Source organism: Salvia miltiorrhiza, chromosome 2, assembly GCF_028751815.1.
Source record: "Salvia miltiorrhiza cultivar Shanhuang (shh) chromosome 2, IMPLAD_Smil_shh, whole genome shotgun sequence".
NCBI lineage: Eukaryota > Viridiplantae > Streptophyta > Magnoliopsida > Lamiales > Lamiaceae > Salvia > Salvia miltiorrhiza.
The window spans coordinates 51,807,172-51,879,260 of record NC_080388.1 but is presented as its reverse complement, the minus strand read 5'-3'; the positions used below and the strand labels follow the sequence as shown (position 1 = coordinate 51,879,260).

Genomic DNA, 72,089 nt, shown 5'->3' with positions numbered 1-72,089 from the left:
AGTAATTCAGAAAAAGAAGATGGACGATACTGGATCTTTGACGAGAAAGGAAGCTTTTCGGTGAAGTCGGGCTACTTATGTGCAGTTGGCTTCTACCACACCCATGAAGCTACGACGTCGGACCGGAAAGTGTGGTGGAATTCAGTTTGGAGCTCTAATTTACCACCAAAGGTCAGAATTTTTATCTGGAGAGCTTCTCTAAACCTTTTAGCCACTGAGGATAATCTTCGTCGACATCATATTCCCACAAACGGTATCTGCCACTGGTGCCAACGGGAGTGGGGGACCACTGTTCATTGTCTCTTTGCGTGTGATGTTGTAAAATCTTTTTGGAAACTCTCGAAGTGGTGGCCTACTCTTAAGCCAAAGCTCCATCTCCAAGTTGAGGATTTATTGTGCCTAATCCTTAAGGAACATGGCGAGGAGAATTTTGATCTGTTTTGCATCTGCCTTTGGATGGTCTGGCGCAATCTTTGTGATCTGAAACATAATGGGAAACAATGCAACTGGGAGGAAGCACTTTTTGAGAGTGCTAATTTCTTGAAAGCTTTCCAAGAAGCCAAGGCCCGAGTTCATGCTCAAAGCCAACTTCTGCCGAGGGAGGGAGAACGTCGCTGGAAACCCCCTCCTAGAGGAATCCTTCGGCTGGATGTTGATGTTTCGATTCATGAAGGAGGAGCCATTGTTGGAGTGGGTTTTATTGTTCGTGACCATGCTGGAAAAGTGGTTGCGGCTGTGGCGCGCCGTATTGGGAGGACGGAGACCACGCTGATGGGCGAACTGCACGCCCTTCTCCTGGGCATCGGCTACTGCATGGAGCAAAATCTCGGACCGGTGGTGGTGTACTCGGACTCCTTACTTGCGGTTCATGTTGTCCATGATCAACACAACGGATCGGACTCCCTCTGCGATGAGCTTTATGAAGCGTTTTTGTATGCTAAACATTATCTTGTTTTAGACTTTTGTCATGCTCGTAGAGAGGCCAATCGAGCCGCTCATTGTTTGGCAAACTTTGCCACTTGGCATTCTGATGTAATGGTCTGGAGATCGGATTTTCCGAGTTGGCTCCAGGAGATTGTACATCGAGATTATGAATGAAAGACCTTTCCCTCTCAAAAAAAAAAAAAAAAAAAGATTATAGCCGCCGTCATATGGCGTTTCTGCAATGCTATTCGGCCACCGCCGTTGTAAGTTATTTCAATTTTGGCGGCATCAAAGTCTGTGCTCGATCCAATTAGATTGTATGCATATATTCTCATGAAACAAATTCTGAAATTTAGTTGATTGTCAGAATAATCAATCTATCGACTTTGTTAAATTTATCAAAATAATGCATTGCAAATTTTATTTCCATGCTATGGCTCCCATCGAAATCAATCTGCCTTCTAAACTCAACGTAAATTCGCATATAATTTATTTTGTGAGCTATATGGGTAAATGTGTATATTTATAATTATTTTAATTAAACTTTTAAATAAGAGATTATAAAGAGTAAAATGGGGTTGTATTTAAAATTACCCAACAAGATATATAGAGTATTCACACCCAGAAATCGCCTAAAGGGGTTCTTAGGATGGTAATAACAATAAACTCAAAAAGTAATTTTAATAGTATCACATCAGTGCCGCATCAAAATTTAAATCCACCAACTTTTATAAATTTATCTTTGCAATAATGAACCTAGAAAATCACCTTCTACATGGGTCCCACTATATTGTTATACTAGTATTTTGAGTTTCTTAAGAGTCACTTCTCTATATTGTGGCTCTCTATTTTGGGCTCTTTAATTTTATTTTTATTTAAATATATTTTAAAGTTAAACATTGAATTTAACAACAAAAATTTCATTAAAATTAAACCCTACATTAATTAAAAATAAAATTTACATTAATTAAAAAAAATTACAATAATAAAAAATGATTAATTCACCATTCTCGGCGACAGTGAATTTCCGCAATCAAATTTTGGTGAAATGCCAACTCCGTCGGATTCATTGTTGACGTATCCTTGCTCATGAGGACGTAGTCGACGGGGTCTCGTTGTGTATGGCGCTAAAGCATCTATGACTTTAACCATGTTTTTCATTACCATGATGATTCTTTCGGTTTTCGTCCCTTGGGCCGACTACTCGCCCTTCTTCTTCCCTCATCTTGTCTCTTTTCGCCGACTTTTGGCCTATGGACCTTGTTTCGAGCCCGGCTAGGATGAAGTCGTCGTGTAGGCCCCATCGGATTCCTTCGAACGCTTGGAGAAGTGGATGCCGTATCCCGGTGGATGCGAATATTTGAGATTCAAGTAGAATACGCCAAGCGTGGGGATATTTGAACAAAGACCCCTACTCGGATTAATACATTTGTTGCATCGCCGTAGTGATTTGGTCACCGGTCATGTCGCTCCCCAATTTTGAGCAGTATTTTCCTTCTAAACCTTTACGTCCTTTTGTACAATGACGAATCCACCTTGGAACATGGGGGTGCAAATGCATTCCCCCCCCCCCCCCTCTCCCAAAAAAAATAGTAGCATTAAAATTTAGAGGTAATTGCCTGCAAATCCCTAACGTTTACACGGAATCGGTTTTTGCACCTATTTTTATTTTTCTTCTTTTAAATACCTAACCTTTCGTTTTTGTCTCAAATTTGTCCGGTCACCAGTTTTTTCTTACGCCGGCATCGGAAATGCCACTGTGGCAGCCGGAATCGCTGGTTTGGCAGCCGGAAATTGACACATAGCCTATTCATTGACACGTGGCAAAAAATTAAAAAAAAAAAAACTAAAATCCCACCCCCCCTCGTCTTCTTCCTCTCCCCCCTGCCGCCACCACCACCCTCTCCATCCCAGAGCCGACCAAGGCAGCCGTGATGGAGGCTGTCGCGGAGGCGCTGCGCCTCGGCCTCGTGGAGTCGCGCGACGCTGCCATTTCCCCCCACACAATTTCGTGAAATTTCAGAAAACTAGGGTTTGGGGGTGGGGAAGAGAAAAGGGAAGACGATGGGTGGATCTGGGCGCTCAATTGATGGAGGGGGCGGCGTCACCGCCTCGTAGTGTTCAATTGATGGGTGAAAAGGGATCTGGGCGCTCAATAGATAGATGGATCTGGGAGCTGTGTTTCGCAGAGGTGAGGGAATCGCTGGTGGAGGGTGCGGCTGAGACTGAGCTCGTCGGTGGCGCGCGAATCGCCAGTGGTGTGTGGCTGAGGGCGGTGGTGGCGGCAGAGGGTGGCAGTGCCGGGTGGGGGAAGGGGAAGACGATGGGTGGGGTGGGGAAGATGATGACATAGATTTTTTTATTTTTTTTTATTTTTTTTAATTTCACATGTCATGAATAGGCTATGTGTCAATTTTCGGCTGCCAAATCAACGATTCCGGCTGCCACAGTGGCATTTTCGGCGCCGGCGTAAGAAAAAACCGATGACCGAACAAATTTGAGACAAAAACGAAAGGTTATGTATTTAAAAGAAGAAAAATAAAAATACGTGCAAAAACCAATTCCGTGTAAACGTTAGGGATTTACAGGCAATTACCCCTAAAATTTATATATAAATTATTTTAGATTTAGTTTTTGCACCTCAAAAAATATAACCTCAAAGAAAAATATAAGTGCAATTTAAAAACAAATCCCAAACTTCAAAATTGAACAATGTTTGGGGATGTATTATTTTAATCATTAATTAAATATTTTTTACATTATGATACTGCAGTTATTTATCTCACCCCCAATTTGAAAATTTTGGCTCCGCCACTACTTTTGGACTCGTTGGAAGTGCGACTTGAATTGCTTCACATTGCGTGAAATTGTGTTGGGAGGTTGTTGCTCGTTGTACTTTCTCACAATTTCCCCCAAATAGACGAGAGCCTTTTGATTGGCTCTCTTGACAACGTTAGTGTTGCCTCGGCCCACAAGGTACATATGAGCTCCATCTCCAACAGAGTGTAGCCCTCTGCGTTGCTTGGTCGTCATCGGCATGTGGGTATCTCAGCGACTTCATCATCTTGAACACAAATTTTGTTCAAGTTGATCCCCCTAAGACTTGCCAGAGTGAAGGCGTTTAATTCTTGAGAAAATAGCGAAAAAACATCACCTGAAGATTTTGGGCCCGACGTCGGCGCAATATTTTGTAGGTTGTTATTCCACCATTTTCAAAATTGATGCTCGATTTTTTTCCAAACGAAAAAAGGGGGAAGAAGATGAAGAAGAGAATGTCGGTGTAAATTGAATGAAGGAGAATGAAGTATTTATAGAAGAAAACTAAGAATTAAGAAAAAAAAATGGAGACAACCGTTGAGAGCAAAACAATTCTTTCAATCTTAACAAAAAAAAATGAAAATTGCTCAAAATAGTCGTTTTGCTCTTTAAATTCATATATATATATATATATATATATATATATATATATATTTGATTGGTGCGTCACCTACACGCATCACACCCTCTTTCCTCGCGCATCGAGTGCACAGCTCCGCACCTCGTCTCGCCTCTCAACCCAACATCGGTACGCGACTTGCGCGAGCCGAGCGCGCGTCCACTCCACGAGCCACTGTGTGAGTGCTCTTAATTAATATCTAAAACATCCCCACTTATTTATCGGAACCATATGGATCTTTTTTTTTATCAGGAAAAGGGGAGAATTATAAGATCGTGGTACCAGAGGTACCTGGAAGAAAGTCCAGCGAAGATCAGTACAAAGAAAAAACCAGAAAGAGAAGAAAAGAGGTCGACTGCAGGGCAGTCGGATTTAAGAACATTCAGAGACATCCAGGTTTCTCATCCACGAGTGAAGGTTAGAAGGCGACTGCTCTATCTTGTACACCTTCGTCCAGCTCCACAGTCTCGTCTTAATCTCATTCACCAATTTTTCTTGGTTCCACAAACCTTGGTTAAAGATGCAATCGTTTCTAGCTTTCCAGATGCACCAAGTAGCACAAATCCACAGACTTGAAAGAAGAGGGACAACTTTCTTGTTACCAAGACTCAAAAAAGAAATGAAGTGATCTCGAGCATCTTTCTGTTGGACCGATTGAACCCCGATCCACTGGAGGAGAGTTGACCAGACAGCCGAAGTGTTTGGACATGAGAAGAAGGTGTGACTCAGATCCTCAAGATGAGACTTACAGAAAATACAAGAAGAATTCGAAGGCGCAATTTGAATCTGTCTTCTGAGGAGGTTATCGCACGTCGCCATTCTCCCTTTGACAATTCTCCAAGCTGTAGTCTTCATCTTGTAGGGTGCTGGGGCCTTCCAGATCTTCGAGAAAGCCGGATTTTTCAGTTGGTTTCTGCTCAAAGCTCTGACTCCATGGATGATTTTGTAAGCCGTCTTAACAGAAAAGACTCCGTTGGGGTCCGGTTTCCATCTCCAGCCGTCTTGCTTACCTGCGCAAAGAGGGAAATTTTTGATAATTGAGAGGATTTCAGAGAGCTGAGCATCCTCGCGTTCCCTCAGAGCCCGTTTCCAAAGAAGTCTCCACTCCCACACTCCGTCAGCCCAGCCTCCCATGTCGGAGAGAGTACCCCTCTGGTTACAACTCAAGCGGAAGAGTCTTGGAAAACTCTCTTTAAGCCTTTTCTCTCCAGCCCACCTGTGATGCTAGAAAAGAGTTTATTATATTTGATAGATTTATGGATCTTATTTATATTTGATAGATTATTGGAAGACCTATTAATGTGGAGCCAATAACTGAATTCCGATGGGTGCTTAAATAAAATCAGAGTTCAAGTTTATTGCTTTGAAAGGACTTTAGAATTATATTTGAGTTTATTTGACCACCTATTGAGTTGGGTTTGAAAAAGAAAAATTAATCGAATCAAATAGGAGTTCGAGTTTTGAGTATATTTGTATAGTAGTCATTTGTCTCTACTTAATTGTTGATCTGTAGTTGAGAATTGTAATTTTTTACAATTATGTCCAAACTTGTTTAATATGCTCACCCAATCCATCTGATCAGTTTAATTATCAAAATGTTTTATTTGATTTTTAAAACTGGCAGCCTTTCCAACTCTTGGGTCGAAATATCAAATTTATATGTTTATACTTCTTATTTAAACTCCCCGTTTAAAGATAAAAACGCCATATTTTTGCTCTTAATATTCTTAAACAGTGTATAAAACTTGATAGAACCTAATTAAACGCGCAATATGCCTAACATATATAGTGAACACACTTTTTTTTTTGAATTAATAGTGAACACACCTTACATTTTAGATATATTAGGGATAAAATTATTTTCAATTTATTTTGTAATATCAGTTAATGGCATTCAACACTCATGTAATCATCACATATGTACTCAAATGCGTGAAAATGTGAAGTCTTGAAAACCCATCAATTCAAATTGAATAGTTTGGCATGACTTGTGGCATATTCGTTTTTGAATTTGGATATAATTTACATGCAGTTTACATCCATGAAATAATATCTTCGTTGACAAAATGCTACAAACAATTAATTAATTTTCTCAAATTTGTATCATTTTGTCCTAAATTTAATTTAATAAACATCGGACCAGATTGCTTGCCGGGTAGCACGGCCTCTCATGACATAAAAATTAAAAATGTTCCATAAATTATAGGATTAGATGTACAAGTCAATCTTCTCGTGGTCATGTTGAGAATATCCAAACCGATCAATTTCTCTATCTTTGAATTTGTTGAGGAACTCAACCAAAATCTTAATTATTTTCAAATCGTTTTAAATGCAAGTATATGTTTTTAAGAAATTTCACCTTTTGAGGTAAGTTTTATGTTTGACTAATTTCATATATTATAATTCATTCAGTTTCAAAATTCCTTGATCTAGTGTACTATATCAGCTGACCTAGTTTACTTTTTACGTGTTTAATATAATTATTTGAATAGTTTTTTCTTGAGATCAGGGTGTGACGGGGTTCGACCCCTAAATTTTATGTTTAAGTGCGAATTAATGATACACTCTATGTGTATAAATTTTAGAAATTATAGTGATCGAACTATAACAAATTATTTTAAGAATAATCCTTCTACAAAATAACTAATCCAACAATCTAATCCAACAATTGTAAAGAAAAATGATATTGTATAATACTCCCTCCGTCCCACGAATCTTGACACGTTTGGTTTGGGCACGAAAATTAAAGAGTTGTAGATTATTGTTTTAAGTGTGCAGTTAATAAAGTATAAAAGTGATAAAGTAGAAGAGAGAATGTAATAAAAGTGATAAAGTAGGAGATAGAGGGTAATAATTATTACCTTATTTGGAAATGTGTCAAGATTCGTGGGACGACCCAAAAAGGAAAACGTGTCAAGATTCGTGGGACGGAGGGAATATATACGTATATTATTTCGTATATTATATAATAAATATATATATATATATATATATATATATATATATATATATATATATAGGGGCGCGCTCCAGTGAGACCCCCTATTTTTCGTGTAACATGAGGACAATGAATAAGACATATAATACTAATGAACAAAACGTATATCTAATGAACAAGATGTATATACTGATGAAAAATAAAATTTAAAAAATTCATAATGAATAAGACATATATACTGATGAACAAGGCCGTATATACTGATGAACAATGCAGTATATACTAATGAATAACAAAATTTAAAATATTCTGCTCCCTCCAGGATTGGAACCCTGCGAAAAAAAATCACCTTCCAGATACAATATCAGTCATAGGATTGATAAAATAAACGCACCAGATCGTGCCCTAGATCTCACTAAAATTAGGGGGTCTCATTGGAGCGGCCCCCTATATATATATATACACGCGTATGCGCGCTTGTGTGCCAGTGTGAGTGTGTTTTTCATATTTGTTACTTTTGTTATTACTTTTATCATTAATTTATTTAGTATAAATTAAGTATTAACATCAATAACATGCAACAGTTTAATTAGGAAAAACAATTGTTCTTATATAGCTAGGGATTCAGAATTAGCATGTATAAGCAATCAATTGAAAACTATATATATAATGTTTTTGGGTGTATAACAGTAGTTTTTTTTTTCAGCGGAAATTTTGGGCAGTTCAAAATAGAGAAAAAGTTTAATTGCAAGTTGGATATTATGTCAGTATCTGCTCATCTTGACCTTTCAACAAAAAAAATAAAAAATACTTAGCTTCAAATTTGCACAAAATCATAGGTCTCATCTGCAATATTTCTCTGCCAAAAAAGTCTCTCCTTGAGGAAGTCTAAATAATAAACTACACCACAAAATTTTGTAATGTTTAAGGATCGTATGGGGTTAGTTTTTTAAGAAAAAGAATAAACTTTGAGGTTAAAATATGAATGTCAAGTTCGTGACCCCTAAAACAAGCTTCTTTACCGTAAGTTCTTACAATTACCATTCAACCCACATTTGATAGTGCATATATAATTCGCTTTGATAAAAATATATACTATATATTAATCCAATTTTTAAACGTAGAGATAAAAAAGAACTTTTGAATTTAGCAAAATTTGCATGAAAATTAGTGAAATTCTAACACTGCTTATTTGAAATATATGTACTCTCTTCGTCCCACGAATCTTGACACGTATTCATTTTTGGGTTGTTCCACGAATCTTGACACGTTTCTAAATATAGTAACAATTACTACTCCCTCCGTCCCAATAAAAGTGACCACATTTCCATTTTGGGTTGTCCCATTAAAAGTGGTCACTTTCTAAAATTAATAATATTAGTACTAATTAAGCTCACTTAATTAAAATTAGGATTGTCTAATTAAATCCCATTTATTTACCTCTCTCACTCACCTCTCATTTCTCTCTCACTTATCATTCACCACACTCAACACCATCGACACCGCCTCCTTCTTCCCCGGCGAAGAGCACCGCCGTCAGCCACGATCGCCGGCCACCCCTCGCGGCGTCGCCTGTCACCTTCTCGACTCTCTCTCTCTTTCTCGTCTCTCACCTCTTCTCCCTCTAAAAACACAACACCCTCACTAAAGCAGATTTCTCTATCTCTCTCTCTTTGAAGGCTCTGCCGCCTACCTCGTCGGCGGCGCGGGTTTTCACTGGTTTGGCCATCGGAAGTCGACGAATCGGAGGGCGGCGTGGGTTAGCTCTTTGCTGCCGCCGCCGATTTGGGGCTAGGGCTTTGCCGCCGACGTCGATTTGGACGTCAGTCGACGCCGCTCCAATCGACGTCGTCTCTCCGCCGCTCTGCTTCTCTAGTCGACGTTGCCTCTCTTCTCAGGCCTTACTCTATAACGCCCACGAGAGGAGCCCTAGATCTCATCTCAGAAACCACCGCCTCTCCGCTGCTCTGTAACTTTCGTCAAAGATCGTCGTGGGATTTTAGATTTGCTTCATTTCTTTAAAATTTTTGCAAGATTTGAGATGGTTTGCTTCATTTCTTGCGGTTTGCCTCGTTTTTGTGGATGATTTGTGCTGATTTTTTTGTGGATTTGGGATGATTTGTGCTATTTTTTGTCGAATTGATTTGGCTAAACCCCCCCCCCCCTCATTTTTGTGGATTTTTGTTGATGATTTCTGCCATCGCCGGAAAGTCTGATTTGGGGATGATTTCAGGCGGCTGGTTCGACGACAGATAGAGGCGGCGAGGGCCGACCGCCGGCGCCGACCATCGTCGCCGTCGCCCAGATGCAGTGAGAGGAAGAAGAAGTTTTAATTAAATCCTTAATTTTGGTGGACCACAATTAATTAAACATAACTATCTCCTTCTTAATCTCTGTGCCCAAAAAAAAGTGGCAACTTTTATTGGGACGGAGGGAGTATTATTTTCTCTCTTCTACTTTATCATATTCTCTTTTCTACTTTATCAATTTATTATTTTCTCTTTTCTACTTTATCACCTTCCATCTCCTACTTTATCACTTTTATACTTTATTACCTACACATTTAAAACACTACTCTACAACTCTTTAATTCACGTGTCGAAACCAAACGTGTCAGGATTCGTGGGACGGAGGGAGTATTTTAATTTTATCGGCAAAAAATTAAATACTCGTTAGCTAGGCAATTAACTGATTTGATCGTTTTAACATATTTTCATCGAAGTAGTCAGTATTTTTTTTAGACGAAATCCATCGTATATTGTTATGAAAGGTCGTCCCTTACAAGATCCCGAAGCCAACTCTGGAAAACATGAGTCCACACCATAGACAACTCAATACTACGTGCAAATTGCGCTAGACTATGGGCCACAGAATTTTCTGATCTCAACATATGCCACACACCCATGAAGCAACTCTCTCTAACTAGTTCTAAGATCTCGTGAATGTCCTCCAGTAGGAATTGTCGTTCCTCCTCTGATCCCGCCATAACTCTAGCTGCCAAAAGGGAGTCCGTGAAGATAGTGAGTGGCATCACACCTCTCTCGATGCTCGCGGTTATCCCATGCACGACGACCATCACTTCCGCTGACATAGGGTTCGATGAAGGCCCAATTCATATAGCAATGGCGGCCTTGACCTTTCCCTCATCATCACGGATAACTATCCCCACTCTGAAAACTCCAGCTCGCGCGTCATGCAACACATCAACATCCACTCTAAAGTAGTCAGTATTTATATATATATATATATATATATATATATATATATATATATATATATATATTGTTAAACGTGGATATTTTTAATTTTCACCCTCGAAAGAATATGAACTAAAGTGAGTATACTACATGAAACAAACGTAGTTGCCGAAGCATGCAGAAAGCTCATTGTCCATCATACAATGTTATGTATATAAGATGATGCTTATATAGTCATATTAAATATAGGCAAAATTGTATATGCTCTTGTCCTCTAACTATTGGTTTTCTACGCATTTTAACCTAAATTTAGAGATTTCGTATTTGGTAACCAATTTTGTTATTATTCCACATGCACTACAAGAAATTCAAGTTCTAACAATGGTGAAGGTTGAGTTCCTCGGGCTGCGTTGTCTTCAGTAGTGAGGGTTGAGTTCCTCGGGCTGCGTTGTCTTTAGTGGTGAGGGTTGAGTTTCCCGGGCTGCGCTGTCTTCAGTGGTGAGGGTTGAATTCCTCGGGCTGCACTGTCTTTGGGATAAACTCGTTTTCACACCTTTGGTTCTACTTCCTTACCTGCGCTGTTAGTTCTTCAATATGTACAATAATCAACATTGAAAGTTGATATCATTTAACTATGAGGTGTTTATTGACTCCTGCGCTGCTGAGGATCCTATCCCTCATCAAATTGCTACGCCCCTATTGTCACTCGTCACGCATGTAACAACCTCTTTTCCAATCTATCCTTTCAGTTTATGATCCCTTAGAAGTTATCAGCTAATGTGAATCAACTACCCCAGGCAACATCCACGCCCGTGCGACGGCCTCTCGCAAGTTGTGCTTTGTCCAAAGTGCTTTTAGAACTAGATAGACCCACTTGACTATTGCGCAGCATATTTCACCATAGTCACGACTCCAACACTCGTACTATTTTAGAGGTCGATGGCGTGTCACCTTTGCCCAAAGTTTACTTGTGGCCAAAACTCCCTAGTTAGCTAGTGATCAATTAATTAACCAAGTTGTTACAACCTTATTGGAATCAAACCTAGTGTATCGGGAATATGCTCATATAGTTATTATGCCCAAATTAGACCTCTCGAGTTAAGTGTTCATGCTTAGATTATCTCGCCCAAATCACAATATAAAACTAGCCGGACATAAAGTAAATAACAAAGACAAAAGACATAAAGGAAAACATAAAGTAAAAACTGAAATAGAAACTTACTTAAGGCAAAGGGAACTTACGGCCAAAAGTGCCGCAGAAAACATGAACATAAAATTAAACAACTATGCCCATAAGGGGCGAGTACTCCTAACAAACTCTGGAAAGTAAAACTACAACAATGGTCTCTCAAAATTCGTCCTCTCTCCCCCTGAATGGTTCACAACTATGTGGTATTTATAAGTATGAGTTAGGGATACGCAGGGCTAGGCTCAAAATGAGTGGGCTAGAATTAGGGCTTCTTCTGCCAGAGATTGCATTCAGGTCAGCAGGCTGATTTGTTCTTATCCAAACCTCAAGGGATAAGGGATAAGGTTTTTGATTTCTTTCCTTATCTACATCTTCTTATCAGATTGCGCCTTTGCCCTCAACACGAATTTATGTACTTTATCTCCTGCACTCTTCTTCTCTGCCCCCGTCTGTACCTTCTGCCCTCGATCATCTTCTGATGCAACTGGGTCCCATACGTTGCTTATGGGCAAAGCGCTATGTTGACTTGAGCAACTCCAAACTTCATTTAAGCTTTTGTAACCTGCTGCTTCAAGCTCCAATTGTCTTTGTCTCTGTGCTCATACTTCTTTCCCGAACCGAAGTCGCATTATGCCCAAGACCTTTTTCCGATGCAACTGAATCCCGCGCGGTACTTATGGGCAAAGGGTCAGTTTGCCCAACTTCCTGCTTCTCAAACTTTTGGTCTTCAAAACAAGCTTTTGAGTGTCCCAAACTCCTCTGTTTTAAACTCATGCCTCTTTCGCGGAATACAACAGCATTATGCCTTAAAAGCACCTTCTGCCCAAAGAACGGACCTGCCCTGGAACTACGCCCTTTCAGGCAACTAACTCTAAAAAAATAAAGGAAAAAGACTCGATCTAGGCCTATAACATATATGAAAAACGAGCACAACATGGTCTCATCACACGCACACACTTTAAACACGATTATCCTCAAGCGTGCACATGCAATTATGCCCAAAAGACAGACACAAGCAAAACGGGCAACACTCGATACAAGGGTTAGCACAACCGAAATACAATACAAAAAAGCAAGAGAATATCTAAGTAAAAACATGCCAGCAATCAGAGACAAAAAAAATCATGCAATGCCATCAGTTGAGTCAAGAAGGGGTCTGTGGGCGTAAGGATATTCCTCCCCATCGCTCATACTCTCAAGTATTTTTGGGGAGTGTTTACGCTCGTGACATCATGCTAGGTTCTGCCATAGGCTTGCCTATCTTCTATTGTCTCCCCTTTTAGTCAAAGTTCTAGGCGCATCTCATTAGGTCTTTTATGGGTTGTAACGTGGCTTAAGGCATAAGGTAGGAAATTTTGGTACGAGGCTAAGGTCATTCTGGGCAATAGACTTCCTAGATTTTTAAGATCCCTACCTATTCTTGCAGGCCTAAGCACACACTGACCAAGACATTAACTTTTTCTTTCTTTCTTTCTTTTATTCCTTTTTCTTTTTCTGGACTTTTTCTCTATTTTGGAATTAGATGTCCCATTTTGTAATTTTTGCACTAGTCCTGCCCATAGGCTCCACTACACTATCTTCCCTTATTTTGCCCTTAAGTTCAGTTTGACCAGGACGGCTCAAATTTAGGCAAATTTATTAGTGAATTCAAATGAATTATTAAGCTCAAAAGGGTTCACAAGTGATAGATGTAGGGTTGGTCAGTTTGGCTCTTGTGGGCTAAAGAATGAATTGCCTAAATCATTTAATACACCTAGACTATGTACACAGGGTTCGACTAAGAATCAAGACAAGTTCTAGCATTACCTTAGTCAAGATGTCAATTTTCACACAAGAAAGAAAAAGTTGTTATGGGCATAAGACAACATATATAAAAGCTCAAAACCTCACATGGCATGCTCACAACCTTATCCATCTTTCTCAACTACATACGACATGCTTAGAAATTCAAATCTCAGACTACTTGCACAACAAACTCAGAATATAATCATGTTTATTTGATTGCAAATCAAAAGGATAACCACAGGACAAAGTAACAACGCTCGGCCCACCCCACACACACACTTTGCCTTGGGCAAAGTAGGTCTGTAGAGGGGGTCGAAAAATAGACTCAAAACGAAAACTAAAAAGAAACTAAGACCTAGGGAGGGTAATGCTCATAACAGAGTTCATGTGGGCACCTGAAACCAGTGCTAGCAAAGTAGGCAAAGAGTGCTTTTCTGGTCTCCATCACCATGGCTACTATTCTGCGCATACGGACGTTATTACTAGCTCTCAAAAGGGCAGGGTTCTCTGACTTCTCCTTGTTCTTACTTGCTGGGGCAGATGGCTGAAAGATTGCTATGGGCATAACCTCTTCAGGGGTGGTGAATCTAACTTTGTTGCCCTTGATGCGCACGTCCTTCAGGAGAACCATGCTGAAACACAAACAAAACATATAAAAAAACAGGTATTCCTCCCCACTCACACACTTTGCCTTAGGCAAAGGATGTTAAATGGAGGATTACCAACAACAAACGAAAACTAGGTTAACCCCCCCTACACACACACTTTGCTTTGGGTAAATTGGGTGTTTAGAGGGGGTCTACCAAAACAGATAAAAATAAAATTAAATTAAAACTGAACAGACCTGGATGAAGTTTTGGGAGCCCCCACCACACAATTTGCTTTGGACAAACGTGGGTGAGGGCTTAAGAGAAACCTCTTGCCTGAACCAAGCAACAAAAACAAACTAAAAGCCAAACAAACTCAAAAGGCAAAAGAAATTACTAGCGCTCTCAGTTCCCCGGCAACAACGCCAATTTGACGAAGCTGTCGTTTGAGCTTCGCGCAAATAAATCATGTGCCCACAACTAGGTTAGCTAGTGGTAAGTCCAGAGTCGAATCCACAGGGAACTGGGCAATAATCTCTCTAGCATGGGTGTCACTAAAAAAGGTTTGTTTCTTGATGGTTCCGACCACAACGTGCTTATGGGCAGAACAGGGTTTCGGACCAAACTGAAATAACAAAAGTAACTTGATCAAATAACAAAACAATTCTGACTTGGGTTTGATTAACTAAATATGAACTAGACACTCAGTCATTGGTGCAAAGATAAATCATTATACTCGCATACTAGTGGTTATAGGCATAAGAATTGCTACGCCCCTATTGTCACTCGTCACGCACGTAACAACCCCTTGCCCAATCTATCATTTCAGTTTATGATCCCTTAGAAGTTATCAGCTAATGTGAATCAACTACCCCAGGCAACATCCACGCCTGTGCGACAGCCTCTCGTGAGTTGTGCTTTGCCCAAAGTGCTTTTAGAACTATATAGACCCACTTGACTCTTGCGCGGCATATTTCACCACAATCACGGCTCCAACACTCTTTGTACTATTTTGGAGGTCAATGACGTGTCGCATTTGCCCAAAGTTTACTTGTGACCAAAACTTCATAGTTAACTAGTGATCAATTAATTAACCAAGTTGTTACAACCTTTTTGGAATCAAACCTAGTGTATCGGGAATATTCTCATATAGTTATTATGCCCAAATTAGACCTCTCGAGTTTAGTGTTCATTTTTAGATCATCTCGCCCAAATCAGAATATAAAACTAGCCGGACATAAAGTAAATAACAAAGGCAAAAGACATAAAGAAAAATATAAAGTAAAAACTGAAATAGAAACTTACTTAAGGCAAAGGGTACTTACGGCCAAAAGTGCCGCAGAAAACATGAACAGAAAATTAAACTACTATGCCCATAAGGGTCGAGTACTCCTAACAAACTCTGGAAAGTAAAACTACAGCACTGGTCTCTCAAAATTCGTCCTCTCTCCCCTGAATGGTTCACAACTATGTGGTATTTATAGGTATGAGCTAGGGCTACGCAGGGCTCGGCCCAAAAGGAGTGGGTTGGAATTAGGGCTTCTTTTGAGAGATTGCATCCAGGTCAGCAGGCTGATTTGATCTTATCCAAACCTCAAGGGATAAGGTTTTTGATTTCTTTCCTTATCTACATCTTCTTATCAGATTGTGTCTTTGCCCTCAACACGAATTTATGTACTTCATCTCCTGCATTCTTCTTCTCTGCCTCGTCTGTACCTTCTGCCCTCTATCATGTTCTGATGCAATTGGGTCCCATACGTTGCTTATGGGCAAAGCGCTATGTTGATTTGAGCAACTCCAAACTTCATTTAAGCTTTTGTAACCTGCTGCTTCAAGCTCCAACTGGTTTTGTATCTGTGCTCATACTTCTTTCCCGAACCGAAGTCGTATTATGGGCAAAGGGTCGATTTGCCCAACTTTCTGCTTCTCGAACTTTTGGTCTTCAAAACAAGCTTTTGAGTGTCCCAAACTCCTCTGCTTCAAACTCATGCATCTTTCACGGAATGCAGCAGCATTATGCCTTAAATGCACATTCTACCCAAAAACTACGCCCTCCCATGCGACTGACTCTAACAAAAAAAGGAAAAAGACTCGATCTAGACCTAAAACAGACACGAAAAATGAGCACAAATATGGGCTCATCACCGTCCTCGATCAATCTCTAACCTATAACTCCCAAGACACAAAAGATCGATAAGTCCTTACCCAACTCTCAACCTCCCGGTTTATTGAGATGATATGTATCAAACTTCTAATCTATTATAATTATCATCTCCCGATTCAAATCACAAATTAGAAATGCATAAAAGGTGGCCAACCAATCATACAAAAGATAAATCTAGGGCTTGAAAATATAGCAATAAGCACAATCAGATATATATTAAACAAAGAAATCAATCCATTACAAATCCATCTAATCTAATCCCTAAGATAAAGGATTTTAGCCAAGCATATTCATAATAAAAACAAATCCCAAGTCATAAGAAGACATAAACAAAGATATAAAGAGATAGAGATTCATAGACAAATCTTATAATCTTGATCTTCAATCATGTAGTCTTGATGAGCTTCTTTCCAAGTCTTTCTCTTCTTTATTTGATTTTTATGTTGTTCTAATGTGTGGAAGAGAGAAAATGGTAGAAGAAAATGATGGGTTGGAGGAGAAAAAATGGAGTCTAGGGTTTGGAGAGGTGATTTGTGGTAGATGTGTGAAAAATAAGAGAAGAAGGGGTATTTGGTGTTGAAAATCCTGTCTGGGCCCACAAAAATGCACAATTCCGCCTTTTGACCGCGGTCACGGCCGTGACCACGGTATAGGACCGTGGGGGAGCTGTTGGAGGGGCCCGCGGTCAGGCCCATGGTCGCGGGTGCCGTCTGGCGTTCTAGATGATTTTGGAGCAGAGGCTCGCGGTCAGGCCCGTGGCTGCGGCCCAGGACCGCGGGGTCCTGAGATTTATGCGCAGTCCGCTCGTTTTGCTCTGTTCTCCCTCGTCCGGACTCGAATTTGGTCGCTGTTTGCGCTCACGGAATCCTCTCGAGATGTAATTCAATCTCATGTCTTCAAAATCCTTCAATTAATCCTTAATTTTTCATGAAATCACTCCAAAACTACACCAAGGAATCAAATCTTCATAAAACTTAACATTAGCGTACAAACACGCATTGGCAAGCAAAATATGAAGGAAAATGACAACAAATCATGTAGAATTGAGGTACGAAAAATATGTTTGTCAACTCTAATACTTGAGTTCGAAAAGATCTAGTCTATTAAAAGAAAATCTAAGAGTTTTGGTATTATCAAAACTAGGGCTAAGATATTTCATTAAGTTCCCAACATGACCACTTGTGTGCCTTTATCAAATCCATGACTGGGACACTTCTTGAGCTTTTCTAATAACGCTCCCAAGTTTCTGCCAGTGTTTCTCCATCAAATTGCTGGAATTGGATAATTTCCATCTTAAGCTTCAGAGTGAGACCGGGAGGATGAAACTTGCGTAGGTGAAGTCTAGGGTATTTTCAATCTTGAAGTTTGTCTTCTCTTCAAGTTCTCCAAGTGTAAAAATGAGCAAATGTGAAGTCTAGAGTATTTTCTTGAAGATTTCAAGGAGTAATTATAGGCCAGAGTGTCAAATACAGTACAAGACTCGAAAATACTGATAAAAGTCCAAAATTCCGCAAAAATGCGGAGAAAAGAGCGAGTTTGGTGACCTAGCCGACGATCGCCGCTTGGGTCACCGCCCCTAAGCCAAAAATCCTTCTCGGGCAAGCGGTCGCCACATGATTGCCGCAATTCTGCTGCTGTGCGCGATGTTTTTGTTTCAGTCATATATTTGTTATTCGGATTTCGATTTGCGATCTATTTGCGCTCATGAACTCGTATCGATGTGGTCTACAACTTTTATTTAAGTTCATTCTTCTAAATTTTGCTTTAATATTTCTGTAAATTCGCTCAAACAACAAGAAAGTAACAAGTTCTCAGCAATAAACCAATATTCACTCAAATAAACCATCAAACGCACAAAATTCTCATAACTAAGCATCAAATACGACACACCAAGAGGCAAAAATGCATGTTTATCACCTTCAGAATTCGAACCCGGTAAAATTTTTCCCCCTCCAGATAAATATCAGCCATAAGATACATTAAATCAACACATACAAATCAGTTTAAGATCTCACCATATATGATGGATTTCATTGAAACCATTTCATATATATATATATATAGAAAAAAGAAGCATTAAGTTTATGAGCAATGCTATTTGATCACATCATGACCAATCATAAACTAACCATATTGAAAATGAAAATGATTCATTCAATTTTTTTTATATACGATTTAGCTAGTTTTAGTGTTTGTACACATTGTAGTTTTTTTCTTTCGTTTTTATATTTTTTAAAAATAAAAATACTATAAAACTATATGCAATTTATACAAAATACTAAAAATTAATTACTTCCTCCATTCCATAACAAATGTCCTACATTTCTTTTTGAGTTGTTCAACAACAAGTGTCATATTTCTAAAATAAAAAAATGAACTCCATCACTTTTTACTTTTTTACCTTTTCATAATTTTTATTTTAATTCTATTCATCTAACTAAATAAAAGTGGGCTCTGTCACTTTTTATTTTTATACTCTATATTCACCTAAATTTTCGTGCTGAAATAAATTAGCACATTTGTTATTAAACGAATGCAGTATATTTTTAAACCAAAATTTTTTAAGAATTTTTATTTTTTAGTTAGATTATAGCCATAACCCATGTTGGGAACTTAATGAAATATCCTAATCCTAGTTTTGATGATACCAAAATCAATAGATTTCACTTGTAATAGACTAGAAATGTTCGAACTCAAGTGTTAGAGTTCTTTTTCTAGTTTAGTTGTTGTTCTGAAGACTGAAGAACGAAGAACGAAGGACTGAAGACTGAAGATGACGACTGATGTAACGATTAAGGCAAAGTCAAATACTGATATTTGACTTATCAGTCGAAGGATCAGTTTCGACTGATTACTTAATACGCGCCACGTGGATTCAGCGGACTGATACTAAAGTCAAGTATCAGTTAAACATTCTTCCTCGAACTGAACCTCCAACGTTCAAAGAAAGTCACGCACTCCAGAAATACAGCCGCATTAAATGCAGAGACCTCAGGATCGTCCTTTCTCTGCAAATGCCATTCCTTTTTGGTGATTACCTTTTCACAGATGTCGCATCTCCTGCTCTTCAAAGTAGTCGTTCTCACCAAACAAGGAACCTCGAAGATTGAAGCCTCAGCCCAAGTTCAAATTACTCTCTAACGGAAAAAATCTTGAAGACCATATCTGCCAACGAATCTATTCAAGACGTCTACTATAAATTGCGCTCGAGGATCACTTCAATCTTCACTAATTCAACAACATAAGCTGAAATGCTGCCGAATTCGTTACTCAGCAAAACCAAGCCTCCCCAAAGTTTGAATCAAAGAAGAGAATCACAAAGCCAAAAATCAATCACTGCTGATTACATACATTCTCTTATAACTTAGGCAAATATTGTATATCCAAAGCCTAGGTAAAACTGACTGCAAAGAATTTGTTCTTTGTGGTTTAGTTGGTAAGTTTTCAAACCTCTTTTCAACGAACCGAATTGAGTGTTTGTGTCGAAAAGAAGTTCAGACCAGTGTTCTGTCTCCGTGAGATCTTAGTGCCCAGAGCACGGTAGGAGTGAGAAATCCAACCCAGTGTGTTGGTACTGAAGATAGGATCTTCAGTCGTCTCGATTTGTTGTGCACCCGCAAGCACACGTTCAGGTTTGTTGTGCACCCGTAAGCACATGCCCAGTGAAATTGTTGGTCTGATCAACCGACCGTGGATGTAGGAAGTATTTTTCGAACCACGTAAAAATCTCTGTGTTATTTACAGCTTTCAGTACTTACCTTCTTACTTGTGCTCTTACCTTCCTAAACTAAAAACTGATTAATTGCAAAGAGAAACTTAACTGTTGACAACGTGATTAATATCACAGGCTATTTCGAAACAAAAGTTTTCTGACGCGTGTGTTATCAGTCTAACTGATCTGTCTTCTGATAGTCAGTAAGATTCATAACATCTCTCTGTTTATCAAACTCGACTGAAACCTTACGTGTATCAGTTAAAGTCTTTGACTTAAACTGATAACTCATTACTGAAGAGTATTCAGTATCAGTCGTCAACCCTGTTTTGACAAAACTCTTTTCAGTAAACAGATTGAGTCAGTTTGTATTTAAAGTTTCTTTTTATCGAAAAATAACCCATAGGTGTATTCCCCTTCCCATACACTTATTCGAGACCCTCCGAACCTAACAACCCATAAATGACGGCACAACTTTATTACATGAATAAAGCTTCCCAACTTTCTTTACTTTTTATTTGATGGAAATCCGCTAAGCGCATCGTAATATTATTGAAAATGCATCACAACTTACAATTAAATTTGGCAAACCACACAAGAAAGGTAAACAATACAAACAAACAAAAAAAATTATGCGAAAGCTCGACTTAATTATAAGACGTTGATAAGATTTAAATTATTTATTTTTACAATTTAAGATGATTGTGAAGGAAATGTGTTGTATTTATCCAATTGTAAATTGGCGACAGGAGGCTTGAAAACTGGACTAATCGAGGTCACATCTATTCAAGATTATATATCTAACTTTCGGTAATTTAGGCCCCTATCATAATAAATTGAAATCTTGGCACAAAAACGTGTTTCAAGAACACACACACACAAAAACGTGTCCCCTTAATATTTAATTAAGACATTTTATGTATTTAGTCGTACAAAGATCCTTAATTTCAATTAAATTGACAATTCAAGTATTTTTGTTTCAAACTTTGGCTAATTTACTTTGGTTAACAACAAATTGTATTGCATCATGCGTCAATTTGAAATCAACGGTTTCCAACGCAATATGACGATGCATTAATGCTACTTTTACCTACATACTTTATGACTCGATCCACTATTTTGAATTAGAATTTCCGTATAAAATAAGTCTCTGATTTATCATAATTCATAAGCTTCACAAATTTATTTGACATAAACTAAATACTTGATTAGTCGATTATTTTAGTTCATGAGCTGTCAAAACATATTATACGATGTTTTATAATATATTACTCCCTCCGTCCACCAAAAATATGCCACTTTACTTTCGGCACGGGTTTTAATAAAATGTGAGTGAAGTTGGTAGTGGAGTAAGGGTCCCACTTTAAATGTGAGTGGAATGGTGTGGACCCTACTACTAAAAATGAATGAGGCATATTTTTTGTGGACGGACGAAAAAGGAAATTGTGGCATATCTTTGGTGGACGGAGGGAGTAATATTTGTTTAATGAACTCATTAAACTCTCTTAGATATAGTATTTATTTTTTAGTTAGAACATGTATCTTTATTCAAATGATATGTGAACTTGTACAACACCACTTAGAATTGCTTATTTGTTTTGATCAGAATCTCAAATAACTGTGTACTAAGCACTCTTACGTTTGTTTTTATTTGTGATTATTTTGATCTTAGTATTATTTTCATAATATAAAGCACTTTTGTGGCTGCGATCCATAATGATCGTATTGATGTAAATTCCAAATATGAAATAAAATTAGACAAATAGTATACACAAAAGGTGAATTTTATACTTGCTCCACTCCGTGTGTGAAACCTACCAATATTTAAGTGGGATTTGGACACTTTCACAATGACAAATAATACTCCATTTGTTCCGCTTATAACGTCTTAATTTTTTTTGTGATATCCGATTTATAATATTCTAACTTTATATTTATATATATATATATATAGGGAGAAGATCCATAGAGAATGGTAAGTATTTTGAGAATGAAGAATTAATCACATCCTTTGAATTTATTAGATCTAACGGTTTATAGCATAACCGTGTATTATTTGATTAAGTATGTGAATTAAGTGATTAATTATGTTTAAGGCTAATTATGTAAATGCTCATTTTTTGTAACCGTGTATCTAGTTGTCAATCTAAACCAAATTTCTTTATTTTCGGTAATTATAAAACTGATATAATTGAAAAAAAAATATTCTTCTTTCTTTTATTTTTAATGCGTTATTAGAGTGAATTCAATAATCTATCAAAAGAATTCTATCACAATTAGCAGAGAATAAATTTAAAAACATAGTTTATTATTTCATCCACTGATTAAATGAATACAGGTATGCATTTCAATTTTAAAAAAAAATCGCAACTGGAAAAATTTATTTAGAGAGATACATGCATGAACATCGGTATTTATTATTTTCGAAAAAATGTTATATATTTTTTACATTTTAATTCAGTTATTTAAACATTCGAATATTATTTTTTATATGTTCGTAATTTCTTTACCCTTGTTCGAAAAGTTATATCTCAAAGGAAAATTTTGAATATTTTATTTAGGTGTTTGTAATTTTTCTTATGCTCGTTCGAAATATTTTATGCGAGCAAGAAAAGTTCGAAAATTTTGTTTAGATATTCGTAATTTTGTTACGCTTGTTCGAAAAGTTTTATTTAAATATTTTTACAATTTTCAATTAGGTATCACTATCCTTAATTTTATTATATTTATTCGAAAAGCTTCATGTTAATTAGTCTTTTTTTTTTAATAAATATTATAATTATTTCAAAATAGTTTGGTGAATAATGTTTCTATTAGTCGTAAATTGTGAATAGCGAAAATGTTACGAAAAATGTTTAGGTGAATAAAGTAATATTATTCGTGATTATATGTAACGAATATTCACAATTCGTGATTGTACGCTTATTCGAAATGTTTTATGTTAATATTTTATGCATGTCAGTTAAAAATTCGAATATTTTATTTACATGTTCGTAATTTTGATAAGCTTATTCGAATAGTTTTATACTAAACAAATATCAATAATATTATTCAGGAATATAATATGTAACGAATAATCACAAATTTTCAATGAATAAAGCATAAAACATTTTATGTTTTATATCAGCAAGAAAAATTCGAATATTTTATGCAGATGTTCGTAATTTATTTATGTTTGTTCGAAATGTTTTATATTAAATATTTTACGTAAGCAAGAAAAATTCGAATATTTTATTTAGATATTTATAAATTTTATACGCTTGTTCGAAATATTTTATCCAGAAAGCGTAATGTTAATCATTTTTTTATAGGCTAATAATATCAATTAAACATGGTGGATGAAAAAAATAGGGATTAAAATAGGCTAATAATATCAACTAAAAGAAGTAGCATCTCAAGCTTTTCAGGTAAAGGAATCATGCATCATCGAGAGTTTATACAATAGGGCTCGAGACACATTCAATCACAGCAACATATTGGTATAATAAACATTTATACCAATCAAATTATTACCACTTGGGGCAAGTTGTCACGAATTTGAGCAATCGAAATGCAGAAACAAAATAGCATCAAATTCAAAGATTTTATTAGGAGACTCGGAACCAAAACTATCACTAATCACAGGTGGGCCTTCTCAAATTCTGTTGCCGTTGCGCCATGGCCGCTTATGTTTTTTTGAGGTGTGCGAGCAGACCCGGGCCTCCTTCACCGGCAAGGCCGACGAGCCTCCCTCTGCGCCGACTGCGACCGCGACATCCATTCCACCAACCCCTTCGTCTGCCGCCATGAGTGCGTTCCCGTGGCTGTGGTCCTCTTCTACGACTCAGCCGCCAAGTTCTCGCCCTCCACCGAGCAGCAACTTCGTAGAAGAAGAAAGGGAATGAGAGATTAGAGAGAGAGAGAAAATATGGTAGTTTAGGAAGATTAGAGAGAGAGAAAACAATACACCTTAGGAAGGTGGAACCGTGGAAGACGCGTGAAAGACGGGAAGTGGAGAATCTTCCAAATTTATCTTGTGGGTAAAATTCCGAATAACCCCCCAAAAACTGTAGAAACTCGACTGCAATAAATGAAATGCGGTTTTGTTTTTTAATTTCCTAAAAATCTGGAGCCGTTCGATTTGATAGATCTAATGGTACATAGTAATTCTCTATTCTCTACTAAACACTAATTCTCTATGGATCCCTATATAGGGGGCGGTTATTCAATAAACCACTCTTATTTTAAGAATTACGAACCAGCAAAATGCATGAATTTTATGTATAACACGCATGAATAAATTGTATAAAGGCATGAATTGCGAAAAATAATTTTTTGCTACCTTTGGGATTCGAACTCAGGACCATGAATTTATCCAACAAGGTGATGAATCAACCGTAGATCTTGATGATCTAAGGGCTGAAAATGGTTCCTAATTTATATTTTAAGAAGCGTTCTTATTTTAGCCTTCCCCTATATATATATATATATATATATATATATATAGGGTTGAGTTCAACAGAGAATTATCTTTTTATTCATCATGAACAAATCTATATATTTTACGAACAGATCAACATAACTAATGAACAAACGTATTTAATAAAAATACAGAAAAATTCGCCACCAGCAGGATTCGAACCCGGGGCAAATTGTTGTTCATGCGGTACATTGATCTGTTCATTAAAATTATAGATCTGTTCGTTTTTATTTTACGAATTCTCTATTCTCCACAATATTTAGCTTCTCTGTTGAACCATTCTCTCTCTCTCTCTCTCTCTCTCTCTCTCTCTCTATATATATATATATATATATATATATACTCTCTATTTCTCTCTCATCCTCATTTTTTGGAATATTATAAGCAAGAATAAGAGAATTACTCTCTCCATCCACTAAATGAGTACTCATATTTTCTTTTTGTTTTGTCCACTAAATGAGTATTTATGTTCTTTTTTTTGGTAAATGTGCCTCATACAACTCACTTACAATAAAAGTGTGATTCTTATTCCACTCACGCACACTTAATAAATTTTAAAAATTCGTGTCATCTCTAAATGGGTACTCATTTGGTGGAAGAATGAAGTATTTTTTTTAGTGGACTTCAAAAATATCTAATGAGGATAAAAATATACATCTCCTTGAATATTGGAAGATTGAAGCAGATCCAACCGAATTTTGCCAATAACAACGATGTTATCATGAAAACTATCATGTGTTCGATAAAGTAGGAGATTATCTCGAATATATGGATAAACTTGAAGAATCATAGCTCTAGTATAAGTATAAACGGAGTTTTATTTCTACTAGAATTCGTAATGATTCTAGCTTATAATACATGTAAAATCTCATTGTAAACGTTACGCACACGCAAATTCTCAAAGTTAATACAAAGTTCCCAAAGTTCTCAATTATATTCTCATTCTTTAGATTTTCCGTTGAAGCTGTTATTTTTTAGCACAACCATGACTATTTATAGTTGTGAATTATAACTTTAAAACTCGAATTTACAACAAATACTATTTCTAGTTGTGAATTCTAGTTTTAAAATTCGAACTCACAACCAAGATAATTTATTGTGTGAATTCTAGTTTTAAAACTCGAATTCACAACCAATCTATATTTGAGTTGTGGATTTTAGTTTGAAACCTTAAATTTACAATCAAGACAACTAGTTATAAATGTAGCTTTAAAACTCGAATTCACAATTAATTTATATTCTAGGTGTGAATTCTAATTTTAAAATTCAAATTCACAACCAAGATAATTAGTTGTGAATTCAAGCTTTGAAACTCGAATTCACAACCAACACTAGCGATTCAGTTGCGAATTCATCGAACTGGTTGTGAATTCAAGAACAACAATAATACAAACTCACTTTTACAATAATTTGACATCAGACAATTTCAAATATTTGATTAAATCCACAACATTATAAATTAGAAACAACATTACAATCTTTGAAACACAATTTAATAAAGCTTTGCTCGATCACCTTTGCGCGATATATATTTTCGTTAATGGGCTTGTTGCTATACACACAATCGCACAGAGAGGGCCAACTACCTGATATCGAGCTTGTCCGCATATAGAGAGAGAAGAAAGAATGGTGGAGAAAGAAGAGAGAATTGTATTAAAAAAAAAGAGGTGGTTTTGGGTATAACCAAGTGTACCGTATAATCGGATTGCACTCTCACTTAGACCCCGATCCACACCCTGATTCGAACCCGTATTCTGACCCAAACTTTATAAATAATACTATTTTGGGTGCGGGTCAACCCGGTTATACGGTACACTCGGTTGTACTCAAATTTTTGTGGTAAAAAATTAAGGGTTAAGTATCAAATAAGCCCCTATCATAGTGGCCCTTTTCACGTTGGGCTCCCTATAGTCGAAGTTGGGCCAACTAAACCCTCATACTACCTAAAATTGAACAATCGGGCCCTCTGCCCTAACGGCGAGATGACGCCGTCCGTTTTTTATTTTTTTTCATTTTAATCGGTAGGCCCAGCAGCCTTGAATTTTGTTGGGTCTCAAAATCAAATGCTGAGGATTAATGAAGCAGACGTACAACCAACAAAGCACCAAGTACACCTCGCCGGCGCGGCGGCGTCGCCGCCACCCTCGGCCTCGTCGTCTCCTTCGTATGAATTCTCCGTCACCATCTCCCTCCACCCCGCGAAATCCGAGACGTCGTCTCCTTCGTATGAATTCTCCTTCACCATTTCCCTCCACCCCGCGAAATCCGAGACCAATAATAAATCATGTCCTCCGCTGTTCGCGGCGGGCGCCATCGACCTATCTCCGATCGAGGCCGACGAGATCTTCTTCCACGGGCACCTCCTCTCCCACCTCCCCGCGTCGCCGTGCTCCTCCACCAACTCCCTCGACAACTTCACCCTCTCCATAAAAGAGCTATTAAGCGTGGATGAGAACAATCGCAACAACGACGCAGACGACAGAAATAACATCATCAATGGCGGCGAGAGCCGGCACGTGTCGGAAGGGAAGGGGAGAGGGAAATCGAAGTCTTTCTCTCTCTTCGTGATGCCAAAACGGGGAAAGGAGAGAGAAGAAGACGACGATCATGAGCATTCGAAGACAGCGTAGAAACAACGAAAATCGAGATTCGAGCTGCTGAAGAGGTACGTGAGATTCGTGAAGCCATTTCTGTTGCTGCAGGGGCAAGGGGAGCTCCGGCGAGTTCCTCCGGCAGTAGCTCTACTCGTATTTGGGGAATTTGAGGGTGAGGGAGAAGAAGAAGAGTGCCATGAGGGGGAGGAGGGGCGAGTTCTTAGCGTCGGCGTCCATGAGGACCTCGCCGGCGAACAGTGGGCTGCTGGTGGCCAGCGGCGCCACATTCCCACGGCGGCGGGGAAGAGTGATAGTACCATGGAGGAGCTGCAGGCGGCGATTGCAAGAAGTCAATTGAAATCAAGCTGCACCCATAATTTTATTTCATTATGGTAGGGGCCCACCGATTAAAATAAAAAAAAATAAAAATGGACGGCGTCATCTTGCCGTTAGGGCAGAGGGCCCGATTGTTCGATTTTAGGTAGTATGAGGGTTTAGTTGGCCCAACTTCGACTATAGGGAGCCCAACGTGAAAAGGGCCACTATGATAGGGGCTTATTTGATACTTAACCCAAAAATTAATGATAGGCCAAAATTGGAAAATGTTGAAAAATATTTTCACACCCTTACCTTATGATAATTTCATTCAACATTGGAGAGAAAATGAGTGAAAATGGGCTGCTTGAGAACATATTCCACCTTGCCGGGAGAAAATTTTTCATCATAGTAAACATGATATAATTTTTCTCTCATTTTCCATCAAAGTAAACGCACCCTTATTGAAAAATGATGGATAAGAAAAGATGAGAAATATTATCATTTTCTTATTTTTTTTTACCATATGTTTACTAGAGATGAAAAGATGAGAAAATGTTGAAAAATATTTTCACACCTCTACCTTAGGATAATATTATCCTATCCAACATTGGAGAGAAAATATTTTATCATGCCCAGAGAATTTTTTTTTCATAATAAACATGTGAAAATTGTCGAAAATTGGTGAAAATATATTTTTTCTCTCATTTTCCATCAAAGTAAACGCACCCTTATATAAATTGGATAGTTTATCACTCTATTTTTTTATTGGTACAATATTATTGGAAAAAAAAGAAGAAAATAAATTGGAAAGTATTCCTTTTTAAATATTTTGAGAGGTAAATACTCTTTTTAATTCTATTTTTCAATGGTATGATCTTCTATATTGAATTCTTACTTTATAAAAAAGCCTTCTATTTCAAAACAAACATAATTTGAAAGTGTTCATAAGTGTATTAACAACGATTAAAATAAATTAAAATCGATACACTTTACCAGCTCACCATACCTTGGCTTATAGAATTTAATTATTTAAGGTTGGAAATTAAGATATCCAAAATAACGACATTTTATCCAATCACTACACTTTCGCAATATCCACTTTGAAAAAGGTGTTTTCCTTCTGTTTCAAGTAGCCTATTATTCAATGTCTAAAATAGAAAAATAATGAATTCTTTTTAGAGCCAACACAAAACGAAGAAAGGAAAAGATTCTGAACAAAAATTGAAAAAGAAATCTAATATCGACAGATGGTCAATCTGAATAGGAGAATTCGGGAAAAAATTTCAAATCTCTATGAATAAGTATAAGTTCACATTTGGGATATAAAATGTTTTTAGAGGGGTAGATTTGTATATTCCGAAGTGCGGCCAATAATTCGACAACGAGCCGCCTAGAAGGGGAGACTTCAACCGTATCTATTGGTCCATAACGCGTACTTAGCGAGAAAAAAAAAATCTTAACAGCAGCCCCTCATCTTTTTGTTTTTTATGTTTTCGTCTACTATTTATACGAAATTTCATCCCCCCCCATTTTTTAAGAAAGTTGGTGAAGTTATCTATTTAAATTCGATTTGAATACAAGAGGATTGAGAAGACCTAAGTCAAGCGGTAAAATTGAAACATTAAAAATTTTCTTTTTCAAAAAATTATTGATTAAAATCTCACCGATAACGTATGAATTGTATTTTATTTGAATATTGAATTGTATTTGTATTTGTTTGAATATTATGATCTAGTTTTAATCGCATGATAACATGATTATTATTTAATTAATTTAAATGTAATATATATGTATTTAAATACAAGAGGGCTATTACGTATGTCTGATGGACATCATATTCACACTAGAAACGTCGTAGGTGAATTTAAAGAAGAGAGGTATTACTTAAGCTTTGTTGATTTTATAAGATTATTTCATTAAAAAAGATTGAAGTCGCATTGTGTGTTTCACTTAAGATTGAATTTTTTCTTCAGATGTTATTTACATGACTATAGGGGTATTTACATTTGCCGTACACATCCTCTAATGGGTATATTTGAAGACGATTTTGAGGAACTTGGGGAATGCATAAATTGTATTTTTCAAAAACCCGTGAGATTAAGAGGGTGTTTGGCTGAGCTTATAAGCTCCTTAAAATAACTTATAAGCTGTTTAAGAGCTTATAAGCTCCTTCAAAGTGTTTGGCAAAATAAGCTCCTCAACAACTTATAAGCTCAAAAAATAAGCTCCAAGAGCTTATAAGCTTCCCAAAAAATAAGTTCCTCTACCCCAACTTATTTTTGTATAATCTCATATGCAACAATCTTTTTACAAATATTTTTCAACTATAATTTAATATTTCCATCATATATCATTTAAGTTCATTTTTCTTCGATTTTCTCTCTCTAAAAAAATATTTTCTCTCTCTAGCTTATAAGCTCAATCATCCAAACACTTTGACAACTTATAAGCTCTTAAAAATTACATCTTATAAGCTCTTGAAACATCTTATAAGCTCCAAGAGCTTATAAGCTCTTTAAAATAAGCTTAGCCAAACACCCTCTAAGTAAAGAAAAAGAACTTGGTGTTTAAAACAAAAAAGAATATCACGAACGAATGAGATACAAGTTCTAGATTCTTTTGGTGAAGGGATTCACATTCGAGCACGAACTTCTTTCTCCTTCTTCCAAGTGATAATTCACGAAAAACTCCCAAGATAAACATAAAAGTTCATTTTTTTTTAACAAAATACAGAGAAAACTTTGTATTTCAGATGAACGTGTCCTTACAATGAGAATCATTTCCCTATTTATGCTACTACAAACGAAGGGGATCAATTAGTCTTTATCAAACTCACATGCACCATTAGGGCTGTCTAATTGATTATCGGATTTTGGATAATCCGTTAATCGAATCGAAATTCTTGGGTTTGGGTATCCAATAACCGAATTTTTTGATTATCGGTTCGGTTTCGGGTATCATTTTTAGAAAAATTTCGGGTATCGGTTAACCCAATAACCGAAACGGGTTAACCGAAATAACCGAAAATTATTTAATAAATTATTTAATATATATTTTATATACATTTTAATTATTAATTCATTAATTTATTTATTTTTAAATAAAAAAAATCGATTCTTACGTAAAATAAAATTATGATATATTTAAAGTATAAGAATGAGCTTTAGTCTAGTGGATAAGTTGCTTTGTGTATTTTCTGGAGACTAGGGTTCAAATTTTTTATCTAGCAAATTATTTGAATTTTAATTAACCGAACACCTAAAACGGTTCGGGAACGGTTAGTGAAATATGGCAATTTCGGGTTCGAGTAACCGAAAATTCGGGTATGAATAACCGAACCCGAACCGATCGACAGCCCTATGCACCATGTAGGTTATTAGTTATAATTATAATAGGAATTTAATTAAACTGACTAATAATTAATTATTTTGTCTATCTTCACCTTAGAGCACCCGCAACGCGGGTACTCGAGTGGCTCCTCGAGGAGCCACTGGGCGTCGAGGAGGGCGTTGCGGCGTGGAGCTCCTCGAGGACTCCTCGAGTTATCGAGTATGCTCGAAGGGCGGAGGAGATGGCGCGTGCAATGCACGCGCCCAATTTAAAAAAAAAGGAAAAAAGAAAAAATTCGAAAATTCGAATTTTATTCGAATTTTATGTATTTTTTTTAATGTTTTAAGTAATTTTAAATTTATGTTTAATCCATTATTTAACTATTACAAAAATATGCTATTTAAATTATGTAATAAAATTTAAATGAAAAACATAAAATCAAAACTAATATTATCAAGTAGGCTATCAAGGAACCCCAATGCAGCACTACCTACTCAATAACACAAACACTATCAAGTAGGCTATCAAGGAACCCCCAATGCGGATGCTCTTAGTACTGTCGAAACGAGGATGCGTATTCTTTGCGAAATGTTGTTATAGTACACTCTCTTGATGAGATGACGTTCAGATCCCGAGCACCACGTGGGATCTCCTCTTGGATGACTTGTATTCTCCATTCATTGTTATCGAAGCCAACCATGTCACGTGTGATTATGTGGGTTCATTCTTTTATCAACCCTGCCAAAAGAAGAAATAATGTCAAAATACTTCATCCGTCCCATGAAACATGAGTCATATTCCTTTTTAGGTCGTCCTACGAAATTTATTACGTTTTCTAATATGGCAAATATTTTTCTTTTATTCACATTTTTACTTTTTCACCTACCATACTTAACACTAAATACTAGTAGTATTTTTTAAAAAAATTTGTCCAAAAAAATGACTCGTGTTTCGCGGGACGGAGGGAGTACATGTTCAAATAATTTAGAAGCTTCGGCCTCATTTAGAGCCATAATCGTTTATACCTCGATATTGATCCCTCATTACAAAAAAACGCCTGATTTTCGGCGAAAATCATCGGCGGCTTCATCGCCGACGGAGATTCCCGGCGGCTCTCCGATGGCGGAGCCAGCCGACCCATTTTTTAAAATATGCGGCGTAATTAGCGGCGGCACACTAGCCGTCGGCGATCTCCGGCGGTTTCACCGCCGGTAACTATCCTGGCCGTCACAAATATTCATTTTTTTTACATCAGCGGCGGCAAAAAGCCGCCGAGGATCAACGGCGGTCATAAATGCCGCCGGGAACCATCTCGGGTCGGGCTTTAGCGGCGGCCCATTACCGTTGCTAATTTTAAAGCCCAAAATCGGGCTTCCAGCCCTAGCAGCAGTAGATTACAGCAACCCTCCGCCCGCCCGCCCGCCCAGCCCGCCCACCCCGCCCCTGCCCCCTGCCCACCCTGCTGCCGCTGTCGCCGTCGTCGCCCCCATTGTCCACCTCCGTCAAGGTAAGCCTCCACCATTCCTTCTTTTTGTCTCTCTCTCTCTCTCTCTCTCACACACACTTTCTTCCTATCTCTTTCCATAATTTCAGGCTGTTCTCGCCGCCCCACCGCTCCGCCGCCGAACACCACCGTACGCTCTCGTTCTTAATAGACTTTTATTTATTTATTTTTTATTAATTATTTGTTAGATTATAATTAACTTTAATTAATTTATAGGTGTTTAATGAAGTATGATTAATGAGACTCGGCGGATGTATCAGCGGATGTATGAGACTCGGATCTCCACGTTGGAGGAGCGTCTCCTGAAGGCTGACGAGGATAGGGCTGCAGCAATTACGGCCCAAAAAGCAGCATATGAGGCCGAACGAGCAGCATGTGAGGCCATTGAGCAGCGGATGGCTCAATTCGAGGAGATACTGAGGCGGTCGGGACAGCTACCCTCAGCAGCACTTCTACGTATGTGGACATGTTGAACTATTTTATTTATGTTATGTTTTGGAACAAACAAAATTACACTTGCACTTTGTTTTACATTTGTCTTTTGTTGAACAATTTATTTATTTCATGTTTTCAAATCGTTTTCCATCCCCTATTTATTGTGAGTGAATTCAACGTATGCAAATGAATTGAAAATACATTATAACTACAAAATTAAAATACTTATGCTCTATAAAGTAGATTGATAAAAAAAATTAATAACAGATAAATTAATAAATAAATATATTTTTTCGACATAAAAATAAGGATATATATGCAAATGAATTCAAAAATACATTAAAATTATCAAATTAAAATACTTATAGTTTATAAACTATATTGATAAAAAAAATTAATAATTAATTAAAAATTAAATATTTTTTCTCTTTTTTTATCATATGTTTATTAGAGATTAAAAGTTGAGACAACCCTACCCTAGGATAATAGTATCCAACATTGAAGAGAAAATGAGTGAAAAAGAATTGTCCGATAAAATATTTCACCATGCCCCGAAGAAAAATTTTCATCATAGTATACATATGAAAATGATGGAAAATGAATAAAAAGTATACTTTTTTTCGTCTTTTCCATCAAAATAAACACACCCTATAAGCCATAAGGCATCTTTTCCTATTAGATTTTTGCCTTAACGAGGCTTTGGGTAAGTTGCCTATGCTAATCGTATTATTGGTATTAAATTTGGCTTATTATCTATAGTCAGGGTATTCATGTACAAATAAAATAGATTACTCATTATTCACTTAATTGACATAGAAATTCTCTCTCTACGTTGAATGCAATTCAAATTCAAATATTCAATTTTCTTATGCTTGATATTCTTCATGTTTTCTTAGCAGGTAGAAGAAGCCAGCGGGGCTTCCAGCGGTTGCTGGGCGCTGGGTCCAACGCTCGCTTGAGCCAACGGATGCTGGAATTTTTGATTTCAAATCCGTAAAAATCACGTCAAATTCATAATAAAATTCGTCCAAAAATCTGTGTAGATTCTTATTAGAATTCCAAAATACACGAAAAAATCTATGTGAAATCCATAGATTTTTAAAATCCTTTGATTTTAAAAATCTATAAAATTCCTGAACGAATACACCCCCCTAAATACATAACACAGATAATTAGACCGGTAATAGTAACTTTAAGGAGAAAACTAAAGTCGAAAGTTGAAAATTGAAAGTTGAATTTTTGAAAACAGGGAAATAAAGAATACATGAAACTACTAAAGCTTTGCTCTTATATTCAAATGGCAAGAATTTGAGTATAAGTATTGAGAGTGCGTGAATTTTACATAGAACTTAACGCCTCTTATAGATATTACTAAATCAAGGGTAAACTCATCTTTTCAGCTGTGTACACGGAAGAGTATTTCCGTTCTTTTAAGTATGATCGTCTTTATACAGAGGGCCGTCATCGTCTTTTCAGATCTTCACGTGTATTATGCATGGTAGTAATGTTATTCGACATCATATCTTCAAAGATATCCTCTAACTGAATCCCATTAGCATATTCCTCGAAATGTAAATGAATGGTTGACACGTGTTGGCACTGAAACTATCTTATGGCTAGCAAAATGGTCATTCAGAGCTAATCTTGTGCCCTCAAAACGCTTTCAGTGTCCCTTGATTATGATTGCATCATTACTGTTATGCTTTTGTTGCTTTTTTTTTTTGTATCTTACTCGAGATCTTTTCTCTAACCACTCGGTTCTGATCCAAAATTTTGTTACTCAATGCCTTTTGCACTCAGATTTGATCTTCATCTTTAGTTCTTTAACCTTCTTTTTATTGTCCTGACTTGTAATTTCTCTAACCATAATTAATACTCCCTCCATCCACAAAGAGTGTGTGGTGGAGGGGAGGGCACATGTTTTAATAAAAGAGTTGAAAGATGTGATTGTAGTGTTAAAGGGTAGTATTGGACCCATCAAATTATAAAAGTAAAAGATGAGTATTTTGTAAATATTGAGTGAATAAGGTTTAAAGTATAAAAGAGATTTCTAGAAAAGAAAAACACACAAATTTTGTGAACGGACAGTAATAAACACACCATATTTGTGAATGGTGGCAGTATAATATTCGCTACTCAGAGGATATTTGATCTAATCTTCAATGATTTGGTCTGATTTCTCAGAGTGCCAACTTTCATCCTCATCATTATATTCTTTTATTGATATTTTATGCAGTATTAGAGACTAACATAAAATAGAATCGCCCCCAAGGGGACACCAAGCGGTGTGACCTCCTGTCTACGAATAATGAGATCTAGGGTTCAAACCCCAGTGCTCCTCCTCCCCATACCCCCAATAAAAAAAAAGCATAAAATAGAATAAAATATATTTTTATTTTTTGTTTATATATTACTTGAATGCTAAGAAGTGTTTACTTGGATTTGGGAGTCCTCACACTTCATGCAATAATTTATTTGTACTTCGTATTTGGTACGTATGACTAATTTTTATATTCTTGGACATCATCTCTAATAAATGTAGATTTTGGTACTTATAGAGTATTTGTGTATCTCATTTAACTTTATAATCACAGATAGTGCACTTTTCCTAGATTAGCAGACACATATGCAATAATGCATATTTCAAACTGCTTACAGATGCTATTTCAAACTGTTGTCCGACTGCAGGTATTGAAGATGGCTGGAATTGGACAGCGGCACCTGATGGCAAATACACCACTAGATCTTCCTATATTGCTATCAAATCAAGAAGGAGTGATTGTCAAAGTCAGAACGCAGACGCGAAGTCCTTGGCGTCGGTTTGGACAACGCCCGCACCGCATAAAGCTTTCGTAACATTGTGGAGAATTCTCCGGAATCGGCTTCCGACTTGTGACAATCTCAGTAAGAGGAACACCAGCTTGGGAGATGAGGAGCGTGAGTGCCCACATTGTCATGAACATGGTGAGTCCACTAACCACTTGTTCACCTCGTGTGCTAAAACACAAGAGATTTGGGATGAGATACAGAAATGGATTGGAATCATTTTGGCACGACCTTGCACGATAGGTTTGCATTGGAAAATGTTCTGCTACTGTGGCAAAAATAAGAAGGTTACGAAGCTCCTTAGGATGATTTGGGTTGGATGTTGTTGGATTTTATGGAAGAAGTGGAACGACAAAAAATTCGAAGGAAAAGACTGGGAAGTTAAAGATTTGATACTGGAGTTAAAAGCTAGAACTTGGTGTTGGAATAGAATGTTTGGTGTTTTAGATAAGGATTTGGATTTTTCCTTGTGGAGTTATGATGACTTAATTTTCAGAAGTGTGTAACTCCTTGGTACCTCTGGTACCGTTGTTTTTTTTTTCCAATGGAACTTTGCTTGATAAAAAAAAATGCAATAATGCAATATCATCGGTGTTTCTAACAATTCAAACAGTATATTTCTTTTAACAAAATAAAATTAAAAATCGCCAACTAAAATGTATTATTTCAGGCAATACCATTTTACACAAAATAACGGTTTGGGGCAAAATGACAAAATTTCCCCTCATATATCTGTTGATGGGCGCCATAGTACTCCTTACAGTATTCAAGAATTAATTAGAAAATTAATAAATATATTATTTAAATAACAAACTACCCAAAAAACTCATACAAACTAATATGAGTTGGTCTCCTATAAGACCAAGTATATGAAAAGGACGGGTTGGATCAGTGTTGGGGCGGATCGTGGGTTTCTTTTAGGGACGAGCCATATAAGAAAAGTAATTATTGTTATAAAAAAAAATAATTATTGATATAAAAAAAGATAATGCTTCAAACACATTATTTTTCTTCATGCCATTTAGTATTTTTCATTACAATAATATTTACTTCGAATAATTCATGTTTTTCAACTAGTTCGGACTGACAGAGCAGCGAAGGGCGCATGCGCGACAACGACACCTATTTTAGTCAAGTAATTATTATTGTAACAAAAAATTATTATTGATATAAAGAAAGATAATGTCTCAAAAATATTATTTTTCTTCATGTCGATTATTACTTTTTAACAACAATAATTACTTTGAATTATCCGGCCCAAATCTGCGACCTGCGCCCAGATCCCGATCCTGACCCAATCCGGCCCATCTCACCTATACATATAGTATGATAGGAGAATTTGTGAATTAATATAGATTATTTATACTTTCTTCATGTTGATGCAAAAGTATGTGTCTCAACAATTTATTTTCTAACCTTCAATTAAAACAAAAATTATTTATTTCTAAAATTAAGTTAGGCTGCATTGAGGTCATATACATTTAATTTTGTGGTAGTCCAATAAATTTAAAATAATATCATAAGAGAATTTTTTGTAAAAACGATACTTATAGATGGGGACAGCTGAATTCCTGATCATAGGGTTACGGGAAATGTATACAGAGAAAAGAACATGTGTTGAAATTTATACGTATTTATTGCAAAGATATTTAAGAAATACGTATCAAAATAATCGAAATTTAGGCTGTAGAATGCGATTTTAGGTAGAACAATAATTATGAATTAAATTCAAAATGAATACTATAATATTGATCTTTTATTAATCCTCGATCTTTAGTAAAGTTTTATTTATATATACAATACATACGATATGTTTATATATGTGTGTACAACTTATAATGATGGAAAAGAATTTTCACCTAAACCAAATTTGACCTTTCAAGCAAACAGAGAGCATTAAGTATGTGTCAAATTTAATTTTTTCATCATTATAAGTATGTGTACAACTTATTGATATCATTAAGAATTTTCACCTAAACCAAAAGACTTCCATTTGGCTTTGTGTCATCTGCATATAGGGAAAAAATTAAATTTAAAAAAAAAAATCTTTTTTTTTCTTCCTTTTTTTCTAGCATTGAACACAAGGCAGCGTGGGCCCCAGTGGGAGACACAAATTTCTTGCTTGCTTTTTTATATCTTTCTCTTCCTCCAAACATCCTTGAATTCACTCTAAAATTCTTTGCTCTTTCTCTCTCACCCCCTGTTTTCTCTCTCTCTCTCTCTCTCACCGGAGCTCTTGAATGTCCAAGATTTCCAAATCTCTGTACCTTGAAGAGAGAGCTATCATCTGGGCTCTGAAGATTGGTTACGCAGATCAATTGTATTCAAGGTCATGATTTCTTCTTCATTGGATTTGTTCACAGTTTCTAGAACCATATTTTTTAAAAAAAAATTAATTTATTTTGAGCTGTTATATATTTTTTTTCTCGAGCTGTAGTTTGGATTTCAATAAAGTAGAATGAGCTGGATTGTGATCTTATGTAGTATTGTATGAATTTATTCTGTTAAACAATCTCTGGATTAGGATAATATGATTTAGTTGGTATATTGTTGACTAAGGAGTCAACAAATCAACTATCCGTGAATTATTGCAAGTTTTGGTAGTTAGGTCTTGTTTTCCGCTGCTCATTTTAGGATTTCTGGTCATGTATTGCGAGATTCAGCTTGATTTGGCTCGTCTGTACATTTGTAGGCAGTTTAGTTTTGGGTGATTTTCAAATGATCTTTGTGTTTCTATGCAATCTCGGATCAGAAATCCGCAGTTCAGCTCCTAATCGGCAATCAATCATTGATAAGACTAATCGGATTTTTGTAGAAATCGCATTAGTTATGCACAGGTGGTTGTTGAACTATAAATTTTCTGTGGGTTTTTTTCGTGTCACTTATTGGAATGAGCTTTGAAGAACTATGTTGTACCATATTACAGGTTGCATATCGTTATTAAAAATCGATCTGTAATCGGGGTGTTCATTATACCGAGGTGTTGTTAATAAATTATTGAACTATTTCTGTTTAATTCCGTTATCGAGTGTTGTCATGATTTGAAAGCAAAGCTCTATATTCTGTTTCCAGGTGAATAACGTATAGATAAGTGGCAATTTGTAATGACTGCAATTACTGTTGCTATTTGTGTTGTTGAAACTTGGTTGTTTTTTCACTCTTAGTTGGAATTGTTGATGTCCTTCCTTCCATTTCAGAGCATCTTTTGTGCCACTTTCTACTGAACTAGTATAGTATGAATCCTCAGGCTGAAGCTGAATTGAATGTAATATGTGCCATTACTGTGGTGCAAAGCTTGCAAAATCAAGTGACTGCACAGAGCAGGAAAATGGACATTCTCCAGACCTAGATAGTGGGCCTTTAATCCAGTCCTGCAAGTTGTGCGGTAAGAAGATCTATAAAGAAAGTCCAAATCGAGAAAACTCAAGTTCTTGCGCAATGCCATCAATCAGTGTGACTGCTTCTCATAAAAGCATCGAAAGTACCGTATCAAACTGCAGTACTATTCCTCTTTATTTTCTGCCCCATCCAATTCTATCCTCCACTGTTTCCTTTTTATTCCTTCACTCACACCTCCAATTTTTCAGGTGATATTTCAGTTGATGCAAACTTATGTGAGAGGTAAATATCCAATTCCTTCTGTTAATTGGTGTTAGAAAAGAATGATATGGGAAGATTGTTTCCCTTGCATTTTGAATATTTTCCCTGGTTTCAACTTCGTAATGAGCATAATTTTATTTATCCACCATCAGGAGATACATAGAGGATAGCGGCACAGATAGTAGTCAAGAAGATTCTAGTTCCTCATTAAAGGGAAGCATGGATGACTCTGTTTCAGCAATTACTTTAAATGGTTTTCGCCAAACTGATGATATGGTGATGCCTGAAACCAATCAAGTTAGTGATGTTGATAGTTTGAAGCCTAGAGAAAATATAGATATAGAAAGTGCAGAAGTTCAGGCAGGACCGGATAACAAAGCGGAAAGATCAAGTTCTTCTGTCGATGAGTCATCTGAAATGTCTTCTTTGAATGATGAAATGGATGCTGAGTTTTGGCTTCCTCCAGAACCAGAAGACCAAGAGGATGATGTGTTGGGAAGTATATCAAACTACGATGATGATGACGATGAATGTGGTTATGGTGCAGCCTGGGCTAAACCTAGTTCTTTGAGCAGTCTTGAAGAAGAAGGCAGTGGAAGTCATAGGTTCAAAGAGGAAAAACTTAAAGCCATGAATGACGTTAAGCATGGGAAATTTAGGTCTCTTGTTAGTCAACTAGTGAAATCAGTGGGTGTCTATTCTTCTGGAAACTATGGCGAGGATTGGGTTGATATAGTGACTTCTCTATCATGGGAGGCTGCTAGTTATGTGAAGCCGGATGCACATGAGGGTAAAGCAATGGATCCTGATGGATATGTAAAGATTAAATGTATTGCAACTGGGTCCCGCAGGCAGAGGTAATAATTTGACGCTGTTCTACTTGCATTTGACAATGGAATGCATTGTATAGTGCCTCAAGAATTGGATTTTTGTTTGTAAAGTTGAGTAGATTATCTAACTGCCAGTCTCAGGGACAGTTAAAAAGGAATTGAGATTTATATTTTATGTTGGAAGTGGGGGACGGGTAGGGGTTTCATTTCCCCATTTTTTGGGGCCTGGAAGAGGGGGGGGGGGGGGGGTTTATAATCATTCCTCACTTCTGTGGAACAAAAGTGAAGACCAAACAATCCTGTTTAATTCATTCTGCTACCCTCTCTTGTAAACCCCATACCAGACACCCCTGAATAACTCACTGTTTCTTGTTAGATTAACATTAAAAGTGGATAATAAATTTCTTTGCCTAGTAAATGGTCCTGCCTGCTGTGGTGTTCTTCTCGTTGTTGTTTGGTTTATAGATGAATACTAATTATATCTTTTATTTTCACACAGTTTCTGTAAACGCATAACTTCTTCATCACTCATCTTTTCTTGTTCTATTGCATCAGACTAGCCTACTGCCTATTCCCAAAGTAGTCCCTATGTTCAGGTCTATACGATCCCATTTAGATCTTTTACCACTGATGCAAGGGCATAAGTTGAACAACAATTAGCATGTGGCTTGCATGTTTGTTTTGGGTTTCATTTTCTACGATAGCACTACTTATCCACTTCATGCAATTATCTTATTAAATTTTCTAATCTTATTTTGACTTTGCAGTCAACTGATAAAGGGGCTAGTCTTCAAAAAGCATGCTGCTCACAAACACATGCCAACAAAGTATAAAAGCCCAAGATTGCTGCTGATCCATGGGGCACTGGAACTTTCTTCTGGTGGTTTGTCATCATTTGAATCAATGCAGCAGGTGAAATAAAATCCCTTGTTTCAACCTAATATGTGACACTCTATATAAACATCCGTTTGTTCTGATCACATTGCCCTGACAGGAGAAGGACAATTTGAAAACTATCATTGAGATGATAGACATGTACCATCCTAATGTGATATTGGTTGAGAAATCAGTTTCCCGTGACATACAAGAGTCTATTCTAGCAAAAGGTATTACACTAGTCTTTGATATGAAGCTCCACCGCTTGGAGAGAGTTGCTCGTTGCATTGGTTCACCTATCTTGGCCTCGGAGGTTGGAATAGGTCAAAGACTTAGGCAGTGTGACTCCTTTCGTATTGAAAAGTTTGTAGAAGAATATGCTGCTCCTAAGGAAGGTGGAAAAAAACAAAGCAAAACACTAATGTTCCTTGAGGGCGCTCCTACTCGGCTTGCTTGTACAGTAAGTTCACATTTCATTTCAAAGATGAAATGTCTACCTATTGGTGTTATTACTGTTTAGATGCATGAGCTAAGCGCTGTTAGAGTTTAAAAAAAGGAGAAGCTTACAGCCTGAATTGTAAAGTGTGTTCCCAATTAAACAATTTCAACTATATGATGGATGATGGATAGCTGCTGCTGTACCTTCTTCCTTCCTTTCTTTGTTAAGCTGTTCTTTTCATTCTGCATGCTTATTTTGTTTTGGGGGGTTGGGGGGAAGTTAGAGGATTCTAAAATGAGAAAATAACTACGATAATCCCATACCTTTTTCAGTTGTTTAACTTTGATTTTAAAGTTTAAGTGACTATATGATCTTATAATTCTTCATAATTGTTATTGCTATCCCACAGTAATTCCTTCTATTTAGTCACCAGTATAATTATTATATTCTACATGGTATGGTAAAATCTGAGATATTTTTGCTCAAATTCATCGGGATAATGTAATTGCTTGAGTATATGAGTATATTTGTTTTGTGATGCACAGATTCTGCTAATGGGAGCAAACAGCGACGAATTGAAAAGAATTAAATGTGTAGTGCGGTGTGCGGTTGTCATGGCATATCATCTGATGCTTGAGACGTCTTTCCTTTTAGATCAGACTGCAATGTTCTCAACAATTTCTCCCAATGAGGTGGTTGATCTAGCACTGACTGATAAAAAGTCAAAATTGGTAGGGAGTATTGAGTCAACCGTTTTTGCTGATAAGCCATGTGATGCAGAAGTGAACAAGTCACTTGCACTTGATTTTGGCTTGTCTGATCAGTTCCACCAGGACAAGTCACAGAATCTAATTTCATCATCAGAAGGCAATTCTTCATTGTCATTCGGAGCATGCAATCCTGAAACATTTCCAGGTCTTTCTATTTCGACATCCATCCGAAGAGTTATGGATGACAGTTTTCCTCTTTTCTCCAACTCTCCTCAGAACAAGCTGAGTCAGCTTGATTTCGATGAAACAAATCAGGATGGTCAGGATGAAAAATACAATGTTCAGATCTCTAGCGTTGAAGAGGAAGCGGAAGATCTTTATGATAAGCCCAAAGCTACACTTGAGGGAGAGAATTTACTTAATAATGAGCAGCCCCATCTGCTGGAATCTTCAGATATGTGGGAACACTGTGATGTTACCGGAGACCAAACTCAGAGCAAGAATGAGATCAATTCAGTCTTAGATTCCGAGAGTATATTGGTTCTGATGTCCAGCCGCAATGCTTCACTTGGAAGTATTTGTGAGCATCGTCATTTTTCCCATATTAAGTTTTACCGGAGTTTTGATGTTCCCCTTGGCAAGTTTTTGCAGGATAATTTGCTCAATCAGGTTGGTAGAAGTCCATTTCTACAAAATAACTATCAAAATACGTATTTGCTTTGTCCATTTGGTAATGGTATATATTGGTTTGATTTTTTAAGCATTTTATGCTTGTGCTACAGAACTAACATAAACTCTTCCTCTTGCAGAGACTCCAGTGTAAAGTTTGTGGCGAACCTCCTGAGGCTCACTTCTTCTACTATGCACATCACAATAAACAACTTACAATCCAAGTTAGGCGTCTTCCTGCAAGAAAATGCTTGCCAGGGGAAACTGAAGGGAAGCTTTGGATGTGGAGTCGTTGTGGGCGGTGTAAACTCCATGATGGTAGCCCAAAATCCACAAAAAGGGTACTAATATCCACTGCCGCCCGTGGATTGTCGTTCGGAAAGTTTTTGGAATTGAGTTTTTCGAATCACTCTTCATTCAGTAGTCCATCCTGCTGTGGTCATTCTTACCATAAGGATTTCCTTTACTTCTTTGGGTATGTTTTATTTGAAATTTTTATCTGTTATTGGAAGGTCTAATAAGCACTAGGTCTTGAGTCTGGTGAGGGACTGTTACGCCTGTGCTGACAAACTTTTTCCAATGCGAGTATTTACCCCTGCCACTTTTCTTGGAGAAATATATATTACTTCACCTGTAATATTATTATGTTTTGATAATTATATTAATATTGTTAATACCTTTTTGGTGGGTTCGCATTAACACCCCCCCCCCCTCCCCCCACACACACACAGAGAAGAGCTCCTTCACCCTTGATGGCTCTTAAACAAGAGCTTGTGTATCTCTTGGTGCTTCATTTGGCATTTCTATTGACGCTGTGATTTTGTTGTATATTTCTTAAGTAAACTGACAACATTTTTGGTGAATATGCAGATTGGGGCCCATGGTTGCAATGTTCAGGTACTCTCCAGTTTCGACCTATTCAGTTTCGCTTCCACCTCAGATGATGCAGTTTAACTATTCAGGCGGTGGAGAGTTTCTTAAGAAAGATTCTGAGAACGTATGTACTTTCATAAATTCTTTTGCTTTTTTATCTTGCCTAGTTGCCTGGTGAATAAAGCATCTAGCTAAAGAAGCATATCATCCTTTCATCTTGTGACTGTTATCGTTGTTTTGTATCTTTAAGGTGTACTTGAAAGGGATTTCAATGTTCCTTGAGATCGAAAAATGTTTGATGGATCTCAAAAATCGTTATGTTGGGGTAACCCTGAACATTCAAGGTTCAAATATGGAATTCTCTGATATTGTGGAGATGTTGAGGCAGGAAAAGTCTCAATTTGAGGTTAGATTTGTATTCTTATACATTTTTCTAATTCATCTTTTATCTTTAATAAAGATTAGATCTACTTCTTAGTTCTTTTCTTTGTGATTTGTGTATCTACCCTTAACATTGTTTATTGTACGAAAAAGAATTATTTGTAATTTACATAGTTAGAAATGGATTTCTGGATGGTTTCTTCTCTATACAATTGTGGATTGCTGTATGGATTACTAAAGTATATTGGAGTATACCACAACTTATGATTCTCTTGTTCTTGCAATTCTAGGTACAAGTATGATGAGGTTTTTGGAAGTCTGAAAATATATGTTGAAATAGGCTAGTGCTAAATAGTTGATTGACTTCATTGACTGCCGAATTCTGTTGCTCATGCCTAAATAGAAAGAAATGAAAATTTGTTTATGGATATACTGTTTAGTTTCACATGGTTTTCAACTACAAAAAATTTGAAGCTTTAGGTTTCATATGTTTTTTTACCTGAGGTAGTTACAGCGCTCTTGATATTGCTCTAACTTTTTACTAGGTTGAGGTTGAAAATGCAACCAATGGAAATGAGGATGGTGCTGTTTGTAAAATCTTAAGCTTGAATAAAGCGCGCCTGGATCTTATGCTGGAATCATGCATATGGGATCGAAGACTACATGCATTGCTCTCATCAGAATTTAAGGTGATTGATACTGAATTAGTGAAGGAGGATGGCATTTCCGGACAACCATTATGTGAGGCTGTTACTGCTGTTAAGGAAATTTCTGGATCTGAAATCAAGCAAGATTTTGATGAAAGTGATGATTGTCCAATTAAAGAAATACCTATTGATGGACATGTAGAAGGGTCTACACCAACTGTGGCAGAAAATGGTGTGGCGCCACATATTGGTAGATTGAATGAAAATGGAGCTGGAGCCCATGATTTCTTGGTGAAACCTACTTCAGAAGATCATTTTGATTCTGTTGAAGGAAACTCTCAACGGGGAAATCTTGATTCAGCTATGGAATTGCAGACAGGTCGAATAATATCGATATCTTCAGACATTGAAGGGGTTGGTTCTAATTCAAACAATTCGACATTTAAGCATCAGCTTTCTATGCTCTCTAACCTGGAAAATGAAAAAGGCTGGGTCTGGGCACCCTTTACAGACATCCGACGTGAATACATTGAAGATCTCCAGAGAGGTTACTTACCAAAATTTGAATCTTGTAGTAGCTATGCTGCAGAGTCTATGGCTCAAAAATTGATTTCTGACGAGGGGTCTAGACTGCACATTCCTCTTGGCATGGACGACTATATTGTATCTGACTATGAAGATGAATTCTCAAGCATAATAGCCTGTGCTTTGACCCTGTTAAAGGATGAAGCAGTATCGACGGATGATCTAGCAGTGGATGCTCAGAGGGATACAAAATCCATTGAAGGTTCTCAGAGCCTACCACGAATATTTTCTTTGACAGCTCCTAATTGGTCCTCCTTTGGATCTTTCGATTCGGATAGCATGCATTCACCTTCTGCATCCATGGACGATCTACATTCTTCAAGTTTTGATGGTTTAAATTTGTTAGAATCATTGGTCTCCTATGGTGCTAACCATCCAGAAGTCTCTATGGGTTTGGGGAAATATCCAGGGAAGCGCAAGTACTCTGTTGTATGTGTATACGCAAGCCAGTTCCGTCAGTTGCGGGATCGATGTTGTCCTTCAGAAGTTAATTATATTGCTTCCCTAAGCCGCTGTAGGAATTGGGATGCCAAAGGTGGAAAGAGTAAATCTTTCTTTGCAAAAACTCTAGATGATAGGTTCATCATAAAGGAAATCAAGAGGACAGAGTTTGAATCGTTCATGAAGTTCGCCCCAAACTACTTCGACTACATGACTGAGTGCTATGAGAAAGGAAACCAAACATGTCTTGCTAAGATTCTCGGCATCTACCAGGTTAGTCTATCTAGTTTTATCCTTCTGGCCCTTTTAAGATGGCATAAATTGCCATGTGCTTATTCTTAACTGAACTTGTTTAGGTTGTCATGAGAGCAACAAAGTACGGGAAGGAAACTAGGCACGATCTCCTAGTGATGGAGAATCTTTCATTTGGTCGACAGATTTCTAAACAGTATGATCTCAAGGGGGCGTTGCATGCTCGATTAACTGCTGGCAATGGTGCTGAAGACGTTCTTTTGGATCAAAATTTTGTGAATGATATGAATATATCGCCTCTGTATGTCAGCAGGAAATCAAAGCGGAATCTGCAGCGGGCTGTATATAATGATACTAATTTCCTCAATGTTAGTTTCTTTAAATTTTCTTGTACTATGTTCATGATTTAATTTGGTACACAACACTGAGCACTGGCACTACTATTTCATTTGGTACTAGTCTGGTTTTGGTGCTAACTATTGTTTATTTCATTTCTTATCAGTCGATCAACGTGATGGACTACTCTCTTCTGGTAGGAGTGGATACACAGCGTCACGAATTGGTATGTGGTATCATAGACTATCTCAGGCAGTATACTTGGGATAAGCAGCTTGAGAACTGGGTCAAGTCTTCACTTGTTGTTCCCAAAAACCAGCTGCCAACTATTGTCTCGCCAAGAGAATATAAGAAGAGATTTAGGAAGTTCATAGATACACACTTTTTGAGTGTTCCAGATCATTGGTGTTCGCGGAGATCTTCCAACCCTTGCCAACTCTGCGGCCCTGCTGCGGGAACCGGTTCGTTTAATGCAAGATCCTTGAAGCGAGGCAGTGAAGACGAAGATTCTTCCCATGGAGCATCTCGAGAACAAGGGATACATGGAGCTGGTTCTTTCAAATCCCCACACCATGATGAACAAGACGGCCCTTTTTCCTGAGGTCTGTCAGCTCCGTCTTATGAAGCCCTTTTCTAGTACTAATTTTTGGTTTCGTATATTGTTGTATAGCTGATTGTCGGTGTACATCCCCCTCTTACCCTGCTATTATTTTTTCCAGCAAAGTTCTGAGGGTATTTTGGCATATATAGGTCAGGAAATTTTAGGTTGCACATATTCGATATACATATATCTTGAGCAAATGTGAAAAATGGCATTGTGCAGTTCATATGACCTCTATTGATATTTTCAATGATAGAAATATATTGCAATTAACTTGGCTATGTTGTGCATGTATGGCTTATAGCTACGAGCTAAGTTTAATTCTTTCATAAAGATTGTGATGCATCATAATAAGGGGGAAATTCTATGCTACAACCCTATCTACGACAACTCTTTTAACTCCGTTGATTTTCGAACATGTGTCCTGTTTTATCTTGTTTTTATGTTATGATACAGGTCCCGTGTCAGAATATGAACGGTTTAGAAATGTACCTTGATTCTTGTTGTTGCCTCTGCCCTTGAAACATCCTAGGAAACCTTGCTTGCTTGCCTGCGTGGAGATGGATATTTTGTGATAAAATGTCTAAGTTGTTGAAGATGGTGAGCATTTATTCATTAGGTTGAAGGTATTATAAGATCTCGAAATCTTGGTCATATAATCCCTTGTTTGAATCTTGTTGTTGTCACGAGTTTCCTGTTTGCTTTCGAGGCTGTTATTTTTCCTGTGTTATTTCTTCCTTTTTGAGGCGGCTGTTGTTTCTCGTCACCTAGAGAGGTGCCGTTTTAATCTCGCTTTTGCCAAATTTAACCCCTTCAAGGTTTAATCATAGTGATTATCAGATTATGGTATTCTATAATACCCCCTCCGTCCCATGATTTATGGCTCAAAGCTTTTCGGCACATGTATTTAGGAGAGTTAAAGTGGTGGTAAAAGTAGTAGGGACCACAAGATTAAGGTATTTCTTTCAACTATTTTATTCCTTTAACACTTTTGCTTAATAAAGTGCTTTATACAATAAAATAAATAAAAATTCAGCCAAAAAAATCAAATATGGGGAATCGAGGCGTGGGGTTGCGAGTTAAAGTGGTGGTAAAAATTCAGATCTCACGCGGCGGTGGCTTTCCGACCGTGCTATCGTCGAGAATCGAGGCCAGGGGTTGCGATTTGAAGGATTTGGGGTTTGGGGAGAATGGGCGGCCGCGCTAACCCATCCCTTTTTTAGGCATACAAAACAATCCAAGCTATGGCTTCAGCCGCCGCCACGAACCTGCCGCGAATCTTAACGCCGGCGAGGCCAGCCCTTCAATCTCATCCACCTTTGTTCTGCAGCGCCACCAAGCCGCGGTGCCGCGCCGCCACACCTTCGAGGTGAAGAGCCGCCGATCTACTGCGACGCCACACCCTCCACCCTTCATCTTGGAGGTAGAACACGCGGAGGAGGCGGTGGCCGGCGACTGGTGGAGAGAGCAGATGAAATGAGAGGGAGAGAGGAGAGAGCGGCTGAGAAGAGAGAATTGATGGGGTGAAAATCTGAGTAGAATTTAGGGTTTTATTCAACTATTAATTAAGTAATTAATCTACATCTAATTATGGCCCAAAAAGGAAACGAGCCAAGTAACATGGGACGGCTCAAAAAGAAATACGAGCCATGAATAATGGGACGGAGGGAGTACTTCTTTTGTTTTCGAATAAATGTTCTATTAAAAAAAAACTTGTTACCCAATTTTTAAGGTCCTAAAGAAAAATGGTGCCAGATTTTCTATTTAACCCTTGTCCTTGGTGGAAAAAAAATATTGTTCGATTTTTCATGAATATTAAGGTAAAAAGAAAAAATTTATCCACTTTATTGGAGTATGATTTTAGACGAGGGATATTTATTCGGGAGATGGGAGATGGGAGATGGAAGTCTCTAGCTCTTATAGATCTACATTAAATGAATTGTTGTACTTCATTTATTGTTAGCACTTAGCATATAATACTAAAATTTAGAGACTAAAATCAAATTTCAAACTTCCAATGAAGATTTGAAAATCAACCATAAAAAGTGCAGCAAAGGATACCTTTCCTGCTGAAGAGTAAAGAAAAAAAGATATGATAGAAAGCAAGGAATGGCTTCTCTTCCTTCATCACATCAAGGAATCTCATGTTCATACAAATTCACCTAATCAGCAACAACTCTCCCTCCTCCATTATACAAGATTGCAACCAAATCCAGTATCCAACATGTCAGGAAGCATCACTGAACATCTGAGGGGGAGCACGGACCCCGAGGGCGACTACCACGATGGCAACGGTGGGGCTTCCGATCAAGAAGAAGACGATGTAGACAACTCCAACTACATATATGTCGTCAACACAATCCTGAGCGGCACTGCCCGTCTCAACGTGCTGCTGCCCACGGCCACCATCCTCGCCTTCTCCATCTTCGCCCCATTGCTGACCAACGATGGGAAATGCACCACCTCGGACCGGTGGCTGATGGGCTGCTTCCTGGCCTTGTCGGGCACCTCGTGTGTGTTCTTCTCGCTCACGGACAGTTTCAGGACTAGCAGCGGCCGGCTCTACTATGGGGTGGCCACGCTCCACAGCATAAGGAACTTCGGTGGAGGGCGGGCTAGACCTCGCCTGCCACCGGAGTACAGGCTGCGGTGGAGCGACGTTTACCATGCTTCACTTTCCTTGGTTGCCTTCCTTACCTTTGCCCTGCTGCACAATGATGTTCTAAGCTGCTATCAGATGGTTTTGGCAAGAAAATTCATCAATACTTTTCCACTGGTGGTTGGGTTTGTGATCAGCCTGCTGTTTGTGTTGTTTCCTTCAAAGAGGAGAGGAATTGGGTATCCTTTCCTGCTGCAGATTGATGCCTTCCACAGCAGAAAATGAATCATCATAATCACACACGCTTCTACTTCCCATGAGCAAATCTGAAAAACCTAATCCAAATGAACCAAAATTGGCGCTTCGGTTTTCGGTTTCAAAACCGAATTTGTTTCGGTTTCAAGATAAATAGAACGGTTTAAAAATCGAAATGATATTTGCGCTTCGGTTTTCGGTTTAAAATCGAAATGATATTCTGCTCGATTTGAATTTCACACTATTTCGAATTCGATTTGGTTATTTCGGATTCGGTTCGGTTATTTTAAATTCGACTCGATTATTCTTTTCAGAAAGAAAAGCAACTTTCTTGAAAGCATTTGAGAGATGCCAGAGAATAATAAGATAATATGAGAAGTAAAGCCATATCCATATCAAGATACAATTAGCATGAAGCCATGTGATTTAGATATTTTCAAGAAGGTATAAACTCATTGAAGAAAAACACTAAAATACAAAAATGGAGCAGGGCGAAAAAGTTAAAATGGAAAATATGATACATCAAATGCAATGACAACGAAGTGGAACCGAAACTCCCTTGGGTTTTCTCCTCTCTCGCGTGATAGCTTCCCTGATCACGGGTAGCTTTTGGTGAACCTTCCTCCATATGTGATTCACAGCGCCTTCTCGAGGTATCGGGCCCACGCCACCCGGACGGCCGTTGTCATATTGGAAGATCGATTGAACCGTAGCCATGTTTCTGCGAAACTTATCCTTCTCTTCACTAGAATAACTTCTCAGATGACTCACTAGCCAATCGGGCCTTAAAGCATCGGTAACTGCAACAAAAACAGAGAATTCGGAATAATCCACCATCCCTTCAAAAGGGAGTTCAACGTTGTCGCTGACTATGACCGGTATGCAGAGACTCTGCACAGCATCAAAGAGTCTGCACGAAGTGGGCGTGTCGCCTGCTGGATGTAAGCAGAACTCCGATGACCTCATTCCCTTAATCGACTGCTCCTTCCCGGTGGCATTAGGGAAGCCTTCTTCCATAATCACCCCGGGCTCGTTGATCAATAAATCCCATAATTTCTCACGAACAAGACCTCCCTGTGGATAAGGAAGTGGTATGTTTAACAATGATACGGGAAATCGTAGAATGAGAATGTAGAATACTGACCCGGTGCCTGTGTTTTGCTCCCTTGAAGTAAAGAAGGGTGTGCCTCTCCCGATTTTCAGATAGGTGCAGCCTAGGAAGTAGATGGGTGTATGGTACGATGACATCTTTCAGTAGAGAGACTTGAGTGTGCTGTATCATCAAGCCAGATGAGCTGCCATTGGACGTCTTTGTGTCGAGCCTGTACCAGCCACCAAAGTCCACCACGAGGAGGATGGCAGGGGCTATCTCGTCTTTGACATGCCACATCGCAACAGGGTCTGCCAAAGAATGCTTCAAGTTTTAAAACCTGACAATCCAGAGACTAAAATATAAGCCTCACCTAAAACATCCAACACTTAATCTGAGTTTGTTTTGATCAGAATTAAATATCACGGTAATCTTAAACATCGCAAGAACTCAATAAGGATAGTAACAATAATAACAATAAGATTTTTTTTCCGATCTCATGACCTACTAAAGATTATACCAGAAAGATAATGAATGATAATCGACAACTACAGGCAAGTTGAAGAACAAGAAACAAACAAAAGGTCCCAAAAGAAGCAAAAGCTAATACAAGAAGATCCATTAAGATTAATTCACTCACTATAGCATTACTTTCTTATTTCACTCCAGTTTCTTCCATAATCAGCTGGCAATCTATTTTCTACAGAATGCAACAACAAAGAATTACACTAAAATTTTTCATTGCATATAAGGGGGCATTTACTTTTCATGATTGATACACGATTGAGTATTTTTGTCATCATCGGTAGGATTTCTCCAATCCTACCCTTTCAACGAGATATGAAACAAGCAAAATTAGCTTAAATGATAGAAATTATTAGGGGCCTTATGATATCCTAAAGTTCCAATCCATCTTAGTAAACACTGGATTAGCCTATAGTATTTTTATCTATCTAGGCTAATCAAAGTAAACACCTCCTAAGAAGAGTAAATATATCAACTAAGCAAGCTAGGTACCTCAACTCTCGCTCGAAACAGCATCAACTGCACTTTCATATCGAGAAATACATTTGATAACAGCAACACGTTATCTCAACCTAAAAGGCCAATCAGATACAGCTAACAATACACTGCAAATCATAAATATGCAAGTAACAAGCACACAAGGGAGCTCGGCTTATGCACTTCATCATACATAATGCTTATGAAGCCCTAAATTCTTCAATCAAAACCACATCTACAAAAGCTAAGAACAAAATTTTCCAACCTCGAGCAAGAAAGATAAGCTTTGATGACTTACCTGTAAGAACAAAAACATGATCTCTGCCCCCAGATTTACGCCAAGCTTCCGTCTCCTTAACCGAATCAAGCACCATTCTCTGCCGCACATAATCCCCATTCTCCTCAACCCTCTTCCTAAACACGCCTTTATCAACCACCAGCTGCAATTCAGCGCTCAATGTCGCGAAAAAAGGCACGAAAATCACATCCGCCTCCTCATATCCTGAAACCCTTTCCGCAAAGGACTCCCTTTTCAGCTCCTGAGGCGTCAATAAATCCCCCAAGATCCAATATTCCGCGCTGTACTGTTTGATAATGGGGTTTTCGGGGTACGGGAGGGATGTGTCGGGTTGTTTGGGAGAGATTTTCTTTCGGATTTCGTTGTCTACTTGGCTGCCGATTCTTGTATCGGAGGTTAGAGCCCAGTATTTTTGTAGGAGGCCGTAGTTGAGGGATCTGGGGAGGGGAGAGATGTAGACTTTGATGCGATCTTGGGCGGCAGAGAGAGCGGTTTTGGAATTTTGCGGCGGTCGATCGGTGGTGGTGGAGTAGAGGTAGAAGAAAAATAGAGAGAGAATGCAGAGGAGCGAGAGCGAGAGCGTGAGGAAGAGGGGTGGAGTTCTGGGTGGTGCCATTGGAGTGAAATAAATGTCTCGTAAGGTTTTTCGAGAGTGAAGATGTATTTGTAACTCTCTTTCCAAGGAAGGTCAGTCAGCAAATCAAATTAACGGCAAAATTATATGTAATTTTGAGAATTAATTTAACAAAATGTTATGAATTTCAACTATTTATAGTTTAACTAGTACATTAACCCGTGCATCAACATAGTTTTACATCAAAATTAAACGATGTAGTGTGTGTATCGATTAAGTGATTAGAGGTTAATGTCTAAAAGTGAAGGTCTTGGGTTCGAGCCCCCTATGGCGCGGCTTTTAAATTTCTTTATTTAATCATGTTAATTTATCAAAAATAAATAAATTAAATGATGTATCAAATAAATTAAAAAAAATATTAAATATAGTTAGAATATAAGTAAATGTAAATTATTTTTTCTTAAAAAATAAAATGATCTACATCAATTACTGGGTAAAAATCCTTAATTTTATTTTATAATTTTGAAAAGTATCGTTTTTAATTTTCCATCTATTTGATGGAAAACTTTATTTTCTTCTCTAAAATTATAGAATAAACACATCATTCAAATTAAAAGAAACGAAGAAATAATAAAAAATGAGTTTTCACATCACAATATATATTTTTAAAACATGAGCTAATCATGCATAAAATTATTTTTTCTAAGTTAGCTCATTACCTATGTCATCTTATTAGAAAAGCTTCAATTGATAAGTTGAAAAATAAATTATATTATTAGAATTTATTAGAATACTAATAAAAGAGTTGAATAATTATTTGATACCAAATCAAAGATCTTGCATTTATCTTTAATTTAAGATATATATAGAATATTTTTTATAAATAAAATTTGACTTTTTAAAAAAATCATCAAAATATGAAAAAGAGAATATGAGAGAGAGTATAGAAAATTGAATAATGCCTGTGATGAAAGTGAGGAGAGAGTAGAGAGGAGAGAGGAGAGAGAAAATATTGTTGAGTTTTATAAATACCCTTTAATTGATTCTTTAATTACAATTTTGTCACAAACTGTGTTTTCATATAATAAATAGATGACGAAAACTGATGAGCATAGCCAACAACGTCTAGATTAAGTCGCAAAGTTAAAGTATCTAAAAACTCTTCTTTGTGAGAGGTTTTGGATTCATTATTGTCTACGTAGGGATAATTTTTTTATTTGTATGTGGGTAGTGATTCCGTCTACGTGCAAATAATTTTTTCACCTTTGTGTGACTTATAAGTCTCGTCTACATGCGAATTATTTATTTGATTATATAATACGTGTCTCTTATAATTTTAAAAAAGAAAGGAAAAAAATGATGAGCATATTATCTAATTTATCTAATGGGACGGAATACGTTAATTATTAAACAAGAAAACTTTTTTATGCTATATCTGCTTGAGTTTTGATTCTATAGTGTAATTTTTGTTTTTTTGTGCAGCATGTGGATATAGCTTGAGTTTGTATAGCATGGTATTAGATAAAGATGATTAGGTATTTTGGTTGCTGTGGAATTCATGAAAAGTGAAAAAGAAAAATTATACTTCATCTATTTACGCTAACGTTTTCAAATTTATTATTTTCATCCGTCTATAATATTATCTTCACTTTCATCTATAGTAATAAGATTCTTAAATTTACTCACAATAATAATGAGACTCAACTCCACTCACAACAATACCCAATATTATCAACTACTATCCACCATTTTCTTATAATATGTGTCGTCCTCAAAAGTGAAAACGATATCGTGAACAGATGAAGTATTAATTTTAATGTTCGTACGGTTATATTTTGGTGGATGAGTCAAAATATTATAGTTCATGTAGAGTTTTGATATGCTGAGCGCTTATTTTGTGCGCGCCTGTGAGTGACTTCCTTCCACGTCAGCCAAATCTTTTTATTTTTTGTGTTTCATTATTTAATTTATTTTCCTTTATTCTACTTTTTTTTTTATCTTTATACGTCTATCTTTCTCTTCCAATACAATCTCTCTCTCTTACTTCACATCTTTTGTCAAATATTCCGATTTGAAATATTTTAAAAAAAAATCTTTATTTTTTTTCTGCGTTCTTTTGTCTATCTTCCCTTTCTGCAAATTCAAGACGATAAATTATTTATTTGGGTGTCAAAAGTAATCTAGTTTAATTATCCATTTAAATAATGGGAAGATTGTATTCTTTCTGCGGTCTCTTTCTATTCAGCAACGGTAAAGAGTTCAAGACTTCAAGACCGTTCACGGTTGGTCTTGTAAATAATTTTATCGATCATGTATGAAGAAGTTATTGTTGAATCTTGAATCAATGTTGTAAAATTTTGCAGTAGCAGATTCAATTTTACAAAATTTGTATAAATTTTAAAATTTTCATTCGAGATTTGTTCAAGAGACTATCAGTTTCTATATTTCTTGACTTATTTTTCTGATTTCGTGCAAGTAGAAATCTTAGACAAGAGAATTTATTTAATTGGTGCAACTATAAAGGCTATAAAGGTGCTAGAAATATGATGTCGAGAAAGAAAATGGTAGTAGAAAAAGGAAGAGATAAGAATTTGTAGAGGAGAGAGATGGATAAAGATGTGCAGTACATCGATAATAGGATGGAGGGATTAAGATATTATGATAGAAAAATTAAAAAATAAATAATAAATTGGAAGACTTATGATTCCATTGCCACATCATCCAATCGCTCACATGCGCTCACAGAGTGGCACTCAGCACATCAAAACTGTAATACGAGAATAGATGATATCGAGTTTAAACATACATATATAACACAAAAAAAGGATTTATATATGAGTATGAGGCTCAAGGATGCAAGAATAAAGAAATGTATTCTTTTGATTTGATTAGTGATTTTTGTTAATGTAAAAAGATTGCATTCTACAATGTATATGTATTTGCATTACATTGTAATGAATGACAATTAATTAGAGAATCAAATAAGTGAATCCTAATCAAATTATCCTAAAATACTTTCAATAATATTAAATAAAAAAAATTAAAAATAGCGCCACGGTAGTTGGTGGACTCAATCCAAAATTTTTAATTTTGAGCAATAACCTCTTTATCGCTTGACCAACACACGCATACACCTTAAAACATTATTCTTCTTCACTTATACTATGCATGAGAATCATATGAAAAATTTTCTTTTGGCATGATAACTACATTAGTTGTAGCCTCATAATAACAATTAACTTTATGATTTAGAAATACTTTATTGAATTAATGGAGCTATATCAGATGGAGCAACTAGTTTTGTTCACACAACATAGAAGATTTTTAACATCTTTTGTCTACTTTTTTTACAATATTTGTTGAATATTAATAATTGATAATTAATAATATTAGGATTTTAAAAAAATTACTCCCTCCGTCCCAATAAAAGTGGCCACTTTTTTTTGGGCACGGAGATTAAGAAGGGGATTGTTATGTTTTAATTGAGTGTGACCCACCAAAATTAGTGAGTAATTTTTAGAAAGTGGCCTACAATTGTTGACCAAATTAGTGAGTAATTTTGACATTTTTAGAAAGTGGCCTACAATTGTTGACCAAATTAATGAGTAATTGTTGACTTAATTAAAGTAAACTTTTGCCATTTTTAGAAAGTAGCCACTTTTAATGGGACACCCAAAAAGAAAATGTGGCCACTTTTATTGGGACGGAGTGAGTAATAATATTAGCAATATTTATTTTTTTTATCTTCAAATATACTACTCTCCCCGTCTATGAAATATTGTCCTAATTTTCCATTTTGGTCCGTCTACAACAAATTGTTCTAATATATTTTTAGTAAATTTATGAGTCCATTTCTCCACTCACTAACATGTGAGTCATATTCTCCACTCACTAACTTAATTAACTTTTTTCATTTTTCTTCATTTGTGGACCTCTTTCTCCACTAACTAAATAAACAACACATATTAAAGGAAAAGATTAGACGTGCACGCGCTCTTTGCTAGTATATATATAAAATGAGGTACCCACACGGTTCTACATCTTGTAGGATCGCATCGAAACTGCCTACAATTAGATGGGCACAAAAATCACGAGTTTAAATGTCATCAACAACTTTTTAAATCGGGCTACTCGGATCACATCTACAAGCAACAAACGTAGGAAAAAAAGGAAAAGAAGACGCAGTCGAGCATTAGATCAAAGATGACGATACTAAAATAGAAGGAGAGAATCCGCGGCAACAATACCAAAAAAAGAAAAAATCTAAAAGAAAGCTATAAACAGATGGTCTCGGGGGGATTTGATGTAGGGTTACAAATGCTCAAAAATACTCACTACACGTGAATATCATCAACTAGGAAACAACATAAAGAGAATGAAGGGGGCGAGAGGTCGACCTCCAATTCTTGGGAGCACTCTATTCGAGCTTTGAAGCTATCCATAGTCTTTGTCCTTGAGCAGTTCCTCGTTCTTGAGCTTTGGCCTAACGCTCCAAGAGTACTTCGTCAAAGTTCCAGTCTCTCACGATGTCCCTTCTAACAGCATGGCTCCGGACCAGCCGTGGAGCGCCTGCAACGCCGGTGCTCGGAATAGGTTGGGGCATCACCTTAGAAGATGTGAAGCCATGATTGGCTCTAGAGTGTGGGAGTGTGTTCCTGGCCAAGCAACTTGCAATGGCCGAGCATCTCCCTTCGTTGTCTGAGCTTGATACGGAGTAGCTTCTGAAAGAATGTGATGGACTCTCTACGCCATGGCATACGAGACATGCCAGACTCATGCTGTCAGCGAGTAATATCAATTGAATGCAATCTTCCTCTTGCAGCACTGTACATGGAAATTGACAAAAGAGAAACTTGATGAAGGGAAAAGATTTGTATCCTTTTTCGTACGCTAAAAGGCATTGATATCATGCAGTCATCGTTCCACAATCTGACAAAAAGGAGCGAATATGGAAGACTTGAAATAGTCTTTATGTTGTTTTCTATGTCCTAACGACTACTACTACACAAGGGAAGACGAGTGAAGAGATAACGTGCAAGAGAATAAACAGACATTACAGGCCCCGTCATTTTTTTCAATTGTAAGTTCCTGTTGAATTTAAACCATTTCATCCCACATTAACAGGCACGAGAGAGAGAGAGAGAGAGGCTGATCGCACTAAAGGATTCTCTTAAGACCACACTAAAGATAGGGAAAAACATACAAATATACACTGCCATAATAATGGCATGAAATGGGAAGAGTCACAAATAAGCATTGATCTTTTTAGTTCAAACTATGCCCCACCATAGACATCATGTGCAGACTCAATATGATAATTTTAATGCTCTCTCTTAAAAATGATTCATTACTTCATGCTTCCCAAATTATGAATGTGTAATTTAATAACAACAGCAACTACAATTACGATAATGAATTTTGATCTGCTTCACAAAAGGTAAACCCGCTAAATGTCCTAAAGAGTCCAGAAAATATATTCCGCTAGAAGGAGTAATCAAAACATAAATTCACCTTCATCCCACTTTAGCGGATCGCCATAAGTTTCCTATTTTCCCCATCGCGATAGATCAAGGTAATCAAGGTTCAAATACACAGATGATTTTAGAAACAAAAAGAAAAACATAGGGTTCATAAAACAGAAAGGTTCGGTGTTATTACAGGAAAGGCTGCATCTTTAGACTTCAAGTTTCAATGAGGTTTTTCCATTTAACTTACATACGGCTTCATTTGATACCAAAATATCGAATCTACCATGCAAAAGGCGACGACAAATCAGAATCCTTACACGTAAATTGTCATAGAAAAGCAGGAAATTTTATTTCTATTGTCCCAAAGGATTCTTGAATTAAACTTTCAATGCACTCCAAATTACCCATGCTACAAAAGCAGAGCAAGGATTCGAATTATAGTCTTCCCAGATGATAACACATTCACAAACAACTCCAAGAACACAATGCAACAACTGATTAACAATCAATGGCTGATAATTCCCCCATAATCTAGCTCAAAAATTCCAATCAAAACAGCATGACAGAACAAAAAAAGCAATAATCTTGAATCCCTTCACATAAAAACTAATAGTCCCAACATCAAATCAGCCGTTTTTATTTTCAATCGAGCCATTAACATAACTTCTCTCAATATGGGTCTCCACAGAAACACAACGATAGACAAAAATTTCAAAAAAAAAAAACAATCAAGAAATTGCCCGAGTAATTTACCATCAAGTATAAAAAGGAAAAGTCCCCAAATGAGCTAATTAGCCTAAATGGAAGCTCAAACCGAATCCTGATTAACAACTGAATCAATGCGATGCCAGCATACAAAAAATCAATCTACAAAACTAAAACCAGAAGAGATCTGAGAGGCAAACCTGAAAAAATAGTGAAAAGAGTAGCTAATTCCCAAATAATGGCGAGATGATTGGACTTAGGGTTGATAATTTCTGGGTGCGTTGAATCTCGAAAGGAAGCATCTGATGTTCAACTCAGTGCTTATATATATCGTCTGTTTCTACATAATTGTTTTTACAGTTGGGCTGATTGTTCCTTGTTTCTTTATTCTTGTTTTATTTATAGTTTACCTTTTCTTTTTTCCTTTTTCCTCTTTTGTGTGGTAATTCTTGAAAAAGTAATATGATAGCAACTTGGAATTCTTTCATATAATTATTACATGAATCATCAAAAAATGTTGTGGAGATATACACCCAAAAGTTACATAATAAATGAGCTATATTTACCTAATCATTATTAATAATGGAACCAGTTTGTTAAATTAATGAACACAACAATGAGAAATCTTATTGAGATGGCATTTGGCAAGCAAACTTGTATCTAATTATTAACGAAGTATTTATATAGTCCCTTTGTTTACAAAATAATTGTCATAATTTTAAAAATTATTCGGTCCGTTCATAAAAATTTTATTATAAATTTATTTTTAATTCATTTAAAAAATTATCATTATTATTTATAATAATAGGATACATACAACTCCACTTACATTTAAAGTGGAGCCCTTATTTCACTAATAATTTCATTATTATTTTATTAAAATTCGTGATGTCAATAATGTGATAATTTTTTTGTAGATAGAGTACAATGAATAACATTAGTATATAATTTGCACAAGTTAATAAGTGGAGTTTTGCCATGTTTGACACAATAAATTAACAAATTGGACCTTGTTTTTAATCAAATTTCATGTAGTTCACATGTAGATTCAGTTTAAATACATATCGATTTCAATTTTCAATTGTATGTAATTTAATATAACATGCTCGACAATCTTATTCAAGCTTCTCCAATAAATAAGTTAGGAAATATTGTAAAGCAAAAAACAATTTGGATTCTTACGTTATTACCCCAAAGGCACATTCCTAATTTATTAATTTTTGTTTTGGAAAATTCCTAAATTTTCTAAAAAATTATGACATTATATATCTTGAACTTCGAATATATATTTTCACTAATATCAGCCTCATGAAAGCACACCATCAATAAGAGCATCTACTATGGAGAGCCAAGGGTGGGTTCTCTCCACTATGGGAGAGCCCATCCCTTGGCTCTCTAGTTTCTCTTTTCATTTTGTATTTAATTTTATTATTTTTAATTAAAATTTACATTAAATCTAACAACTCAAATTTCATTAAATTTAAAAATTAATCCTACATTGATTGAAAATAAAAATTGCAATACAATTAAATAAAGTCCTAAATTACTTAAAATTAAAAAACATAAAAAAGGAACCTAGAATCTATGAGAGATTATTGCGTTTCTTGATTTCTTCCACCTTCATCAAGTGAAACGTCAACTCGTCGGGATTCATTTGAGATGTGTCCCTACTCATCAAGATGTTGTCAGCGATGTCACGTTGAGTTTGGAAGAATTGTCCCATAACCTTGACCATCTCCGCCATGTACTCGAGAGCTTGAGTATTATCGTCGGACGACTCCGCCTTCTTCTTGCATTTTCCTTTGTCTCTCTTCGCCGCCTTTTGGCCTTGGGGTCTTGTGGAGATACTTTGGTCGCTAGAAGTCATTGTACCGCGACCGTCCAAGCCCTTGGAGCGTTTATCAGAGTGGACATCGGAGCCAATGCTCGCGAATTTTCTAGATTCACACAGTACCTTCCATGTATATGAATACTTAAATGATTGACAATGCTCGGCAATGAACATTTTTTCTACTTGATCGATGATTTGCTCATCACTCATGTCGGATGCCCAATTCTCCTGACATTTTTTGTAGATGCCCTCCCACAACTTCACGTCCTTTTTGGACGCATTAAAAGTGCGACATGATTTGCTTGATGTCGCATGGAATGGTGCCTTCGGGCCATTGAGCATTGCATTTAGCGAGAATGACGCCCCAATACTGAGCTCCTCTCTGGTCGACCCCTCTAATGGAGTTGTTTGTGTGCTCGAGATACAAACGACATATGAGTATCGTTTCCGTAAGAGAGTAATGACCTCTTTGTTGGGTGGTCAGCAGCATAGAAGCTATCTCCTCCACCTCGGGCTCGGACGCTGCCGTAAATTGGGCGTTCAAATTGATTCCTTCAATGCCCGCCGTTTGAAAGACATTTTATTCTTGAGTGAATGGCAAGAATCATTGGGCGAATGCATTAGAATCGTCGGGAGATGGATTTTGTGGATGTTGGTTCCAATATTTTCTCCAATCTTCTTCCATGATTTTAAGAGTAAGAAAGGTAGGAGAAGAAGATGAAAAAAGAAAAAGATTGGAGAATAATGAATGAAAATGAGCAATTTATAGAAGAAAGAAAGTAAAAAAAAATAAAAAAATGAAAATAAAAGGGCCAAACGGCCGAATTTTCGAATTTTTCAAAAAAAAAAAAAAAAAAAAAAAAATCGGACAAAATTAACACGATTGAGCGGTGCTAATCTCTCTCCCGTTTGAGCCCGGAGCGCTGTTGCGGAGGGGGCTCGCGAGCCCATGGTGCGGCAATGGGGGGCTTGAGCTTAATTCCGAGCCCCCCTTTAGGGATGCTCTAAGCTTCTAAATTTTGCTAGTTGTTTTGTAAATTGTGTGTTTTTCCTATTAGGGTGAGTTTTTTTTTTTTGTTGTAAATTTATCATGGGAAAATGAGGGATAATCAAAATTTCACTCTTTAAATCATTTATTTCTTTTTCCTCATTTCCTACTTGACCCTTACTCATTCCTCATTTTTCACTAAAAATGATGGATAATATTATCACACCATTTTTGAAGGGATAGTATTATTCTTCATTTGTAGTGAAAATGAGGAATGAGTAAGGGTTAAGTAGAAAATGAGGAAAAAGAGGAGGAATTTAAATTGTAAAATTTTGTTTATCCCTTATTTTCACATAATAAATTTACAATCAAAGAGAACGCACCATTGGAAAATAATCTTTCAAGTTCAAAATTTTAAGAACGTAAGAACTATTTAGAAGAAGAAGAAGAAGTTGTCATGTTTCTTCATATTAGAAGTGACCGGTTTCAAAATTGGATACATTACGTGGCCACGTGTCGCAATTCTATCTCATGTGGAATTACTGTTTGCATTCTTTAATTTAAGGTTAAGTTTAATTTGTTTAAAATTTAAAAAGACTACAAAATAAAATTATAATTTGACCGGTTTGCATAGCTGGATCCGAGCCGTGTTTAATTATAAAATATAGATTACTCATTCTATCCTCAAATAACTTACTATATTTTCTTTTTAGGACGTCTTCCAAATAACTTCCTAATCATTTTAAAATATTATCTCACCACTAGCAATATTTTGTTTATTCTTACTTTTCAACATTTGATCATTCTCAATACTAATAACACATTTTCACTACTTTCAATATTAATTATATTAATTTTTTTTTCACTATCAATATATTTAACAAATTTTTTTAAAATACGTAACATACCCTACTAAGAAGTTACTTGAGGGACAAGGGTAGTACATATTACTACTTACTATGATAGTATTCCTTAGTTTGATTTAAATTATAGATCAAATTTGAATTAAATTGTATGGTTAGCATTGATTCTTTTTTTTTGTAAATTATGAATTAGGGTTTAGGATTTACGAATCAAACCGCGAAAATTCCATATGAGTTTTTTATAATTTGAAATGGTTTGTAGAATTTTTTTTTAAGAGATAAAATCAAGCACCCTCAAAAAAAAAAAAAAAAAAAAAAAAAAAAAAAATCAAGCAAGTCAAACCGAGACCCGAATTGTAGAACCGGTCCACACTCGCACAGTGGGTTATGTTAAGTGTCGCTAATTTCAGGCTTTTGTAAAATCGTTGCACCTTATAAAACAAAAACATTGAATTTATAGTTAGGTCATAATTTCGTAAAAAAAACATAGGAATAAATATTTGGGCCTTTAATTGGTAGGGTATGAATTGACCCGATAAAGTCTGTTTGGGCTTCAAAATTGAATGTTCCACAACATTAGTGCTTCAAAATTGAATGTTCCACAACATTAGGTGGGAGATGGCCGTAATATCAGGATTTTTCATGATGTCTGGATGTCGAAGGCGCAAGGGGGCAAGCTGGTGAAGAAAGATAGTACTACCCCTGATGATATTATGGTAGCTGACCTCATCGGCGTGGGAGGTAAATGGAATGAGGAGAGACTTCAAGATTTATTGCTGCCTCCTGATGTGGACGCAGCTTGCAAAACTCCCATTGCCGAGCATGGGAGTGGTGATGCTGTGGCGTGGCGTTTTGACCCGAAAGGTGTGTTTTCGGTGAAGTCAGCTTATCTCTCAGCTATTGGGTTCTACAACCAACATCCTTCGAGCAGCGGGAGAGATAAAAAGTGGTGGAGTCGCACTGTTTGGAACCTATCTATTCCACCGAAAGCTAAGATCTTTTGGTGGAGAGCTTTGTCTCATTTAATCCCTACGGAAGCAAATTTGCGTGAGCACCATGTGCCGGTGGAAGGGATTTGCATGGACTGCCATAGCCAATGGGATATAACAAGCCATAGCTTGTTCTTTTGCCCGGCTGTGCGGCAGGTGTGGCGAGGAACGAGGTTTTGGCAACTTCTCCAAAGAGCTACTCATCTTGATCTGCACGCCATTGCTGATGTTATGCGAGAGGAGCTGTCAACACCTGATTATGAGCTATGGGTGCTAATGACTTGGCAGGTTTGGGTGGAGAAGTGTCGGTTCAAACATGATGGGAAGGGCGAGAGGAGATTGGTCTCGGAGATGCAGTGCTTTATCCTCTGGGACACTTTCCAAACAGCAAAACCCACTTTTGAGATGAGCTCAGTTATGGGGATGACCTTGGGCGATAAATCTTGGCTTTGCCCGAAGAGAGGAACGTTGCGCGTCGATGTGGATGCACTGTATGATGACCAAACGGGCGCCTTTGGAGTGGGTGTTATCGTTCGTGACAGCAACGGTAAACTTTGTGCGGCCATGTCAAAACGCACGGATCCGGCGTCTAATCCACTTCTAGCGGAGGTCATGGCTGTAGTGCAAGGTATTATCTTTTGTATTGAGCTGGATTTCTCGCCTTTTTGTGTCTTCACAGACTCCATATTGGCGGCAAGAATCATGGCTGGACCGGCAGATGATCGGGAATTCCTCCCCGAAGATATACAAGAGATTCTTACGGTGGCAAGGGAGACTTGCATGCTTGGTGTGTATCACATGTTTCGCACGGCTAATAAAGCCGCGCATTGTTTAGCTCAGTTCACGCGTAGTGTTGAGCATAGAAAGGTGTGGATGAGAGATTACCCTCGATGGTTAAGGGATATTGTAAGCAGTGATCTTGAGTAATAATATTACACGCCTTCCGCCTCAAAAAAAAAATCTAATACTAGTATACGCCTATTCGTGCTATGCACGACTGACACCGAAATTAAACGATAAATTTAAATAAATAAATAAATAAAAATAATTAAAATATAAACAAATACTTGCAAAATATGTTTTAAAAATAAAATATAATAATTCACATCAATTACTCAATAAAATCCTGAATTTAAAAATATAAAATTTTAATTTATACAAAGTGTAATGATAATTATAGTTATTAAATATATTTATAAATTATTGGATAATGAAAATTTGCATTATGCATATTTATATAGTATTGATGTATTATTCATCATATCCAATTTGGAATTAACTTATTTTTTTCCTCTTAAAATAAGTGTCTGGTCTATGCCGCTAGTGGCTCTCTCCAAATAAGTTATTTATACGGGGTTTTAATGATTAAAACAACAAACACAAGAGGAACATTTATTTAAGGGTTGTTTTTAAATTATAATTCGAACTTTGATTATATTGTGACTTTTTAATTTGAATTTAAAGATATTATAAATATGGTTTGTATTTATTTTTGTTATTCACTTAATAGCTCGAGTCACAATTTTCGGGCAATTTAAGAGAATTTTAGTTGATTTTTGGGCATTTAAAAAAATATTCCAGATTGTATATAGGCATATAACTGATTTTGATGTTTGTTTCTTGAAGACACTTCAGTTTAAGTTGGTCATAAATTTTGACTTGAGATACTAATTGAACAACAAAGATAAATACACATTATTTTTATAATATTAGTTTGAACTAAAAATTACCATGAAATTAAAGTTTAAACTATAATTTAAAAATGGTAAATATCATATTAAACCCCTATCTATTTTTATTTTATAAAAAATGTCCTAAATTATAAAAATATTTTTAAGAACCTCAAACTATTAGGTTTGTTAAAAATACCCGGCTTCTATTTTTCGATCTTCGGGATCATGATGTCGTTCACCAGATGTCACCATATAATTTATAATTTATTTTAAATGACATGACATAAGACGACATCGTTTTGTGCAATATCATTTGAAAAAATAATACTCCCTCCGTCCCCAAAATAAGTTCCTCTTTGGGGACGGCACGGGTTTTAAGAAAAAGTGGTAAAGTGTATTGATAGTGGAGAAAAATATGTTATAATTAGTATTGGGAGTGGTGAAAAAGTAAAAAGTAAGAATAAATAAAGTATTATTAGTGGTGGGGTAGTTGTCCAAAAATAGAAAGAAAGAAAGAAGAACTTATTTGGGGGACGTCCCAAAAAGGAAAAAGATGAACTTATTTCAGGGACGGAGGGAGTATTGTTTTGTGTCACAACAGTTGATACAAATCGCGTTCAAGGTCAGTTTATTCAACGTCGACTTAATTTTTTTACATAATATGGTATAAAATGACGTGATTTTATGCTATGTCATTTACAAAATCAAAATATTTATAAATTAAATGGTGGCCTTCAACAAGCCACGTCATGATTTCGGGGAACGAAAAATGGACGCGAGATAATTTTTATGCAAATCTAATAGAAGTTTAGAGTTTTTAAAGATATTATTTACAATTTAAGATTTAATATGATATTTATCCCTTTAAAAAAACCCTTTATTTAATCATTAATTACTGCTTGTATAAATGTGTGGTTGGAAGGGAAGAGATGTATAGGTATGATTAGTTAACACAGAATGAGGCAGAAACAAAAAACGTTGCATCTCTCATTAAGTTCATGTACTATCGGCGATAATAATATTGCAATAAAGGCAAACCTACCTCTTATCAGGAGTCTGGAAACATTAGTATACCATGCCTAGCTAGTTTTCGTTGGAGAATATATACAAAATGAAATTTTCAGCAAGTGAATAAATTTATTGCCAATAAATTAGTATACCATCCCTAGTTTTCGGTGATTCGTACGAGCCGAAGTTGTGAGGTATACATTAAGCTAGGACTCGTTTGGCAAGAGTGATTAGGATGTATAATATATTTATAACATTTTAATATTTTGAGTTAGAATTATTTTAATTCTAATAATTTATTTATTAATTTTATGAATTAATACTTTAATTTTGTCTTTTTCATTAAATATTCTTTTTAAAAGAATTAATATTTATATATTTATATGTATTTTTGAATATCACAAAGTGAAAATGAAGATTTGATTAAAGACTTAGGGTGTATATTGGTTTGAGATTTTGTTGGATTTTTTTGAACTTTAAAAAGTTTATAGATTTTCGTGGGTTTAGGAAATCTATAGACTCTATGCAGAGTTTGGCTGACTTTTTTTTTAATTGATTTTCATGGATTTTCATCGACTTGATAGGAATTAGGAAGGCAGCAACCCAGCGCTGGCTGGAGCTTGTGCATATTGGTGATTGAATGTGCATCCTGTGTACATAAGGAACAACAACAACAACATAAGGAATGTCCCCTGTTACTATACACTCAGATCCAGTGTATGGACAACTATATATATGGTCGGAAATTGCAAATTGCTTCGTGTTTGAGTTTGTTGTAGTATGAGAATATCTCCGGGCAACAAAATAAGGAATGTCCCCTGTTACTATACTCCACACTTTCTATTTCAATTGTTGCCATTTTCAATTAGGGGGAGGAAAACAAATACCAGAACTCAAGAAGTTTGCAGAAATTCCCGACACCCAATTTAAAGAGACCTGATTTTCTTTCAAAATTAACACCAAATGCCGGCTTGTGAAATGAAGCTCCAACCTTTGCGAGAGAATATTTGGTATGACATCAACAGCCCATTTCAAGAAACCTAATGATTTGATGAAATATAAAATTCGCACTTTTAAAATTTGATTTTTGACAGAAATTTGAGACCCCTACTTCCCAAAAAATTCAAATATTTTTTGAAATTAAGGGGTCTGCTTCGTCTTTTTTACCCTTTTCTCCTCCTCCCTTAACCTTCTGCTCAATTAAGGGAAGAAGAAACCAAAGAATTTTGTAAGAAAATTGGAGGATAAATTAAAAGAGATACAAAAAGAATCAGAAAGAGAAGAGACGTAAAAGAATCCACAAAAATCTCGTGTGATGAGGTGAGAGTTCTCTCTTTGTATTTTTGAAGGAGAATCCAACAAAATCCATAGAGTTTTAATATCTACGGACTTTTGGATACCTAAGGATTTTTTAAGACTTTTTAAAATCCATATTGAATACCTCTAGCTTTTTAAAGACTTTTAAAAGTCTGCATTGAATACCCCCAAACTTTCAAAGTCCAAAAAAATCCTATAGACTCTACAACCAATACACCCCCCTTAGTCAAAAGAAAATCGGTTGTCAAAGATTGAAGAAGAAGAAAGAAGTTTTGGTCTTTCTAAATCATAGGAATGTTGGTTAAAAATCCTTAACCAACACCTAAACTTTGGCTCCAATTATTTAACCTAGAAGCCTCGTCCATATCCCATGTTCTCAGCCACATTTTTCTAACCCATCAAGCATATATTGGATCTATAAATAGTGGCATAGTCCACTGCAATAGGTACCAGTTCATTCAAGCAAAATATAAGTGCAGGAGCTCGAAGCTATTGTTCAAATATTTTACACGACATTTAATTCAAACCACACCTTGAGTAGGAGACTCGTGTGTCTAACGTTTCTTGTGTGGGTGACTCGTTTGTTAGGGCTAGTCAGTAGGTTTGTATGTTTAATATTCATATATTAACTTTATTAACACTACAAAAAAATCGTTGATTACCGACGGTGAAATGCCGTCGGTAACAAAAGACGGCCGCCGGTAAATAGTGTTACCGGCGGCGATAACGGCGGCAAGCTCCCGCCGCTAAACGGTTCGTCGGCAACGAAAATAACGGCGGCGAACATCCGCCGTCGGCAGTTAACGGCGGCGATAACGGCGGAGCCTAGCCGGAGAATTACCGGCGGCAGCCATCGCCGCTAGTTACCGAGGGCGATTTTGCCGTCGGTAGAGAGCCACCGGAGTCCGGCAGACCCTGCCGGAAAACTAGCGACGGCGATTACCGCCGCTAACTAGCGGCGGCAAAACGCCGTCGGTAACAGGCTACCGCCGTCCGGTGGGTCTTTGCCGGAGGATGGCCGGGTATTTACCGAGGGCAAAAGCCGTCGGTAACTACCGACGGCGTGTTGCCCACGGTAATGTTTTTAATTTTATTTTATTTTATTTATTTATTTATTTATTTTATTGTATATTGTATATCCACAATTTATTTCTGTATTTATACGGTATTGCATACTTTAGACGAACTTCCCAGTCGGCGACCCGACTTCCCAGTGGGTCACCCATCTTGCTTGTGCTCTGTGTCAAGCACGCTTAACTTTGAAATTCTTTTCGAGTGATCACCAGTACAGAACACTCATATTATTGATATATCTACATCTATTAATTCATTTAAATGCTATATACTCACTCATATAATTATAATCTTTGAATATGTGGAGATACTACCTGAAATATGTTGTTAATTAGTGATCGAGTTCGTTTCGGTCCTTATTTTTATCGTCGGTAAAATATTTAATTAATATTTAATAATTAATTAATTAATTAATTATTATTTTTTTAACATTAATACACCAAAAGTGTTTTAATTTGGTTATTATAATGTGATTTGAATTTAATTAATATTTAATAATTAATTAATTAATTATTTTTTTTTAACATTAATACACCAAAAGTGTTTTAATTTGGTTATTATAATGTGATTTGAATTTATTTGTTTATGTTAAATGCAATCATCATCATCATTGCCATAAATATATAAAACATATATAGTTTTAATAATTAAAGCACTTGAAATATATAGTTCAATAAAACATAAATTTGAAAAGAAAGTGCAAATGTAATTTTGTTTGAAAACATAAATATATAGTTTTAATAATTCTAAGCATCATCATCATCATCATCATCATCATCATCATCATCGGCATCAGGCCCTGGAGGTGGCTGAGCATTATACATCCTCATAAACGCCTCCAATTGAGCCATGCGGTCCTGCATCTGTTGGCGTGCTGCTTGCTCTGCCGCCATGCACTCCTCCATCTGTTGGCGTTGTGCTTGCTCTGCCGCCATGCGGTCCTCCATCTGTTGGCGTTGTGCTTGCTCTGCCACCAATCGCTCCTCCAGCGTGGAGATCCGTGTCTCATAAAGCTGCTGAGACACCGCAGAACTGCCCGTGCTGCGGATAGACCCCCTACTAGCCTGACTCTGCCCGGCACTCCCGACGCCGTAGATCCGTGACCTATCCGGATGCACCACCTCCAAATACACCTCGTCTAGCCGGTCCTGTCGTCCTGTGGCAGCGGCCAGTTGATGAACCTCCGCCTAATTCATACATAACAATGCATAATTGTTAGAAAATAAATACATTCACTAGATATTTGAATAAACTTAAACACTTACGTCAATTCTTGCATCTCTCGGAGACGTAAAACTTCCGTCGGGGTACATGTGGAGGCGGAGGAAGGTGGCATAGTTCGGTGAATCCTAGGAAAAATCAGGCTCCAAGCCCTGTAGATGCATTTATATAAGATAAATAATTTATATTAGTCAAGATATTAATATAATTTATATACTTAATTATTTGTTAATTACATACCATATACTGCTGCAGAATACGAGTCGACTGGGACCCGCCCACGTGCCTACTGATCCCTGTACCCTCCCCATCGGGCTCGGACATCCGGTTGGCACGTGCTCGATATGAAACAGCCTCAACCTCGGGCTGATGCCAGTAATCCCGGAATCCAGTCCAAAAATCGGGAGTCATCCAGACGGGCCTAGACATCTCTCTCCCTTGGCGGATACACTGCTTGAGATCTGCCTTGTAGTCGCTCATCATGTCGGAGTACCTTTTGCGGGCGTTTGTCTCCCACATTTTCCTCACGTCACGCTCATCATCGGGCTGCCACATAAACTCTTTCTGTTGAAAGAAAGAGAATTAATTTAATATCAAACATTTTAACAATTTAATATGATATATTTATATGTATTATAAATTTAATTGTACCTGTAATTCATCAAAAAATTTATCCTTCATCGCCGGGGGCGTCAACTTCCATGTGTACCCGCCTGGGTTATCAAACATCTTAAATGTGCGCGTGCAAGCTTTGGACAGGCCAGTGGGCTCCAACAAACTCTTTCTGTTTGGCGGACACTTGTTTCTTTCTGCGACTCCCAGATGCACGCAAGCTGTCCTTATATCGTGATTGGTCACAGAACATACAACTATGTAGCTCACTAGTTTCCCCCCAATACAACATGCAGTTATTAACACAGCAATCGATCTTCTCTACTGGCAAACCCAAACCACGTAGATTTCTTTTCGTACTATAGAAGTCTTCTGGACAGTTGTTACCCTCTGGTAAAGCAGCTTTCATCATCGAAGACATCTGATTGTAAGTCCTCTCTGACATGTGGCTTTCAGTCTTTATGCTTATGAATTGAGTCATCCAGCTTAATTGTGTGTACGTGTCACATCCTGCGTACAATGGAGTATCCGCTGCATCCAACATGTTATAAATCTGTTGAGCGTCATTATTGGGCGGCTGCTCCAGATTTGGAGGATCTTGATAATTACTAGGTCCAGCATGGTCATGCACCATCCTTTCGTAGTTATTGTATAATCCATCATCCTCATTCATTATAGCATGTTCTCTCGACATATACAGCGGTGCTTCCCCGTGACAAACCCAAACTTTGTAATTCAGGACAAATCCACGCCTACTAACATGTTTTCTGACCGTAGGTACATCTAAATACGCTTGATTCTTGCACTTCTTACACGGGCACCTAATGTTACCTTGTCCATCTGTGTACGCCGTTTGATTGAACGCCCACTCAAGGAAAAACTCAAGCCCCGTTTCAAATGCAGTACGATCATTGTATCTCGCGTACATCCACGTACGATTATCACTCATTCTTGCAAATTCTAATTGAAAAAAACAAATAAAATATAATAAATTACTTGAAATCTAACAAAATTTCGACAGCATAACCCCACTATCCTAACTACCAAGTGCTCGACTCTACCAGCAACTATAGTGACCATAGTGGTCCTAATTTACTAAGCCTATACTAGGTCTACCTGGCCCCCCAATGTCGAAGCAATAATACAATACAAATAAAAGCAATAAAAATCATGGTAATTAAATTAAAAACAATCATTTGTTGGGAGAAGATCCTTAAGAAATAATCAATTTCTATCCCAAAGGGAGAAGATCCTTAAGAAATTGATTAAATCTATCCCACAATATTATCCAACATATATAAATTATTCTAACAAACAACTTAAACTAAATTGATTAAAATTAATATAATTTAAAATTAATCATGCTTCATAATTTAAAATTAAACTAACAACATATACTAATTGATTAATATAATTTAAAATTAATCATGCTTCAATTGATATAATTTAAAATTATTCATGCTTCATATAATTTATTTATAAACAAAGCCAATTATAAATTAATTATTAACTATATATAACAAATAAATCTATTTAATTAACATATAAATACATAAATAATTAAATAAATAATTAAACAAGAGAGCGTACGGTGGTGGTTTCCGGCGGGTGTCGTGAAGAAAGCGGCGAAACGAAATTGTCGAACTAAAATAAATTAATAATATAAGTCAAAATTTAAAAATTATATATATATATATATATATATATATATAGAGAGAGAGAGAGAGAGAGAGAAAGAGAGTTACCTGGGCGGCTGGGCACGGCGGCGGTCGGCGGCGGCTGTCGGCGGGTGGAAGCAGCAGGCAGCAGCAGCAGGGGCGAAGCGGCGGGGGGGGGGGGGGGGGGGGGGGGGGGGGGGCGTGGGGGGATCTGTTCTGCGCAAAA

The 72,089-nt window shown here is 36.8% G+C and overlaps 5 protein-coding genes and 1 pseudogene across 7 annotated transcripts; 4 read left to right on the top strand and 2 right to left on the bottom strand.

The window, feature by feature from the left end:
• The first annotated feature begins 26,370 nt into the window (after positions 1 to 26,370).
• Positions 26,371 to 27,381, top strand: LOC131009703 (BRI1 kinase inhibitor 1-like; annotated as a pseudogene).
• Positions 27,382 to 32,400: 5,019 nt separating this feature from the next.
• On the top strand, positions 32,401 to 35,904 carry LOC131009702 (uncharacterized). The gene is made up of 2 exons (XM_057937113.1): positions 32,401 to 32,593; positions 35,261 to 35,904. Exons 1-2 carry the CDS (start codon positions 32,401 to 32,403, stop codon positions 35,902 to 35,904), a joined length of 837 nt encoding a protein of 278 aa, XP_057793096.1.
• Positions 35,905 to 37,549: 1,645 nt separating this feature from the next.
• LOC131010106 (putative 1-phosphatidylinositol-3-phosphate 5-kinase FAB1D) lies at positions 37,550 to 46,911 on the top strand. Of its 3 annotated transcripts, none has more exons than XM_057937506.1 (13): positions 37,550 to 37,727; positions 38,646 to 38,879; positions 38,986 to 39,019; positions 39,151 to 39,855; positions 40,596 to 40,740; positions 40,823 to 41,164; positions 41,689 to 42,522; positions 42,663 to 42,997; positions 43,393 to 43,519; positions 43,646 to 43,801; positions 44,322 to 45,722; positions 45,806 to 46,069; positions 46,204 to 46,911. In XM_057937506.1, exons 2-13 carry the CDS (start codon positions 38,669 to 38,671, stop codon positions 46,636 to 46,638), a joined length of 4,989 nt encoding a protein of 1,662 aa, XP_057793489.1. In that variant the 5' UTR covers positions 37,550 to 37,727; positions 38,646 to 38,668; the 3' UTR covers positions 46,639 to 46,911. The 3 variants fall into 3 exon arrangements, with proteins under 3 accessions (XP_057793489.1, XP_057793488.1, XP_057793490.1); XM_057937505.1 differs by having other exon boundaries at positions 38,646 to 38,897; XM_057937507.1 differs by having other exon boundaries at positions 37,559 to 37,727; positions 38,646 to 38,783.
• Positions 46,912 to 47,035: 124 nt separating this feature from the next.
• LOC131010108 (protein DMP7-like) lies at positions 47,036 to 49,814 on the top strand. Its single transcript, XM_057937509.1, has one exon. The coding sequence runs from the start codon at positions 48,731 to 48,733 to the stop codon at positions 49,520 to 49,522; it is 792 nt and encodes a 263-aa protein (XP_057793492.1). The 5' UTR covers positions 47,036 to 48,730; the 3' UTR covers positions 49,523 to 49,814.
• Positions 49,815 to 49,898: 84 nt separating this feature from the next.
• On the bottom strand, positions 49,899 to 52,557 carry LOC131010107 (probable arabinosyltransferase ARAD1). Its single transcript, XM_057937508.1, has 3 exons — positions 51,883 to 52,557; positions 50,637 to 50,893; positions 49,899 to 50,566 (listed from the first exon to the last, which is right to left on the bottom strand). The coding sequence occupies exons 1-3, from the start codon at positions 52,496 to 52,498 to the stop codon at positions 50,015 to 50,017; spliced, it is 1,425 nt and encodes a 474-aa protein (XP_057793491.1). The 5' UTR covers positions 52,499 to 52,557; the 3' UTR covers positions 49,899 to 50,014.
• Positions 52,558 to 56,648: 4,091 nt separating this feature from the next.
• On the bottom strand, positions 56,649 to 59,080 carry LOC131010105 (uncharacterized). The gene is made up of 2 exons (XM_057937504.1): positions 58,830 to 59,080; positions 56,649 to 57,280 (listed from the first exon to the last, which is right to left on the bottom strand). The coding sequence occupies exon 2, from the start codon at positions 57,231 to 57,233 to the stop codon at positions 56,940 to 56,942; it is 294 nt and encodes a 97-aa protein (XP_057793487.1). The 5' UTR covers positions 57,234 to 57,280; positions 58,830 to 59,080; the 3' UTR covers positions 56,649 to 56,939.
• Positions 59,081 to 72,089: the final 13,009 nt, after the last annotated feature.

Coding starts and splice junctions, on each gene's coding strand:
- LOC131009702 (XM_057937113.1), top strand. CDS start 32,401: ATGTATGAGACTCGGATCTCCACGTTGGAGGAGCGTCTCCTGAAGGCT. Junction 32,594..35,260: donor ACCCTCAGCAGCACTTCTAC/GTATGTGGACAT, acceptor GTCCGACTGCAG/GTATTGAAGATGGCTGGAAT.
- LOC131010106 (XM_057937505.1), top strand. CDS start 38,669: ATGTGCCATTACTGTGGTGCAAAGCTTGCAAAATCAAGTGACTGCACA. Junction 40,741..40,822: donor CATTTGAATCAATGCAGCAG/GTGAAATAAAAT, acceptor TTGCCCTGACAG/GAGAAGGACAATTTGAAAAC. Junction 42,523..42,662: donor AGGATAATTTGCTCAATCAG/GTTGGTAGAAGT, acceptor TTCCTCTTGCAG/AGACTCCAGTGTAAAGTTTG.
- LOC131010108 (XM_057937509.1), top strand. CDS start 48,731: ATGATAGAAAGCAAGGAATGGCTTCTCTTCCTTCATCACATCAAGGAA.
- LOC131010107 (XM_057937508.1), bottom strand. CDS start 52,498: ATGGCACCACCCAGAACTCCACCCCTCTTCCTCACGCTCTCGCTCTCG. Junction 50,894..51,882: donor TCATGTTTTTGTTCTTACAG/GTAAGTCATCAA, acceptor ATTCTTTGGCAG/ACCCTGTTGCGATGTGGCAT. Junction 50,567..50,636: donor GAGCAAAACACAGGCACCGG/GTCAGTATTCTA, acceptor CCTTATCCACAG/GGAGGTCTTGTTCGTGAGAA.
- LOC131010105 (XM_057937504.1), bottom strand. CDS start 57,233: ATGAGTCTGGCATGTCTCGTATGCCATGGCGTAGAGAGTCCATCACAT.